The following is a 72,089-nucleotide window of genomic DNA, read 5'->3' on the forward strand; positions in this document are numbered from 1 at the left end:
TCATGGTAGAATGCTAAACATAGTAAGAAAAACATATACAAACAGGATGCTAAAGCATAAAAACTTACATGTTTGACGTCCTGCGAACAAGCTACAAAACAAAGTTAGTAAAATATGCATGATCTTATATACAAAATCCTAATGCAATTCACTCATGAGATGCAACTAAAGATTTGGCTTCTAAGATATGACATGTGAATCATCGCAAGAACATGAGGTAGCGCACATAATCACATAGGAATTGATTAAATCCACAAATGCAAACTTAGCCGAATCAAGATGTATGAAACATAGATGCAAAGCATGGATATAATAACAAAAACTAAAATAAAATAAATATGATGCATATTCACAAATAAGGAAAGTAAGTAAAAGAATGGGATAGAAAGAAGTGGGGCGAGAAATTATTACAACACTTTGAATAAATTATTACAAACCAAATTAGAAGAGGGTGAGGAGAAGATTACAATAAAATAAAAACCTCACAATGCACTCAAAATAAAATAAACAAAAGAAAAAAAAAGTTTCATGTGCCTTGGAAACCACCGGAAGTTGGTTAACATCGGAAGACAACGCCGTCTTGTCCAAAAAAAGCTAACTGGCCTGCCGGCCGGCCGGCCAACTAGGGCTAGCAAAACCTGTCTTATTGTGAAACCAAGAAAAGGAACAAACAAGAAATATGTAAGTGGCTCAACTAACTACTACCGGTTAGATTAAAAACAAGAAAACAAATATAAAATAAAAAAAAAAGAGTGCAAACTTACAACAAAACTAACATGAACTGAAAATAAGAAAACAAATATAAGGTAGAACATGCAATATTACAACAAAACTAATATGAGACTAATACAAGAAAAATATAAACTAGGAAATGCAAGATTACAACATAATTACTATAAAACTAAAACAAGAAAACAAATATTAGATAGAACATGCAAGATTACAACAAAACTAACATGAACCTAAAACAAAAAAAAAAAAGCAAATATGAGGTAGAACATGCAAGATTACAACAAAACTAATATGAGACTAATACAAGAAAAATATAAGCTAGGAAATGCAAGATTACAACACAATTACTATGAAACTAAAATAAGAAAGCAAATATAAGATAGAACATGTAAGATTACAACTATACTAACATGAACCTAAAACAAGAAAGCAAATATGAGGCAGAACATGTAAGATTACAACAAAACTAATATGAAATTAAAGCAAGCAAATAAAAATAAATAAATAAATATGAGCTAAACAAGCCACTTAGATTACAACAACGCACTATGAAATATAAAGTAAGAAAATAAATATGAGATAAACAAACCACTTGGATTATAACAAAATGCTATGAAATAAGAAGCAAGAAAATAAATATGAGATAGAAAATATAAGAAAATGAAAGACTAGAAATTCATCTTTCAAAGAAATATTGAACTTCTTGATTTCGAAACTTCCTCTTGATCACCTTTAAGTTTAGGAAGTGTGTTCTCAATCCTCAATTTGAAACTAGAATAGAACTTTGGATATGTATGATGGAAAAGTGGCTAACTCTTTTATTTTTTCTCACTTTCAACAACACTCACTCTTTCCTTTGATCAATCACTATTGAAATTTAGTTATTTTAGAATTTTTGGAGGAGTTCCGGGTGTAGGAAAGATGGAATTTCAGTTTGTATGGAAGGTATGGGGTGTATATGGAAGAATGTTTTTGGCTCAAAAACTCATTTTTTCTTCTTTTTTTTTCACCATTTTCTCACTCTATTCTCTTCAATTTCGTGGTCCTCTCTCTCTCTTACAATATGATCATTCTATATAGGCAATGAAGGAGAGTGGAGGTCAAAAAGAAGGTGGGAGACTAGGTGGGAGACTAGGTGGGAGACAAGAATGTAATAGGAGGGCAAATTTTCAAGGTGGTTGCATGAGATACTCCTTTATCAATGCAAACAAAACCTCTTTTTGACAATGAGTGTAACGATATGAATCAAAATGAATTTTGCCCTTATTATTATTGTTGTGGTGTTGTGAACTATTCTATTTAAATTGGTGAAAATAAATTGAATTACTTCTTGATTTCGACTTCGTAAGGCCCACTTGGAAAAATTATTTTTTTAGTTTTAGTTATAGTGATTCTTGGGTCCTGAGTAATAAATGAGATATAAATTCAATTTTTGGGTTTTATTTGATTAGGCCATACTTAATCATTTTGGTTCATATTTAATTATGTGAATGGTGGGGACCACCTTAAGTCTTTTAAAATTTATTTATATTTTAATCTCCGTTGGAGATTTATTTTAAATTATTAAACTCCATTAATTTTGGACCCAATTGATTGAATCGTGATCCGTTAGTAACCATGTAATATTGTTGTTGTTTTATTATTATTATTTGATTACCATAAAAGAGTTGTGAATATTTATGGTATGTACCATTAAACGAAATATATTTTGTAGTGAGAAAATATTATATCTTTTTATCATTAATAATGTTGAAATATACTTTTAATTGATATATATAGCTATATATGTATAGATAGATATTTGTATTGATTTAAAAAAAGAAAATAAAAGAAAAGAAGTCAATCCAATTGTACCAAGCCTTGATGTACTTTATAGAATTTCATGGCTGCATGTGCTGGAAAGTGAAGACAATGTATATGTGCAAAATGATGAAGTTTGCTGGAAAGAAATGGTAAAGGAAATGAGTGGACGACAATTGTAAGTGCAAGGGAGCTCAGGCGGAGAGAGCTAGAGAGTAGATATTCTAGTTCACATTTCTTTCTTTCTTTTAATCTGTGTATTTAGCTACAATAAGGTTTTAGACTATAGTTCTTAAGATCAAAGTGAAGAGCTTGGTGAGAGCAACGTTTTGACTGGTGGAGATCGAAATCCAACAAAGTCGAAAATTGGGGTTTTTTTGCTTGTTTCCTCTTCTAGCTTGGGGTAAGGATTTTTTCTACACTTCTTTATGCACTTTTACTTGATTATAGGGAGCTTAGAGTTGTATATAATTTAATTAAAATTTTTGAAAAATTTATGATGTATTTGCTTAAAAGAGAAATTTTGAGAAAAATAAAAAGTTAATGCCCAAATTGCGAAAGTGTAAACTTTGAATATGTTTGTAAGGTTATGAAAGAGTTATGTTTTAAATTTGAACAAAAATGGACTTCAATTCAATTGGTTTTGAAATTTTTACCGGTTTGTGACTAAAAGAGCATTTTTAAAGAAAACAAAGGAATTACGTTTAACTTTTGAGGTTTTCGATCAAAATAAGATGTCATAATTGAATAATGCTTGGAGAATGAGTTTGGAAAGAAAATGATGTTTTCTTGGGCATTAACGGTATTATTTTGTTTAATGTATCTGTTGGAATAAAACCGACACGGTTAGACATGGACCTTGAGAGGTTACTGAACGTGATTGTGATATGAAAACTAGTGTAGTTGTTCATATTTGATGAGATGTAGAATATATTGTATTTATCGGAATTTTTTTTAGAATTTAATTGTTTAAATATCTATTTAGAAATATCTGTTTTGGGCTATCGGTGGAGGATAGCCATGATTGTTGTAGAAATGCATGAGACTTAGGTAAATTGAACCACATTCCTCATTTGTTGCATTGGGCATTGCATTACATTCATTTCATTGGAAATGTATCTATTTTTAAGAAATGTTTAGAAATGTATCTGTTTGCGAAAAGATGAATACTTGGTGAATCTAGGTAGGGGGTGTAGAACCGCACGGTTAGGTGTCGAGCCTTCCAGTTTACTGGTAAAAATGACAGTGGTAGTGCATTAGGGCCTACTTGCTGATGCTCACCTAGAGATTCACAGAGCCTGTATTCATGTAACATATATGGTTTAAAATAGAAATTATTTTATATCTGTTGTTGCATCTCAGCATTGCATGCTTTATAAAAAGAGAGATAAACTGCTTTATCATGAGCATACTCCTCTTTAGTCTTGTCATGCTCCATATGTTGTGTGAGTATATCTCTACTGGGCTGTGCCTCACCCTATAAGGGAAACCATTTCAGGTACATGTGTTATGCCTCCGCCAAAGCACTGACTTTGGAGGACTCGGAACTGAGGCTTCATTTTTGTTTTATGGTTATTTATTGAATGTAAGCCCAGGGTTGTATTGCATTGAGTTGAAACTCCATTTTGTGTAACCAAGAATGTTCTTGGATAAATTTGTAAGCTTGTAGGGCACTTATTATCTGTTTGGCATTTGGGATTAAATGGAAATGGATGTATGATAGTTAGCTAGATATATGTGTTTGTCTATCAAATGGGTTTGTTGTATAAATGGATATACCCTGCCCAAAATTTCCAGGGCGTTACAATGAGGGATGATTAGGTATGTATTCGGTGATATATTGGTCAGCCAATGGGGTAAGAGAGGGTCCCACACACAAGAAAAAAATGCAAAAAATACACATTTGTCTGCTGGTTTGAAATGGTCAAATATTATTTGAGGGGAAATATAACATAATGCAAAGCTTTGCTAGAGTGGTTAAGGTGTTGGGTATAAAGTTCTTAGGTTAGGGGTTCAAACTCCTTCACTAGCATTCCTTAAATTCATTTTTTTGGGTAAAGACAAATCAGCACCACGTCATCAGCAAGGACCAATCTAGTCATGCCACATCAGCAAGATCGCCACGTCAGTGTTCCAGTCAGCATGACGGAATATTCCTTTACTTAACAGAATATTCTCTCACATAGCAGAATATTCCTTGAGTTTACAATTTGGCCCAGAAGTTTCAAATAATTATGCTGTAACTCAGATTTCGGGACAATTTTTCAGTGAGGCCCCCGGAAGTGCAGCAAAGGTTAATCTTAGTTAAACGAACCATTCTGGACGCAATCGTGAGGTCAGAATATGCCCTTGGAAAGGTAATTTGCGGCTATTTAGGGTTGGAAACAGGGCTCAAATTCTAAGTTTTCTTATTGAGGATTCTATGAGAAACACTTTTTTGTTTTGTCATCATAGGGTAATCAAAAGAAAGTGCCCAAGTCTTAGGGCGGTTAAAATGGGGTGTCTACAGATATATTTTCCAAAAGAGTAACAACAACCATTTTCAAAATCCCACAAACCATTTTCTTTACATCTCTTACAAAACCAACATCATTTTTCATTTGTTTTCCAACACAAGCCAAAACCTTTGTTTTTAGAACAAAACCTCATTTTTTTTCAAAATTACTTTTAAGTAAAGAAAGGCTACCATGTCAACATATCTCAACCACCAATACAAAATCATAACCATGTTCAAGAACTAATTTGAAAATCTCCCTTTTACATTTCAAATCCAAACCCCAAGTTTATCCCAAAACACCCAAACCCATAGGTCCTTTGAAACAACAAATAAGTAGGACAAAGATCATACCCAATAACTACCAAATATGAATAATAAAATAGGTTACAAATATGCTACTGAACTCATATTGAATTTAAGAAATAGACCTTACCTCTTAAAACGAAGAGGAGAACTCCGAAAAATTTAAAGTCGAAGATACCGCGAACTTGTTGGATCAAAAGAAAGCCATTGACGAGATCTACAATCCTTTTCAAAGGGCCAAGGTGAAAAGATGCCTTTACGTGAGTAAATCTAGAGATCTAAGTGGAAAAAGTTGAGTTTCTAACAGAGAGAGAGAGATTCACGGTGTAAAGAGGAAAGAGAGAGAGAAAAAAGAAAAAGTGAATGAGAAAAGTGTGTTTGGGGTCTTTATAGTGGTAGACTAATAGCCCTAAAGTCAAGGGAAAGAATAAGTCAAACCTCCAAAAGTAGAGCCCCAAAACCGAACCAAAAATCTGAAAATTTTCTTACAGGGGTCGACCCTTCAGACAGAGGTGTCGACCCTTTAGGAAGAAAAGTTGAGACACTAATGTGTGCAGAGGACAAGGGTCGACCCTTGGAACCAGTGGTGTCGACCCTTTATTTCGGAATGCACCCAGAACAAAACATGGGCAGGGTCGACCCTAAAAATCAGCAAAGACACTAAGAACAGGGCAACAAGGTGGTATTGATCCTCAAGAAGGCTAGTGTCGACACCAGAACAGATTTTCCAAGTTCCCAAAGGACTTTTTAACGTAAACAAGCGCGAACGAACAATCCCAATAAGTTTAGATCGAATCGTACACCTCCAAAACCAAGATACAACAACTCTAAGGACTTCCAAAATGAAAATAAAGGAATTAAATACACTCTCCAATAGTTTAAAGGACACAAGTGCTACAACCTCCTCATCTTAGGAAATTTCATCCTTGAAATTTGAGAAACGCCAAAACCAAAAAGGCCGCCCAATCTATAAAAGAAGCACAATGCTAACCTAAGCTTAGATCTATCTAGGGATACATCTCGGCCCAACACCTCGAGGTTCCAAAGACACCTAAACACCAAGAATGGTAAGAAAACTTCACTGATGACCCTTCGATCCACATAACTCACTGTGGTCTACGAGACAAGAAACAATAACTACCACAACAACAACGACAACATGAACTCCTCGGACTCAAAGACGTGCTCTACGCCTCAACCACTGACAATACTCAAATAACTACTGAGTGCTCCACACTCGGACAAGGAGAATACGAAAGCTACTAGCACACAAAGTTCCTAATCAACTCTCTCGTAGCACGAGAACATAAAACAAAACATGATTAATTCTAACAACATTATGGCACCTCAATGCCCAAAAATTTCAAGCCCGTGCAAAGTAAACACATACCACATAGCTAGCAACTCAAGCTAAATCAAAACAAGTCTCCCAAATACAAGATAAAACACAACCCACTCAGGTTGAAGAAAATTTCTTATTTTTCCCATTTGTTTCAAAACACTCTGCTTTCCCAAAAGGTGTTCAAACCGTCACAACCCAAATACATTTTCAACCATTCACAACAAAATCCAAAGATTTCAAAACCTTCTTTCCGAAACCATAGATGTTGTTTATAACACAAAACCATTTTCATTTTGTTTTTGATTTGTTGGATTCAGCTTTTTATTAAACCAAAAACTTATATTTCCAATCAAAACCGATTTAGTTTAAAAAGACCATCCAAAGCCACAACATCAAAAAAGATTTTTGTTTTCCTCAAAATCATTCCTTTTCGTTCTTCCGGTGACTCACAACACAGTCACCTAATAAAATCCATCACACCTGTGGCGACGCCACAAAATCAACATCAATTTCCACAATAAAAAAATAAAAAAACCCTAAGAAAATTTCCAAAGTGCCAACAACACAATATCACAAGAGAAAGAAATTTCACACTTATAGATCACATAGTGATGCAAAAACACAGCATAAGACCAACGTTCCCAACCGTAATCCCAAACCAGTTACCTTAAACTCAAAACAACTTCCCAATTGTCCATATAGGACTTACATACCACAACATGACACCGTTCAATTACACATCCCTCAATTCCAACATGTTTCCTAGGTGACTATATGTCAACCAACCCAAACACTAACCAATCAACTATCCAACACCACTATCCCACATCAGTTTCCACACACCGACTTACCACTTAACTTTACATAACCCAATATCAACACCAACACCTTGCCCAACCTCACTAACTCAGAAATGGAGTTCCATACATAACCTCACATGTTCGTTGATTCTTTCTGGATTCCTCAAAGTTAACCTACAGTACTCTAGTTTTCAACTCACCCATCATACATATGTCTATGTGGCATGCACATCCTTACTTCACGTTTGAGTCTAACACACTCCCTCAAGGTAACGCATACACTAACCTTTCACACCACACACACAAGGACCAATAAGGTCAAAACAACTCTGACGGAGCGCACCAATAACTCTACACCATCTCACTGTTTTACTCGAAGTTCCACTATCTAAACCAAGCAACAAACAACAAACACATCACCAAAGTGACCCAGCACTATTAAACATTAGACCATTCTTAACAACATATTAAGCACACTATCACTACACCAAGGAAACCTCCTAGGATAATCCCATGACCAATCCCCTTTGATACAATATTGTACAACCCCCAACCATGCACTGGTACACACCATACAAACAAAACCCATTACTTACTGCGCAACATCTCACCTTTAACCCCAAATGTGTTATCTCAACACTAATGCCCTTACTCTGCCAATGCACTCACAATCCCGACTAAGTTCACGACAACGAGTTTCACATATTTTTCCTCTCGTACCAAGCTAACTCAGAAAAGCCTACCAAGCTACAACGCCACCGACACCACGTAACAACCTAAACCAAGCAACAAGTAAACACAACACCTCCATCCATCAGTGACTAATAAAGTCAACTCTTTAATCCACATTCTATCCCATCACCCATTATACGAGTACAACCAAAACACTAAGTCCCCTAGTCAATCTACCATTTGCTAATACTTACCGAATAATTACCCTTAACCAAACCCGGACACATACACACAACACTTACAAGGCTTTCAAAGTAATACTATCCTAACTCCATAGAATAACAAACAAAGAAGTTTTCAACCTCTTCCGCCATAGTCATAGAACACTACATTCCCAACTACTCTTTTAACCAACTTAGAACGCTACGTGAGCCAAAACACGATCCTATCTCCAAAAATAATCATCTCCTCATCGTCATTCCATACCTCGACCAATAAACACTAAATCACTGTGACCTTACACAAAGGTCACGCACTAACCATAGGTTACATATTCGACCAACCCTTCCGAAAACATCTCTTAACTTAACCAGAACTGAGGTACACATCTCTCGCACCCAAATGCAGTAAATAAATTCTAGAACTTAGGAAACGTCCGCAGTACCATTGCCCGAAATACAACACAAGGCGTTCAGAACACACCAGCCACCAAACATTGACAACCAATACTACGATAAGGGACTAACAACCCTTCACAAGAAACAATCAACCAGATAATACCAAGATCCGCTATCATCACCTACCATTAAGGCACAAGTCTATACCCAACGAAACTATATGCTATTCTTAAAACACAAGTAATCCTAAGTCTTTCTATACCCAAAATAAAGGAATACTTCACCTTTGCATACATCCTTACACTACATCGTACTAGTTCACTAGGTCAACCCTAGACCAGCCTACTACGACAACCCGTCGCCAAAACACTAACTCAAAATCAATCACACCATCTACGATCTCCTGACATACCTCGTGCCTTACCGAATTGCCTACAACAATGATAACTCTACCTGGTATTCAACCAATTACCTCACCCAACTATAGGAAACAACCACTCCTATTCTAACAAAGCATACATCATCTACAATAAACAACTCATAGCCTAAATGGCCCAACTAACTTCACCAATCCTAAGGGAAGTCAAACCACAACACTACATCCCAACCAACCTCACTCCACAAATATGGACTTCTAGGTTACCAACACCGAAGTCGGAACCATACATCACCACTACCAACACATACAAGTTCAAACCTAACTCTTCGTGTTTTAGAAACTCTAACATCACCAACACCCCTTTCACGGGTTACAAAACTTAAAACAACACACTTAATTGGGGGACACACCCCACGCCACAGCTCACGCCTCTGACCACTCAAGGTCATAACTAACTCTAATACATACTAGTCCACAGACTAACAACCAACATCAAACATACACGATACCACCCAAGTGAGTATTAGAACTTAACCTTCACACGTTGTCACAAAGACTCAAAAACACTACCGTCTTTCAAAGACATACCAATCGCCACCAAGGCAACCAACGCTAATAACCAATATAACACACCGACGTACCCATTACAAGTTCACTACTTCCTTCCATACGTCTCTGTAAAAGAGAGAATATTTATAGCCTAGGATATATAACACCGGTACCCTTCGCCGAAATATTAACACAATACCATCATATAAGAAAATACTCAAACAACCGTAATTAGACTCCAATCAAGTCACACATTAGCTACACATAACACATAATCGTACTAAATCTGCAAAGATAGTTATTTATTCCAGCGCTCGCTTAGATTTCCCATTAGAAACAACGTTGATCAAGTGCATTTCCAACAAGACCTCCAAGTTAGTCAACTAGACATTGAATAATATCTATGAGTCTCAACACCATACCCACATAAAATGCAGCACATAAGCATGTTATCACTTACACACAACATGCAAATGTCCTCATCGAGCATGATAAATCCACTATGGCTAACTACTTCCCACAAGCCCAATGTTTTCAAACCCGGTTAGCTCTGATACCAAATTGTCACGCTCCAGATTTACACAGTTCGGCTCACGTGAATAAACCACCCCACGACAAACAATATATAACTCTCATGCAAATGAATATAATATATAGTCACACAATACATATGTTTATCCGATTTCATACATTCCTAGATGCAACATCTAAGTCGAATAGATGTTCTGTAACTAAAACATGCACAGATGTTATAAATTAAATTAAATGCCCTAAGGCTTACATTATACAAGGGTGTAACCCTTACAAGAATGGCACATAGCCAGTAAATAACATAAATGGCCATTGGCCTACAAATAATAGAACACAGTTTCGAACATGGCTTCACATCACAATCCACACCCACACATGTACACCTAAAAAATATTTCAGCCATATAAGGTGAGCATAAAGCCCAGTAGAGAATATTTCAAAAGCTAAACATGTTCTACCAACATAAATGATCATGATGCAATAGATATATACAATATGCCCAAATGCGTTTTCAAATCCATTTGATTACTTAGCAAAATCCTTTCTTTCTAATTACCAAAACCCTACGTTTAATTAAAACATTTTCTGAGTTCAAAACATTTGTTTGATATAAAATCCCTTTCCAAAAACTAATCCAAGTATCTCAATACTAACCAGCAAATACATTGCTAAATCAAAAGCGAATACATTGCTAAAACCTTTTTCCAAAACATTCCCTCAAGCCAAAACGATAATAAATAAAATGGGTAAATCTCAGGGCTAGTGTTCATACGAGTAACTATACATGTCACAAGGCCATTTTTACCCATACTAACTGGAAGGCTCGATACCTACCGTGCGGGTTTAAGTCTTTCACCATGGACACACAGGCCAACTTAATTATGCTTTAACACCCCCTCATAGCTTTACCATTTTATTTACCTTTTTTCAATAGCACAATACATGTGATTCAAAATATTATTTTTCCAAAACAATGCAAATGTTTTAAAACATAGCACAAGAATTTTCAAAATCTCTTTCCAAACATACAGTTTTAAATTCTAAAAATTCATTACATGCTCCATGATATGAATGATTTCAAATTGCCTAATCCACATGCAATTTCTAACACACGGCAACGCTATCCTCCACTGATAGCTAAAACATTTATCTCTAATGCAATAATCAAAAGATATCAATATAGATATATTTTCCAAAAGAGTAACAATAACCATTTTCAAAATCCCACAAACCATTTTCTTCCCATCTCTTACAAAACCAACATCATTTTTCATTTGTTTTCCAACACAAGCCAAAACCCAAGTTTTTAGAACAAAACCTCATTTTCTTTCAAAATTACTTTTGAGTAAAGGAAGGCCACCATGTCAACATATCTCAACCATCAATACAAAATCATAACCATGTTCAAGAACTCATTTGAAAATCTTCCTTTTACATTTCAAATCCAAACCCCAATTTTAACCCAAAACACCCAAACCCATAGGTCCTTTGAAATAACAAATAAGTAGGATAAAGATCATACCCAATGACTGCCAAATATGAATAATAAAATAGGTCACAAATATGCTTCCGAACTCATTCTTGAAGCGAATAGGAGAACTTCGAAAAACTCAAAGTCGAAGAAACCGTGAAACTCTTGGATCAAAAGAAAGCCCATGACGAGATCTACAATTCTTCTCAAAGGGCCAAGGTGAAAAGATGCCTCTACATGAGTAGATCTAGAGATCTGAGTGGAAAAAGTTGAGTTTCTATAAGAGAGAGAGAGAGAGAGAGAGAGAGATTCACGGTGTAAAGAGGAAAGAGAGAGAGAAAAAAGAAAAAGTGAATGACAAAAGTGTGTTTGGGGTCTATTTATAGTGGTAAAATAATAGCCCTAAAGTCAAGGGAAAGAATAAGTCAAACCCCCAAAAGTAGAGCCTCAAAATCAAACTAAAAATCTAAAAATTTACTCATAGGGGTCGACCCTTCAAACAGAGGTGTCGACCCTTCAAGAAGAATATTGACACACTAATGTGTGCAAAGGACAAGGGTCGACCCTTGGAACCAGTGGTGTCAACCCTTTATTTCAGAATGCACCCAGAACAAAACAACAAAGGAAGGGTCGACCCTTAGAGCCCTTGGTGTTGACCCTAAAAACTAGCAAAGACACTAAGGACAGGGCAGTAAGGTGGTGTTGACCGTCAGAAAGGCTAGTGTCAACACCAGAACAGATTTTCCAAGTTCCTAAACAACTTTTCAACGTAAACAAGTGCACATGAACAATCTCAACAAGTTTAGATCGAATCGTACACCTCCAAAACCAAGATACAACAACTCCAAAGACTTCCAAAATGAAAATAAAGGAATTAAATACACTCTCTAATAGTTTAAAGAACACAAGTGCCACAATGATTGTTGTAGTATATATGCGCTATTCAACATGAGACAAGTTTGACTCTGTCGGATCATAGTAGACATGTTGTCTCATAATGTAACAAACATTCAGTGTACAATCAACGCTGCAAGATAAATGGATGTGGTTAACAATTGAAATAATTTATATTATGTTGTTCGAAGGTGAAGATGATGTTATGTTGAGACTTACGAGTTCGAGGCTTGTTGGGGATAGTTGTCGACTAAGATAATAGACTTTCAAGTATTGTGGGCTGCCAACTTACCCCCAACTAGAATGATAAAGTTCTGTTATGACTAATTCGATGTAGGATTTCTTCCACATTGAAAGCAATTGATCATTTATGTATGTATTAATGCATACATTTACAAATACACATGTGATTTACCATTGACATCAACAATTTAGCAAATCACACAACCAAAAGATATAATAACCATTATGGAATTATGAATGATTAGAAAATATAAGGCAATTGTAATGTGTATACATTTATATGCATATATTATTAATGTGAATGTTTAGAAAACATCACAACATATTTCCCATGTGAATGTTTACATTGTATAAATGGTCATAGCAAACAAAGTGTACAAAAATAGACATCATAACAGACAATTATATCACTATTTTTTGGAAAATAAAAATAAAAATTTGAGTGGTTCACATCTTTTGAACAATATTAACAATGCCAACAACAACAACTGCAAAAAAAAAAAAAAAAAAAAAAAAAAAAAAAAAAAAGAAGAAGAAGAAATGGTAATGGTAATGCTATGTGCACACATTTATAAGCATATAACACTAATGTAAATGTTCATAATGGCTACAAACTACCAAAATCATGATAACATCACTAATGCGTCAACCACAAAGTACAAATTTTTGTGTGTACTCAAACACGATGTGAATAATAAGTTTATACACATGGACAACATTATGTGAGAATTGATACTTTTCAATGGTAATCTGACAACAATAACGACAACAACAACAACAACTGCAAGAAGGTGAAAATAAAAATAATAATATGAACAAAAAGGACCAAAGTTATATCAATATGATCACGGTGACATGTGTGAAAGTTTGCATTGAGAGAAAAAAAGGGACAATATTAAGTAAGAATTGATACTTTTCAATGGTAATCTTCATATTATATCCACATACAAATGTTAATATTCACAATATTAATGTCGAGGTTCATATTAACAACCCCTATTTCGAACATAAGAATGATGTTAATGTTCATATTGTAGCTTACAAAGTATAAAAACATGACAGCATCAACAATGCATTAACCACACATCATTATTTTTTTGGGTATCAAACATGATGTGAATAAGACTGTTCAGATGATGTGAATGTTCACGTCACTATACTATCTACACACATGGACAATATATCAAACCACTATTTCATTATTTTTGAAAACAGAAAAAACAAAAATCAGAGGGTCCACAGCTTTTGAACACCATCAACACTAACAACAACACTATATCAAGCCATATATCAGGCCTTAAAGGGGGACGGTAACATATTATCACTGTTTAAAAATAATAATGTTCACATATTGTGAACGTTCACATCACTACACTATTTACACACATAAACAATATATCAGGCCAACAATAATCACAAAGGAAGGAAAATAACAACAACAATACGAATAACATGTGTGAAAGTTCACATTAAGCCAAAGAATGGTTTGATAATTATACAAACAAAAAAGTGGAGAAGAAAGGTGCTTACGTTTGGTCCACATTTTGATTGTTTACACACTTCAACTGATGGTTAATGTTCACGGTGTTGATTCTTCACTTCATAGTAGGGTTCCAAATGATCAACAATAGTGATTTCGATGAAAACAAAGTAGGAAATGGCGATTTCGATGAAGAATGGCGCAGGAACGATGAATACCGTGATGAGACAATGAAATAGAATATAGGGGACTGACGACTAGGGTTTAGGGTTTTGAAAGGTTGAGAGATTTTTTGCATAATATTCGTAGGGGGAGATAGAGAGAGTGTGTGAGAGAGAGAGAGAGAGAGAGAGACTGTTATTGATTCAAATATATGAAACACGCATATTAGCTTGAGGAGTTTTTGGTCTTTGTATAGTGAATAGAACCTAATGGAATACACTAAAACGTTTTGGGTTGTATGGAATAGAACTCTTAACAAGGGGATTTACTAAAAAACCTCCCTACGAAAATTTATCTATAAATCCCATTTTAAGGAATTGTGATCCATTTAGTTCCAAGGATTTTCTTATAGACCAATTAGTCCCATTGATTTTAGAAAGGTAGATTTAATATATTATTTGAAAATTAAATTTACGGTCATACCCTTATTTCTATTATGTTTCCTTCTTTTCTTTTCTTTTTTTCTTTTTTTTTCCCATTTTGTGCTAGAAAGTTAAGATACACAATCTATGAAAATCAAATTTGGGATAAATTTTTATATGTGAATCTTTTTTATTTGAAAAACATTTCAAAAAGAGTACAAAAATGACTTGCAATATGAGATTCTTCAAACATTCTAAAAGAAGTGAGATTCTTCAAACATTTCAAAAGGAATACAAAAACTCCATAGTAAGTTTTGGATAAATGTATAATTTCAAACTATAACAGTCCTATGTAACACTCAACGTAACGCTTCAAAAAAAACTCCCTAGTATACGTTTTCCAAACGTAACACTCTACTATGATACTCTAAAAAAACTCCTTAATATAACATTCTAGCATAACACACAAAAACTCCTTAATGTACTTTTTCTAAACATAACACTTCAAAAAAAAAAAATGTGGAATTCTTCAAACCATTCCAAAAGGAGTACAAAAAAGTATTTAGTAAGTTTTAGACAAATGTATAATTTCAAACTGTGAGTGTTATGTTTGAGAAAAATACACTAAGGAATTTTTTTAGTATTCTTGTGTGTTATATTGGAGTGTGTTACATTGGGGTGTTACGTTTGGGATTACATTGATTGGAGAGCTATGTTTAGGAAAAGCACAATAAGAAGGTTTTTTTTTTGTGTGTGTTACATTAGAGTGCTACGTTTGGAGAAAAAAAAATACATTAAAGAGTTTTTTTTTTTTTTTTGGAGTGCTACGTTTAACAAAAGTTCACTAAGGAGTTTTTTAGTGTGTTACATTAGAGTGTTACGTTATGGGAGTGTTACGTATTTGTTCGAAAAGTGAGTTTTGTTCTAGAATGAGGGAAAATCTAAAACCTATTTAGTGCGGATTATCCAAATGTGTAATTTCACATTTTGAGAAACTCATTTTTATCCCCTTAAAAATTAAACCCAAACATATAAGTTACTACCCTTTTGTATAATTTTCACTTTAATAGGATATTGGGTTCATAAGAAAAAATAGAGGATTAAACAGTTTACAAGATCACATTTTAGGATTTATTTGTGTTTTAAAAAATAACAAAAATTATTTTTTGAAAGAATAAACAAAATATTTTTTGAAAAAAATATAAAATAAAAAATAATTTTAAAGGAAAGAATTAAAAATATTTTTTAATAGAGTTTTGAAAAGAGTTTGGTTATGAGTCTTGAAAATAATTTTTGAATTGAGTTTTGAGTTTTGTGTTCGTTATGATTTGAGTGTGGAGTTGTGTTTTAAGTTTAAAATATTTACAAAACTAAAATATTTAAAATTAAAAAATATTTAAATAACAATTATATACTTAAAATAAAAAATAAATATTTTTTTAAAAACATTTTTAAATATTTTAAAAAAATAAATCTAAAAAATTTCAAAATGCAACTCAAAATTTAAAAACTCAAAACTCAAAATACAATTCAAAACTCTTTTCAAAACTTATAACCAAATAAATTTTCTTTTTTCAAAACTCAACTCACAACTCCACATTTAAATCATAACTCCACACTCAAATCATAATTTTAAAACTAAACCAAACGCAACCTTTATTTTTAACTATTTTATCAATGGAAATTAATTTTTTTCATTAAATTTTTAATTATGTCTTAACAATTTAAGAGTTTTATTTACTATTGCATGAAATTTAAGAATTTTATAAAATAATGCTAAATTATGTATGGATCTTTGATAATATAAATACAAAATCTCAAGAGAGGTGAGTGTAATTTACCCATATTGATAATGTATAAGACTTTTTAGTTTATGGGTATTTTTGTCTTTTCACTTACAAATGAAAATACGATCATTTTCACACCTAAATAATGCCGTTTGTACAAACTTAACAGAATGAAAAAATCTTGATAATAGTTTGAAAATGACTATAATGACTTTGTCATGGATGATATTGGGGTACATTTTGGCCTACGGGAAGATATTGGGGTATATTTTGAAATGACTATAATGACTTCGTCATGGATGATTTTTGTTGTATTGGGTTTGGCCTATGAGAAGATATTGGGGTATATTTCTTTCTTCGGTGATGGTGTGTTTAAATGGCAGTCTTGTTTTTTTTGACTTTGTAGGCACAAACTAAGCCTAAGACAAACCAAGGTCAAGGACTGTCGTCATGATCCTCAAAAATTTGCAAGGAAATGCTCTTTCAGCACAAAACATTAGCAAGTATATAGCAGAGAGAGAGAGAGAGAGAGTGTGGCCATCAGAAACAGGACTTGTAAAACAAACCAAGGTCCAAGAGAGAACGAGAAAAAAAAATGGGGCCATTGCAGAAGCTATGCTGGGGATGGAGTGAATTGATAAAGAGTCTTTTTGTAGGGTTCTACTTCTTGATCTTGTGTTGAGCAACAAAATGCTACTCATCCAAAGATAAATAGCAGCAAAAAATGGGGCACGAAATATCTAGAAAATTCTGTGTATGCTTTTTCTCCCATTGGAATAGGGTTGGTGCCTTACCAATAATAATAGAACAAAAACAATTTTCCATCTTCCAACAAAAAGAGAAATCCTCATCCAACAAAGTGAAGTGGTTCAAGATCTAAACTGCTTTCATTCATTTGAATGTAAATAAAAAGGACAGCTTTCAACTTCCTAAACTAAAAGTAGATCAAAGATATCACAGCCAACAAAACATGATTAGGTACAACAATAATTTTTTTTTAGTTTTAATTTTAGATGGGAAAAAATACAACAATAAATTTATGAAGACAAAAACTGTTTGCGTTTAGTTTAGTTTTAGAATTATAATTTAAGTGTAGAATTGTATTTTGAATTTGTGAGTTGTGCTATCATGATTTAAAAAGATAAAATTTGTTTAGTTATGAATTTTAAAAAGAGTTTCGAATTGAATATTGATTTGAGTTTTGAAAAAAAAATTCAAAACTTAATTAAAAAACTTATAACTCGTAACCAAACACACAATTCAAAATTCCATTGAAAATTATGTTCAAAGCTCATAAACAAACTTTTTTTAAAATTTAATTCAAAAAATAATTATTGAAAAAAATAAAATTTTTATTTAAAATATTAAAAAATATATATTATTTTTTGTTTAAAAAAAAATCTAAAACAATATCTAAAACATATATATATATATATATATATATATATTTTCAAATAACATGTTGCAATTGCAAAAAAGGAAAAAAAATACACTACTCCGGTCAACCGGCTAAACGTTCGGGAGGATGTCTGGATGGACGACTGTGTAGACCCAATCTGCTCTTTTCAAAATTCAAAATTCAAAACTCTTTACCAAACTAGTTTTCAAATGTGTTTTCAATTGTGGACTTGGAATCATGTTTTGAAAATTACAACCAAACAGGGCCTTGGAATATGAGGGTAGAATTATGATTCAACAAGCAAACCAAACAGAGTTTCTTTCCTAATTTCCCCCAAGTGTATAAAAACCCAGCATCTCTTCTTCCACAGGATGAGTTTCACCTACTATGACGAGACAATGTAGTGGTGCCCCAAAGTCGACAGTGAGCAGTTGCTTCATTGATCCTGCAACTACCATCTGATCTTCACTTCCCAGCCGAGTAAAACCAACACAAGTAGTGTCTTCATTGTATGCTGCAAATTTCAAAAAAAAAAAAGGAACTTGTTAGGTTGTTTACTTCACTCTTGAATACTCAAAATTTGTAGAAAGTAAAACTTCAAAGATTCTAAATTAGAAAATGCAGTTATCTGAAAACTAATAGAGATGTGACCCTAGTTTCAGAGCAACAGGGACATTAGAATTTCAAAATTTGTTGTATAGCTAGAACACGTGTTTTTTTTTTTTAGGTCTCCTATGGTATCCCTAGGTTTTTTGGACCCAGGACTAATCCACCGAGGAAACTGCCGGGCGCATATGCGGAGTCCTCTCCCAAGGGGGTTTGCTGCATCTACAAAGGCTCGAACTCGAGACCTTTGCTTAAGCGACCCAAGTCCCTTTCTGAGAACTGACTAACCCATCACCAAGGAGCCACACCCCAAATATATTTTTTTCTCTCTCTTTGTTTTTCTTTGAGTGTAAGTTAAAATTTTTTGGGTAGGTAGGTTAAAATTTTAATCCACAAGAAAACACAGAAATTCATTAAACAAGTGCCAAAATTAAAAGGGCAAATATAAACAAAAAATCAAATGGACCAACCAGGTTCTGTGTGCTTTTGTTTGACCTCCACGAGTTGCTCGATTGCAGTCTTTATTGTCATATACCTAGGTGGCTCATACTGCTTTCTTCCTCTGAAGATAATATTGGGCAGACCAAATAAAAATTAGTCTATCATTAGTATGCATAAAAGCATATAAGACTTGCAAAAAACAATAGAAAAATAAAGCACGCAATCAATATGAGCTCTGACCTGCACAAGGATTCCAGCGAGGGCTCCTTCACACATATATCTATGTTTTACAACATTTGCAGTGAGTTAGTTATATACAGCCACAAAAAATCAAGAAAGTTTAGTGAATATTCAAAAAATAAAAAAATATCTTAGAGCTGCGTTTGGTTTATAGATTTGGATAGAGATTTGAAAAAGAAAAGGAAAAGCAAATGAGAGGCTGAAATCCCAGGAGTGCCAATGGCAAGGGATTGGGCTGGTGTTACAACACCAGCTGTTTGTTGACGTCCAATATTTCCAGTATTGGATAGTGCTGAAACACTAGAGTTAACTTTCTTGGACTCACCACGGATTAGGGATGGAGCCCGAGGAGTTGAAGGAGATGGGACAATAAAAGGTGAGTTTGCAGATAGCAAGGGAGTCCCAGTTTTAGTAAGAGATGTCAGCAGATTTTGCTGGCCAATTTGTGGAGAAGGATGCTGAGGCATTTGAGGAGAAGCAGCCTGGATGAATTGTGGTGAAGAGATGGGATATGAAGGTCCAGACTTCAACTGCTGATGGAGATAAGCTGAGCGCTGGCCCACTGAGACCCCGTTTGGTAGAGCTGTAGGAAAGTGATTATAACTTATAGCCTAACAGCTTATTGCTTATAGTTGTGAACATAAATTGATTTTTGACTTATAAATTAAGCTTCTCCTCCTCCATTCAAAGAATAAGTTAATTTTTGACTTACAAAAAGCTATAAGCTGTATTGTTAAGCTGAACCAAACACATCAAAATAGCTTAAATTAAGCTAAAAGCTGAAATAAACTAGAAATAAGCCCTACCAAACAGGGCCTGAGTGGTGTTGCTAAAAAACTTCTGCTATGTTTGGTAGAGCTTTTGAAGTTTAATTATATCTCTTAGTTTGAGTGTGTTGTTTGATTACAATTTTAGAAAATTAATTCCGCACTTACTTTTCAAAACACCCATTTTTCAATATTATATGTCACATCACTTAATTCAAACTCTTTTTAAAACTCATAACCAAACAAATTTTTCACACTCAAATCATAATTTCAAAACTCACAAACTCAAAATACGACTCTATTCTCAAATTATAATTCTAAAACTCTACCAAACACAACCTTCAACTTTGACACCCACTCTCATCTTCAATTCATTTATATCATTCATTTGACGAAGTTGTGGCATTTGTTGTCGTTGCTGCCGGTGCTGCTGTTGCTGTTGCTGCATCATCTGTTCTATATGGATCAACTGTTGTTGCATCTGCTGCAGCTGTTGATACAGCTGTTTCATTTGTTGTGTCTGCAGCATCTGCTGTTCCTGTTGTTTTAGATGCTGGTGTTGAAGCATATTGGAATTTGAATGAAGGGGAGTAAGGTTTGCCCGCAATGCATTCATCCCACTTTGTGACGACAAGGAGTTCATGTTTACCTGTTGGGAAGTGTTTGCAGGAATTTGTTGCAGAGGTCCCACAGCAACCTACTGCAATGTACTGAGTGCATTTCCTTGACCTGAATCAATATTGGAACTTGGCTGTAGTGTATTTATCATGCTCTGTGATACATTCGGAACTCCTGATAAAGAAGACAAGGAATTATGCTGCAGATTTGTCACATTGTTTTGTTGCATGGTTGATGCAGAACCCTGTAAGTTCATTGATTGTAGCTGAGGGTATATTTTATTTTCAAGTGGCTGCACTTGAGTAATTTGAGATTGTGACCACCGTGATTGCTGCATAGAAGGCATATGAGCTAGGGGAAGTTGTCCAGGCAATTTTCGGGGCCTATTTGAATTAATAAAATTAATTATTTGCTTCTCATATGAACCCAACTTGTCCTTGAAACCAGGTAATATATTGCTTTTGGAAACTTGCAAGAATGCTATGATGCGCTCCAACATAGTCCTAAATATTTTGAGCTTCTCAAGGTTCTCATTCTTTGGTTGCTGAGGCAGAGAATCATGCTGGAAAACAATAAAATTACAAGTACAGTGAGAAAAAAAAAATAGTAAATACAATGTTTTCACAAACCGATGTAAGAAAATGAGTATCTATATAAGTTCTAATTCTTTTGGCGGTGTAGCCATAATCTTAGTTGCAGGAATCGCGCAACCAGGTGACGAATCTCCGTGAGAAACGCGATTCCGCGTTTCTTAGAAAGAAACGTGTAAGAATCGCGTTTCTGTAGAGAGAGAAACGCGATCCTGTCCTAGATAGGATCGCTGATGGCTATGAACAAAAACCCTAACTGAGAGAGAGAGGAGAAAGAAGGTGAAGAACCTGAAAGTCGTCTGGGTATGTCCTGCTTCTTTGCTTCATTTTTCTCCTCTCTCTCTGGCAGATCGTCTCTCTCTCGCTCTCGCAGATCGTCTCTGGTAGATCGTCTCTGGCAGATCGTGTCCCGCAGTTCATCTCTCTCTCGATCTCGCAGATCTGCTCCTTGTCGATCGTCATCGTCTCCTTCATCTTTTGCCTTCTCGTAGTTCGTCTCTCACTCTCTCTCTGGCCACCGTATATCTGATTCTAAGTAATATATAAATAAGATAAAACATATATAATATATATCATATATATTAATAATATATATAATATATGATTATATATATGATTCTAAGTAATATATAAATAATATATATAATATATTATATGATTATATATATTAATATATATATTTAAAAATAAAAAATATATATATTAACACATTATTATTTAATATATATCATATATATACATATAAATATAAAATATATATATATGAGTATATATTATACATATTAATAAAAAACACAAACAAATATATGTAAAATAAAAAAAAATTAACAATAACACATTATTTAAAAATATAATAAATAAAAAAATAATTAATGTGTATTAAAATAAAAATATTTATAAAAAAAATTCTAATGTGTATTAAAAAATATATATATATATATATATATTACCGCTCCCCGAGGCGCTCCCAACCTAAGAAACTTCTATCGGCTCACGTTTCCCCGCTCCTGCTCCCGCTCCCGCTTCGTGCAACTAAGGCCATAATTGCCAGATAGCTTTTTATTCTTGCCAAACTTCCTACATGCAGCATTATGCTACCCAGGCTGCTTGTGAAAGCAACCAGGAATCTTTCACTTCAACATAACCAGCATCTTTGGGTTTTCTTTATTTCAAGGTCACCATGTAGATTTATATTAAGAATTCCCACAGAAATGCCACTGCCTTGAATCCTAGACCCCTATCCAAACCCCCAGCCCAGGGTAATGCCACACCCATAATAACAAGGTAAAGATAGGTTCAAAGCTACGCAAGGTAAGGAAGTTTATAAAGATGTAGACAGAAAATTACCTGCTGCAATTTACCAGCAATTTTCTGGTATATTTCATTTAGTTCTGGTAGATACTCATCCTTCATGGTTTTAATCTGCAAAGTAAAAGTTTCACAATATCAACAACATCTAAGAGATAATATTGATGACTACACACTGCACATGCCTGAAGATGAAAATCAAAAGATTTCTTTTTCTCTAGTACTTCCTAATTTCTTATTTTTTTCCTTTTCTTCTCTCTTCTGTTTTTTTTTTTGCATATCAATGAAATCTTCTAGAATGGATAGCTCCAAAAATTACAAACAAAAGAATAAAAAGCAAAGCAAATGAAATCAGGAAACTTTAGAAGATGTTCATCATTTTCACATGATTTTATCTTCTTGGGAGGCAGAAATAATTTTTATAAATTTGAAATTATATATATTTTTAAATATCAGAAAAAAGATTCTGAAAATGCAACCAAATAAAACCACAATCTTTCACACAAGCAACTTGTACATCATGCATGACTTAAATGGAAGGTTGTCTCCACCTAAGAAACATAGATACATCACAACACAAACACGCAGACACTGCAATTCTCTAAAAATTAAAACATGAATACATCGAGTACACATTGTATAAAATGTGTGTGTGTGTATGCGTGTATGCTATGAAGCATGGACACGCCAAAATAGAAGCCGTGGCGGTGTCGGATACGGGGACACGCCGGGGACACGTACGGGACACGGCATCTGGCGTGTCCCCTTAATTTAATTATTTTTTTTGCGAGGGACACAGCGAAGAGACGGCAGAGACACGCGTGTCCAAATCTGGACACGCCATGGGACACGGGAGAAGAGTAAATGAAAGAGAAAATGAGTACAAACCTGGCCAGCGACTTCTCAGCCTTCGATCTCGAGCCAATCGACCTCCATCCAGTCCATTTCGACGATCCAGTCCACTTCAACTCAGAGCTTTCTCTCTCGCCTTCGGCTTCGCATTTGCAGAGCTCTCTCTCTCTCTCTCTCTCGCCTTCTCTCTCTCCCTCCCTTGCGATCGCGATCGCGATCGCGATCGCTTCTGTCTCCCTCTCTCTCGTTGATCGCGATCGCGCAATCGCTGGTCTCCTCTCTCGCTGATCATGATCGGTGGTCTCCCTCTCTCTCGCTTTTGCTTCTGTCTCCCTCTGTCTCTTCTGTCTCCCCCGTCTTTATCCATATAGGAGTATAATATATGTAACTATTATTTATTATAATAACTATTATTATATTATAATAAAAATAACTATTATAATAACTATTATTATTATTATACATTATATAATAGTTATTATATAACATAAATATACTTATAAGATAATATATAATACATATTATAAAATAATATATACTTATTAATAAATAAATAAATAAATACATATGTAAAATAAAATAACAAAATTAATTAGAACACATTATTTAAAAAATATAATAAATAAATAAAATAATTAATGTGCATTAAAATAAAAATATTTATAAAAAAATTAAAAAATTTGCCGTGTCCCCTGCCGTGTCCGTGTCCCCATTTTTTAGAAATTGCCGTGTCCCGTATCCGTGTCCGTGCTTCATAGGGTGTATGTATATTAGAAAAATCTATATGAAAAACCAACATCATTTAAATCAAATTATGGATAGAAAAACCACACAAATAACAATAATATTATCAACATATTATCGAAACAACAAAAGCACTAAATAAGAATTCAAGAACCAAGCATCCATGAAAATTTTCATTTAATCATCATTCAAAATTCATAATTCCATCATTTGACTCATAATCAAAGATTGTCCATCCAAAAATTTGCCAACACCTACAAAAAAAATCCATACGCATAAACCAAAAGAAGATTGTCTCAGACATATCAGACACTTGCATGAGGCCAAATCAAGTGTCCGTGCTTCATAGTTCAGCAAAATAAGCATTTAGCTGACAATCATTGGTCGTTGGAAGACGACAAAGGTCAGTTGTCAGGTAAGTGGGATATATAGCATTTTTAGTTCTCTCTCTTTCTCCATCCCAATTCTTAATATTTTACTCTTTTTTTTTATCTAATTGTTGTCAGGTGGTAGCTTATTCTCGTTATTTTTTTTTCTCTTTGAGTATTTTTTTTTTTCTTCATTTTTTTCAAGTATTTTGAAAGTGCCCTCAACTTGTCCATAATTCAAAAATAATTAATAATTTCGGACACTTTTACATGTCCACATCCAAGTTGTGCACGACACTGATATGTGAGTCATGGGCTTCCTTAGTCTCCACTCATAAATGTAAACATATGAAAAATGTAAATATATTTCAGCTAACTATTCTAAAAATGCACAAGTACATGATTGAAGGGTGTACTAGTTATTCTAATAAGTCTCAGATTTATTTTTCCATTTCCAAAGAAACATAAAAAAAAGAAAGGAGTGAATGTGGATAACACAATCCACATACCTAGCCCTAAGATCAAGATTTTAAAAAGCGGCTGCAATCGTTACGTAACGACGTTACGCAACGGTTGTGGTGGTTACCGTCACCCGCTATGGCCGTTATAGCGGTGTGACGGAAATTTACATGTGTAACGGCCAATGTTTTCAAAGGCGTATATGATGCGCGACTTGAGACGCGACTTGAGGCGAGGCGTACGGAAAACGCACAGATGCGTTATCTTTTGGGCGACACACCAGCTATGCGTACGTATCAAAGACAGAGGCGTAAGCATCTGAAACGCTTTATACGATTTTCACGCTTTGGACAGTGAGGTGCAAGCCTTCTGAGGATTTCGATTTCAAAAATCAAAATTCGAAAAAGACTTCGATTCAAACAGAAATTGCTCAAGAAGAAAATATAAATACCTTGGAAGTCCATATTCTTCAAATCGGAGTCCAACAAGTTCGAATCAGTCTTCTCCAACGAATTAGGGTTTTCCAGGTACGAAGTCTGTCTCTCTCTTTCTCTCGAATTGAGTTGAGTCTCTCTCTCTCGTTCAGCTCTGTCTGCATCGTCTCTCTGTGCATCGTCTTTCTCTCGTTCTTCTGTCTGCATCGTCACTCTCTCGTTTTTGTCTGCATCGTCTCTATCTCTCTGCTTTGCGTCTTTTTTATCAATGGCCGATGCTTCTCTTCTCTGTATTTGTGCACACAAATATCTCCACTCCACTTATCTAATATATTATTATTGTATAAGTATAACTGAGTCCTCCGTCATTGATTTATTAATATATTATTATTATTATTATATAACTGAGTCTTCCCTCATTAATTTATTATCAGTGTAATTCTAATATATTATTATTTAATATTATTATTAAGCTTCTTCTTGTTTAATTTATATAACTGAGTCCTCCATTATTAATTTATTAATATATTATTATTATTATATAACTGAGTCCTCCCTCATTAATTTATTATCAATGTAATTCTAATATATTATTATTAAGTTTCTTCTCGTTTAATTTATTATTATTTTATTTTTTATTTTTTTAATTGAGCTTCTCTTCTCATATTTTTTGTTTTTAATTTTTTTATTTGTTTATTTTTGTAGTTGATAAGTTGGTGGGGATAACAAAAAAAAAAAGGATGACTGAACCCAAAGGCCAAAGAAAAGATTTTGTCTGGAAGTATATAAAAGAAGTTGATGGGGAAAAATATTTTAGATGCAAATTTTGTGATCAAACTTGTAGTGGTACTGTAAGTCGATTTAAAAATCATCTAGCCGGTACGCATAAAGGCATTAAACCGTGTTCAAAAGTTCCTGAAGATGTAAAGTTGGAATGCCAACAAGCATTAAAAAATTTCTTTGAGCAAAAAAGTGCTCATAATGAGATGCTATATGAAATTGGGATGGGTGCTGGAGCAAAGGGCGAGAGTGGTGCTTCTCAATCTATTGAAGGCGATACTGGTAATATGACACAACCACCAAAACCGAGGGGTCCAATGGATAAATTTGCTAGTTCTCAAGCACGACAATCTACACTGAACTCCAAATGGAAACAAGAAGAAAGAAAAGATGTATGTCGAAAGATTGGGCGTTTTATATATTGTAAAGCTCTTCCATTTAATTTAGTAAATGATCCGTATTGGGTAGCTGCAGTTGATGGAATTGCAAATTATGGACCTGGTTTCAAACCCCCTTCTATGCATGAATTGAGGACTTGGATTCTTAAAGCAGAAGTAGAGGATATAAATGTCATGATGGAGGAACATAAGAAAGCATGGAAACAATATGGATGCTCAATTATGTCTGATGGCTGGACAGATGGGAAAAGTAGAGTTCTTATTAATTTTCTTGTGAATAGCCCTGCTGGAACTTGGTTTTTAAAATCAATTGATGCATCTGATACTATAAAAAATGGAGAGTTGATGTTTAACTATCTTGATAGTGTCGTAGATGAAATTGGGGAAGATAATGTTGTTCAAGTTATTACTGATAATGCTTCAAACTATGTCAATGCCGGGTCAAGACTTATGGAGAAGAGGAAGAAGTTGTATTGGACTCCATGTGCTGCACATTGTATTGATTTAATGTTGGAGGACATTGGAAAATTGAAAATCTGTGACCAAACTCTCTCGTTAGCTAGGCAAGTGGTCAAGTTTATATATGGACATTGTTGGGTTCTTTCAATGATGAGATCATTTACAAAGAACAGTGAACTACTCCGTCCAGCAGTAACACGGTTTGCCACTGCTTATCTTACTTTCCAAAGTCTTTACAAACAAAAGCAACCACTCCAAGCTATGTTTTCTTCAGAAAAGTGGGCTTCTAGTAGTTGGGCAAGAAAGGTTGAAGGGGTAAAGGCTCGTGCAACTGTGTTGTTTGATCCAAAATTTTGGCCTAATATTGCTTTTTGTATCAAAAGCACAATACCTTTGGTTAGTGTTTTGCGAGAAGTTGATTCAGAGGAGAGGGCTGCTATGGGTTACATTTATGAGTTAATCGATGTGGCTAAAGAAAAGATTGCTTTCAATTGTGGAGGAAATGTTAGGAAGTACGGACCAATTTGGAATAAGATAGATGCAAGGTGGACACCACAACTTCATAGACCTTTACATGCTGCTGGTTATTATCTAAACCCTCAGTTGCGCTATCGAGATTCCTTCTCCAATGTTGAGGAGGTAAGGCTAGGATTGTATCAGTGCATGGATAGAATGTTGAGTTATGATGAGCGTCTCAAGGCTGATATCCAATTGGACTATTATGATCAAGCAAAAGGGGAATTCGGAAGTCGTGTTGCAATTGATTCCAGAGCGATACGCTCTCCCGGTAAGAAACTAATATGAAAATAATTTTCCAATTACATTCTATAAAATTAAAATACGAGATTGAAATTATTTGTGCATTTTTCAAATTATGTAGCTGATTGGTGGATTCGTTTTGGGAGCAAAACACCAGAGTTAACAAAATTTGCTATTCGAGTACTTTGTCTAACTTGTAGTGCTTCGGGATGTGAGAGGAATTGGAGCACCTTTGAGTTGGTAATATATCTTTCTTTCCTAAACTTTCTTATGCATAAAATAAAATATTCATGTTTCTTATTTCGTTTCTTATATTATTATATTAGATTCATACAAAAAAGAGGAATAGGCTTGAGCACAAACGTTTGAATGCTTTGGTCTATGTGAAGTACAACACTAAACTAAGAGAGAGGAGTATCAGAAGAAGACAAAACATTGATCCAATACTAATTGATGAAATTGATTTGGATGATGAATGGATTGCTGAAAAAGAAGATCCTGTCCTCTCCCTTGATGCTTCTTGGCTTGATGAAGAAGAATTGTTCGATGCTGAAGCAATTAGGACTGTGCCTATCACTACATATGATAGAAGTGTGGAGAATCGATCAACTACGACTACAATTAATGTTGACTCATCTTCGAATGCAAAGAAAAGAAAAGTTGGTGAAGGTTCAAGTAAGTTGTTAAACAATTATGGACTAGTTGCATACATATTATTGTATGTGCCTATTTAATTAATTTGAAATCATATTTCTTGTATAGGAAATGATAGAGGAAAAGGCAAGGCAGCAAGATGCACCCTTGTGGATGAAGATATGGAGTTTGAAGAAGTTGGTGGAATAGATGATGGAACCTATCCCATTATAGATATAGCAGACAAAGATGATGACAATATTAATGAGGATGACTTAGAGTGACCTATTATTTATTTATTGCTTTGTTTATAGAGTATTAGAGTTTTAAGTAATTTTGTTTATTGAACAATTGAAATTTAAGTTATTTTGACTATCACTTAAGTTATTTTTTTATTATAGTATTAATGAGAATGACTTAGAAAGCACTTATAATACTTGAAATTATTAATTAATTTTGGTTATATGCTTAGAATGGCCTTTAAGAATTTTATTTGGTAATTCTTATTTTTTGTACTCTTTTTATGCTATATTTAATTAATTTTGTATTTTATAAAAATTTAATAAATCAAAATTTAAAAGGCTTACGCCTCAATGCCTCGAGGCTTACACCTCGCCTCAATAAGGGTAAAACGCCTCGCCTTGCGCTTTCGCCTTTAAAAACACTGGTAACGGCCATTTCGGTGTTACGTAACGGCCGTAGTGGTACCGTAATGGTCCGTTACACATCGTTACACCCTTTTATAATATCCTGAATAACTTCCTTTCCCAAAACAAACCAAAAAAAAAAAATTTACAAAAAAAGAACAAATAATCAAGTGATTCAAACCCAAAGAAAAAAATCTTATATGAATTTATTTCAAGATCGTCGTTACGTAGCAGTTGCGGTGGTAGGCACCACGCGTTATCGTCACTTTTGCGGTGCGATTGAGATTCACCAGTGTGTCGGCCGTAGCGGCCGTCATGGTGCTATAATGGCTCCGTTACGCACTGTTACGTAACGGTTTCAAACAGCTTCTTTCGAGAAAAAAAAAATTTGCTGAAAAGGTGGTTAGAGGGATAGGGATAGAGAGAGAAGAGGGAAAATGAAGAACTAGTTATTGATTTGTTGAAGATAGGGAGAACTTCACTAAACCATGTAACCTTTGTTTGAAAAAAAATAAAATAAATAATAATAATAATAATAATAATAATAATAATAAGTGTAATCATTATCTATTTGGCTAAATTAAAATATATATATATATATATATATATATATATATATTTAGGTTCTTTTTTATTCTCTTACTTTTGTCATTGTTTATCTTATATATAATAGTTAGTGATTGATTTTTTTTGTAAAATATCTAGAAAACATAACACCTATAATTATATATTAATACATATTTTATATATGCCAATTTTTGAAATTTTTTTTGCCACAACTTGTAATATGGATTTCTGACATATAAAATCATTAATTATTAAAATAAAATGTAAAAAACTTAGTTTGTAGTGATTTAAAAATACGAAATACATTGGATCATATGTAAAAATTAACAAAAAATTGATCAAAATTTATTTTAAAACCCAACAAATATGATTTTGGAAAAAAAAAATATGCGTATCGGTAAGTTTTTTTCAAATTGTGCGAAAAATAAAAAAAATCATGGTTCTGATTACCGCAATCGTTACGCTACAGCCTTTACACCCTACAACCGCAACCGTGCCACCGCCACCGTTACGGCAACCACAACCGCTTTTCAGAACCTTGCCTAAGATCAAAACTTGAAAAGGTCTAAGCTTGGGGCCAATTCTATATAATTATTTATTTCAGTAACATGCCCCTACATTGTTTGGTGCAATGCTTGAAAAACTTCGGTTGAAATAGTCATTTTGTGCAAATAAATGCTAAAAGTTACATATGTACCAAGGCCACCTCTCCCAAGTCCTAACACCCTTGATCAATGAGAACAACGCTAAGAAATGTCTCTTCTTTATGGGAATCAACAAACTAATGAAAACCATGGAAATAAGAATTGAAGCAAATTAAAACCTAGTAGGGACCTTGTATACTTACTTTGAGTCTTATTTTGATGCCAACTTGGAGTAATTTGAATGTTATCATTAAAGACAGTTATTTGTTTAGGGGAACTAAGTTGCGTATCCCTCATACTTCCAAGGTTTCCTCATATGGGAGATGCAAGCGAGTGGTCTTTTAGGCCTATTTGGTACGGATAAAACCTTCGCTCTAGTAGATGATAGATTTTATCAACCCTCTTTGAAGAGGAATGTTGCCACGATTGCGTCACAATGTACACTATGCTCAGTAAGGTTAGAAAGCACAACACACCTAGGAGAGACCTTGGCATTTAATTTATCCTTATATTTCCTGGGACGACTAGGTTCATTATCCTGTATAGGTTCTCAAAGATGGCTCACTTCATCCTTTGTAGTAAGTCCACTAATGTATCCCATGCAGCTAAATTTTCTTTAAAGAGATTGTGAGGCTCTATGGGTTTCCGAATTCTATTGTGTCTGATCTCATCATGTCAAATTTGTTAGTTATTTTTTGAAGACACTATCAGAATTGGTTTATAACAATTCAGTCAATATGTTCATGGGTAAGAGCCCATTTGAGATACTACATGTTGATATTAGGCAAAAAATTGCTCCAAGTAATGAAAATTATAGAATTTTTGGCGATGTTCACCATAGGAATCAAGAATTTAACAAGGGTGACTATGTTATCATTACGTATTCATCCAAAACGTTACCTCAAGCATTCTTTCAAGAAATTGCATGCTCAAACTACTGGACTCGATCACATTATTGTAGGATTGGACCTAATGCATTTTTTACTTGACTTGATATATGATATAAGCATTAGTCTTGTTTTCAATGTTGAGGACTTTTTTTGCTCATCGAAGCACATTCAAACCTCCTATAGTGCATGCAGGTGTTTCTACAGGAAGATTTCCCACATCAACTGCCCCAGTGCCTCCTTGCACACTATCGCAGATCGATCAGGTTGAGGACGTGACAGAAGATGAGATTGAAGGTTCTTGCCATAGTGGTTTCTGGAGATCAAGTGGACAGATTGCCCAGTTTCTGATGCTACTTGGGTCACCAATGTGGAGTTGCACCGTACCGTCTAGACCCATATATCTTACAGCAATATCGCAATCACCACACTTCGGAGTCAAATTCTTCTCAGCCGGAGAGACGATGGGGACCACGTGAGGCCTACCATTCATCGCATTTAAGTGAGGTGAGACTGGAAGAATCCAAATTGATTTATTGAGGCTTATTTAAGATTCATGTTAGGACATTTTAATTGAAGGAATTATTATGTAATTTTCGATTATTTAGGGACTTATTATTTCTTTCCTTATTCCATTTTAGTTGGCCTATAAATATTGGGCTCATTGTTATTGGAAGATGCTTTTGATATTGAGAATAATTTAGACATTGAGGATATTGATCGTGTTAGAGTCAGCTCTTTATTTCTTTTACTAATAGCTCTCTGTTTGGCCAGACTACTCACTGTAAGAAAAGAATACTTTGCATTAATTTGTTAAAATTACAAGCACTAATTTATATACTAAGAACTAAATCTGAATTAGAAAACAGCTAAACCAAACTAAACTACCCTTGTAGATAATATTACCACTCTTACACTCACAAGTGACCTATGAACCTGAATGGTATTATATTTTATCAGGGAGGTGTCGACTGTCAAGGTTTGAACAAACATAGCATATGCTAAAATCTAATTGCTCCAGAAGCTTAAGCCAATAAAGAGCAGTTTATTTATATGATCAACAAGACAAATCAGATGGAAGACTGACAATGAATCCAAGCGCATGGAGAAGTATTGATTGGTGATGCAAAAAAGGATTTATATCACAGGGCACAAACTAAAATATGGTAGAACAGTTGAGACAAGATAGGAAAACATTAGAAATTTTATATGACAAGACAACTTAATCAAATGGTACAGTACAGTGATTGCAAAGTAGGTCCTAAATGAAAACTAACAACAATTTCACATACAATTGTTTGTGACTACATTACATGGTCACTCAGGTATGAGTTTTGGTTACCTCAGTATAGAGAAACATGTATCCAAAAGTTGAGTACCAGTACATAGACCCATCCACTACAGTTAAACACATTGTATTTGTATACTTATGGTACGTTGTTACTATTTGGACTTGAAATAAAATTGGGATTTAATGGCAGAAGGGATTCCCACCTCCCTATCCATATAAGCAGCAAGAAATCATTTTGACTATCAATTTTGAACTTCTCCTATCATCAAAAGATATTAGAGAATCAACTGTCCGATTAGGGTAGATGGGCATCTGATATTCTCACCCTTGACATGATCAGGCCAACATACAGGTACTCCAAGGCAACTAGAATAGTCATGTAACACTTGCTTGCATTATTATACATCATTAGCTAAAGCATGGTAACAGTACTATTCAAAAAAGCAGGGGAACAGTTTTATTCAAATAACTGTAGCATAGAACTGTTCATACTACTGAAACATCATATTTAGCATCTCTTCAAGTTTGTTAAATACTTATAGTCAGCTGCTAAGTAGTTATAAGTATATACACTTTGTGATGTTTGTCATCTCAGAATCAATGCGAAATTTTTCTCATTATATTGAATGATTTAAGTTCCTTGTATGAGATGACTTGTACCACAAGGGAGCTCAACTTGAAGGGCACAAAAGATTATGACATTGTACCTTTTGATAGACCTCCTCTTGCCAATCCCCACTACTTGCATTTCCTGTCTGAGCTGTGAAATCTAATGAAGCTACATCACAGACATAAATATGCATTAGTTCAAAACCTGTTGGTATGAAATAAAAAATTAATTACAAAAAATGTTAGAAATCCTTCCGTCCACACCCCCACACAAAAAAGCCAGTGTAACAGCCCACATGCACCAAAAAAAAAAAAATCAAAAATCAAATGTCATAAAATCTTCATGCCAGCAATAGTTTCAGGGGGAGAAAGCAGCATTGGGTTGTAAAATATCCATGGGCTAGATGAAGAGATCAGATATAGGCAGATCATGTTACCACTTAGAAGGAGCACCAACATATCCCAGCAATGGTGTTAAGAATATAAACAATATAGTTGTCCCTTTCCCAATATAAATAATATAGTTGTCCTTACCCCTAACAGCTTGAGCTTGAATATGAGTTGGTGGCTACAATTCATTGTGGTGAGCTTTCATGAGTTGGTGGTTAACAATTCATTGTGGTGGTATCAGAGCTAAGAAGTGAGTTCTTCATATTTTTCTTCTTTTAATTTGTTGTTGGGTGTACTAATCTAAAATAATAATAATAATAATTCTACTCAATATGATTGACTAGGATAAGAGGTTTCGCAAAAAAAAATCTCAATTTTTTCTTGTGCTTTTGGAATCATCTTTTCCATTCTTTTCTTTGCTTTTCAGGCAAAAGGGGTTTTTCTCCAAATCTGTCCGACTGTGATTTTTTGGAGCATTGTTCCAATTGATTCAGACCCTATGAGTGCTGACCACGTATATCTTGTTAATTCACCTATTGTCTAAAAAACTTAAGCTATTAGGAAATGGGACTAGCAATGGATATCAAACTATCCAACACCCTCCCTCACATGCAACCTTGTCTTGCATGTGGAAAGACAAATAGAGAATCACATGCAACCTTGTCTTGCATGTGGAAAGACAAATAGAGAATCAAATAGAAGGAGAAGCAAACAACCAAATAGAGAAGAAGAAATCAAATGGGGACAAAATATCAAATGCAAACGAAGATGCCTGAATCTAAAACCTATCTTTGTCTAAGCTCTGATACCGGGGGGGGTGTTTGGCAACTTGGGTTGGGAGACTTTTTTGGGCTAAAATAGCCAATAAAGACAACATAGGCTAAAATAGTCAATAAGACAAAATGTCATATCCAAGCCATAATCATTTCACTTTTTCTTTCATAACCATCAAATCAATTACAAAAAAAGCCAACTATCATCAACTACAAAAAAAAGCCAACTATCATCCCAAACACAACTTTTTTAGCTAGACTAAAATACCCAAAATGCCAACTAAAGTAGCCAAGTTCCCAAACGAACCCCATGTAAGAATTCTATGAGAAAAAATATATTATTTCGGTATTTGAATTACAAGATCTTCAGTCTCTTTAATAGAAAGAAACACTAAACAATATAGGAAAATCAAAAAAGAAAAATTTAGAATAGGAGAATACTAACACCTATGAAGCCTGGACACGCCAAAATGGAAGCCGTGGCGGTGTCGGATACGGGGACACACCGGGGACACAGGGACACGCCGGGGACACGCCACCTTTAATTTATTTATTTTTTTGGTATGGGACACGTCGGGGACATAACGGGACACGGCGGCACATAGCAAGAGGACACGGCAAGGGGAACAAAATAGAAAACCCTAATTCGAAGAAAGAGGAGAAGAAGAGAGCTAAATCCAAAATCAGAAGAAGGAAAAGAGAGAAGTGCAAACCTGTTCATCTCCATCTCGATCGATCGATCTCGATCTCCATCGATCTCTATCTCCAGTTGATCTTCCATCACTTCTTGACCTGATACGTCTCTATTCTCTCTTTTCTGGCTCTCCTCTCGTCTCTCTCTCTCTTCTTCCTTGTCTGGCTCGCCTCGCCTCGTCTCTCTCGTCTTCTCTCACCCTTTCAACTGCCTCTCTTCTTTCCCCCCCCTTTCGTCTGCCCCCCCCCCCCCTCTCTCTCTCAAACTGAAATGTTTCATTGACCATCTCAAAAGATAATATACTATATATATTAATAGTTATTATATAACATATAATATACTTATAAGATAATATATAATACATGTTATAGGATAATATATATTTATACATATTAATAAATAAATAAATAAACACATACAAAATAAAATAAAAAAATTAATTGGTACACATTATTTAAAAAATATAATAAATAAATAAAATAATTAATGCGTATTAAAATAAAAATATTTTTAAAAAAATTAAAAAATTTGCCGTGTCCTCTGCCGTGTCCCGTGTCCGTGTCCGTGCTTCATAGACTAACACTAATTCTGCAATACTAAATATACATAATTCATGAGGTTAGCCTAGCAAGCAAAAATTGGAAGGGAGCAAAAGTGTCTTAGTAAGAAAATCAACAAGTCGCATGACGGAAAAAATTGTAAGAAAACTTAATGTATATGTCATATCAAAATTACGAGGTTGGATAAGTAGAAAGACACAAAACAGAAAAAGGAAAGAATGAATAAGAAAAGAATTGAAATAGGAAAACCTAACACTAATTCAATATACCAAAAAATATAAGTTAATCACACTTAGCACCCTCACACTTTTACCAAAATCTCACTTTAGTCCCTTCGGTTTCAATTGTAACAGTCAAGCCCCTATACTTCAAGTCAAGTTACAATCTCAACCTTCAATCCGTCTACCATTAACAAAGTTGACATAACTTGTCATTTGAAGCATATGTGGTATACCACATGCTTTGGCAGCTAACCTTTCCTTTTCTAGTTAGGAACCTATATGTTTTTCTCAAGCTATCAAATTTCCTAATGACGTGCCGCTATGTCTAATGAATTCAATGCTCTCCTTAAAATCAGACTTCGTCTCTAGTTCCTTCTTCTTCGCATCAAAACACTATGAGCTACCAGTGGGTTTTTAAGATTAAGTGCTTAGTAAATGGTTCAATTGAGCATTACAAGGCCTATCTTGTGGCCAAGGGTTTCTATCAGCAACATGGTTTGGATTATAATGAGACCTTCAGTCCTATGGTTAAGCCAACCACAATCCATGTTGTTCTCAACTTGGCAATCTCCTCTAGGTGGTCTTTACGACAATTGGATGTCATGAATGCCTTCCACCATGGTTTTATTCAGGATACAATTTTTATGACTCAACCGGCTGGGTTTGCTGATCCTCAAACCCCTCAACATGTTTGTAAACTTTAGAAGGCCATTTATGGTCTCAAACAAGCTATTTGTACTTGGTTTCAGTGTTTTAGCTCCTTTCTCGTCCGATATGCTTCACTTAGAGTCAGACTGATCACTTTATGCTTGTTCTCCAACACTCTTCTCAGATGATAATATCATTGCATATTGATGATATTGTGCTTACTAGGAATACTCTATTGATGCTTTACTCATTTATCTCCACTTATTGTTAATAAGTTCGAGATCAAGGACCTTCACTCTTTCCACTGCTTTCTTGGCCATGAGGTGTCTTCCTTGTGCTCCATTCTTCATCTTTCCCAAAGTTGTTACACTCCTGATCTCTTGCGTCGTAGTAGTTCTACAAAAGAGTGCAAGCCTTGTAGTACACCCCTAAATGAGAAAACACAACTCTCTGCTCTTGAAGGAGACCCACTTGCAAATCCCACTAAGTATAGGCATTAAGTTTAACCTCCTCAGTATCTGATCTTGACTCGTCCAGATATTCCTTTTGTAGTTCATCATGTTGCTCAATTCATGAGTGCCCCTAGCTCCCCATTCATCTTGTCATTGACAAGCGCATCCTTCGTTTCCTAAAAGGAACTGTGGAACTTGGACTGGTTTTTCGTCCCTCATCTGGTCAATTACTCTTGCATGCCTTCTCTAATGTTGATTGGGTGAGATGCCCAGATACGTAGCATTCCACTTCTGGCTACTGTGTATTCTCGGGTCCCAATCTTATCTTTCGGAGTGCAAAGGAGTGCAAAGAAGCAACCTACAGTTTCTTGTTCCAATGTCGAGTCTGAATATCGCTCGCTCGCTCAAGTTTGTGCTAAAATCATTTGGCTCCAAAATCTTTTCCAAGAGCTTCATATGCCGCTTTCCACTCGTATCACACTCTACTATGACAACCTCAATACAACTTACAATCATGTCTTTCATGCTTGTAATTGAGCTTGATTATCATTTCATTCGAGAACTTGTTCTTTTTGGTAGCCATCGTGTTCAGTTTGTCGCTTTGACTGACCAAACTCCCAATGTTTTTGCAAAGACCTAGGAAGTACAGATATAGATACAAGATAAGGATACAATGATACGAAAAAAACCTAAAAAAGTAAGATACGGATATGGCAAGGATATGTTTGTAAAATAAAATTATTTTTATAATTTTCAGTAATGTAGTATGTATAAAATAAGTACATTCATAAAAATATCTAGTACTAATTCCTTAATATCAAAAAGAGAATTTTATGTTCATCAAAGATTGCATAAAAGAGCAATCAATTACCAACCAAGCATACTTACAAACAATAACAAAGGATTAAACAAAGAATAACAAAAGATTGCATCAAAGAACAATCAATTAAAAAAAGGAATCGATCAAATATTCAAGGAAATTTAAAAAATAACAATAAAGATAACAAAATTAAGCAATGATAACAACAGCCTTAAAACATAATATCCAAAATTAAAAAATGAAATAAAATAACAACAGAACAAAATTAAAAAGTAGAAACAGTGTGAACAATTTTTTTTTTTTTCCCTCATCTTTTTAGCACAACTGAGTAGCCCTTATAGCAAGGCTAACAAAGTAGAAATTGATAATGACAATGTAAACCCAACATAATATGAAGAGACATAGAAAGCAAGGGCGAGTGGGAGAGAGCATTGACCTTGAAAAAAATATAAATATAAATATAAATATGAAATAAGAAAAATAAGAAAAATTTTGAAAAAAAATAAATAAATTAGATACTTATTTGGCATATAATATATATAAAAATAAATTGGATACTAATTTGGTGTATCCCTCATGTATTCCTCCCATATCCTCCTGTGTCCCTCTCATGTCCCTCTCGTACCTGAAATTAGAAAAAATAATAAATAATAAATTGGATTCTTATTTGCTGTATCCGATAGATATCCTACCATATTGGCCACGTATCTATATCCAATACGTATCCGATACTCATACGGGACTTTTTTTGGAGTATATGTGCTTCATAGGGGGTTACATGAGCAACGCTTTAAGATTCTACGTTCCAAACTCATTCTCCATAGACCATTGAGGGAGTGTTAGAGAATCTCCTTAATCAGCTCTTCTTTGACCTTGTATATTTAGGAACATCTCATTACATATATTTAGGCTTAATTCTTGTATTTCATTGCGTAGATTTAGGCTAAAGTCAAGACATATGTTTAGGCTTAATTTGTAACTTGTAAACCCCATATATACCACAATTGGTAAGATGAACAGATATTCCGAATTCACAGATTCTTTCATTGTGGTACCAAACAAGAAGGAATATAAAAAAGGAGTATGAGCTCATACCATGGTTCGGAGCAGTCTCAGTTATAATTCAAATTAGCATAATTTGATGCTTTCATACTAGTATTGAAATCATGTCAACGCAGTAAAAAAAATGTAGTTTCTCAAGCTCACAAACTATTACCTAGTAAACACATTTTGACCCCCAGTGTTCACATTTTGATGTTTTTAATATTTTTCAACAATTCCTTAATCCCATTACACACCAATTTTATCTACCACATTGTATTTTCTTATATAATGTTGACAATTAACATAATGATCATCAGATAAATATTAACTTTTAGATAGCCAAGTAATAATGTACAGGCAAGGTGTAGAAGGGTGAGCTACATAATATAATTATATTTCATTCACATTTCACCTACCTTTTCTTTTTCCCTTCTCAAATCCCCACCCAAATCCATGAACCAAACACAACGTAAGGGGAAATCTTTTTTGATATCTTATCCAGATAATTTGTGTCCAACAAGAATGAGAAGTGGGTTTTTTAAATTTTCATGGCAGTAGCAAAATCAAAAGGATAAGTCCTGTTTGCTCAAAATAGTTATGTTAATGGATTCCAATCTAAAGGTATTGAGCCAAATATCAACAATCTAACTAAGATTTATTCATTCTTCCTTACTAGTAGAACACAAGTTCTTGATATCTTTTTGAAAATCAACAACAAATTTTATTAAAGAAGAAAGTGTGGAGGACAAGAAGTCCTCATACAATGGAAAAGAACCCAATCAGAATAAAAACAGCTATCAAAAAGAAAGAGGAAACAAGAAAATCCAATCACTAGGGGTTGCAAATAGCAAACCAATCTCTAGAAATCAAGAAAAGTGGAACTCCCTTAAACGGAGGAGACACAAAAGCCCAAAATGAAGACAAAAACCCAGCCCTATCCCACAAAGAGTCTACAGCAGCCTCCTTTCCATCAAAGATCCGTGAATTCCTCTCTAGCCAAATAATCCAAAAAATAGCACAAACAATACAAGACCACAAGGTTTTGGCTCTCTTAGAGCCGTTGAACCCGTCAAACTTAACAAGAAGCATATGTGTGAAATTCCGTGGAGTAGCCCATTTAACATCACACAAACCAAATAGACGCTGCCATAACTGAATAGCCACCGAACAATGAAGAAAGAGATGATCCGCCAATTCCGAACTCCTCTTGCACATCATGCACCATTGAGGGCAAAGATAGTGATTAGGCCTTCTTCTTTGGAATAGGTCATTGGTCACGACACCTCTATGAGCAAAGGACCACATGAAAAACTTCACTTTATGAGGGGCACCCGCTTTCCAGATTTTCATATGAAGAGGAAACAAAGAACAGAGGGCTTATCAATGAGATTGTCAAACAAAGATTTACAAGAAAAGACACCTGAAGAGCTGATATTCCACACCCTTTTATCGGGAGATAAAGCTAAGGAAACCCCATCAATCAATGTCAACAAATATGCCAACTTAAGAGACTCCCTATCACTTAGATTCTTAAGGAAATTGAAATTTCAAGAGATTAGTGCCACATTAGAACATGCCACCGACACAATTGAAACATTTTGCGCATGAACCAATCAATATAAAAGTGGAAAAGCTTGGTCAAAAGATGTATCCCCCACCCAAACATCCTCTCAAAATCGAATATGGGCCCCATTACCCACTTTTGTAGACACAAACCGAGACACAATGGGAAACAAACGAGAGATAAGACTTCCACGGAGAACAAATTTTCGCTACTAACCACAATAGAATCTCTATCATTAGCCTGAATTCCGTACTTGCTTTTAATAATAGAACACCATACCATATGGACTCGCTTTTCTCAGGAAATCTCCACAATCATTTGCTCAAGAGGGCAATGTTTCTAGTAACAATGTTCCCAATAGCAAGATCCCCTTTATGCCAAGGAAGAGAGACAATTTCTTGATATCTTTTTTTAATTATTTTTTTAATTTTTTATATCATATTCTCTAAGCATTGAGAACTAAATACGAGGGAAAAGCACAAAGAGGAGAGGACAATGAAGATTCATCAGCCACCCACGGCATCTAGAGTAAAAGGGATTTGGTGCCATAAAATAGTGTCTACAAAGGATTAGAGACAGACACCATATGAAAAGTCTAGTTACAGAAGTAAGAATCTTCACTACATAATTTTCAATGTATAGCACTCTTGATCTTCTTTTTGAAGGTAGGAGGGAGACAAGTGTGCAAAAATAACATGTAATATCAGCATATGCTGTTTTTAAGTTTCAAGAGGTTGTAGGAAGAAAGCAAATAATGATTTCCATAATTGAGAAAAAATTTAAGGTTGACAGATAGCATAAACACCACACTCTTTACAAGGTTGTTTTTACCTAACAAGCATAGAGTGTGTAATCCAAGCATGCGATTTCTTTGAATCTTTTCGTAAAAACTGTCGGGCCTCCATGTTTCAGTAAAGAATGGTATGGAAACAGTCTCTCCATACCGGTAGAGCTGTAGACCACAAACTCCAACTACAGTCATCACCGACGCATTGTGTACCACCTTGACAAACACCCCCAATTTCTTCGCTCAAACAACTAGATCAGTGTGTGTTGTAGCTCTATGTTCAACATTAGAATAAGAGATACAAGGGAGAGATGGCAGTTAGTAAATTCAATATGGAACAACCCTGTGGAAAATAGTAAAGACGATGAGTTTCACTTTCTTTCATTATTGTTTTCACCTACAAGTAACATTCAAAGCAAAAGATTAAAGCACACATCATTCTTGAAGACGGCTAAAATAAAAAAAACACTTAAAACTCCCTTCCACACCCCTCCACCCCTCTCCTCTCAATGCCTTTGGCTCGAGTTCACAATTTCATACTCCATATGTTGCACAAAAGGGACTTGGGGAGTACTTCCCACATCTTATGGTAAGAAACTAAGAATCATGAAACTGTTCTGGAGGCAAAGATCTGAATAACTCTACACGGATCCCATAGATAACAACCATCATCAAACTTGACTTCTGCTATTCATAATTTGTTGATACAAATGAATTTATGGGTTACAAGTCGCCTAATATTCTAAACATGATATATAATCAACTCCACAATTCTTAATGATCGCAAATGAGCATAATTCACCTACTTAAAGCATTTTCTAAAAATTGTTACAAATAATCACATAAGTTAGTGTACCAAAAAAACGAAATGCAACATGAATACAGACCAGACATACAGATAAAAACAATTAAAATAAATTACTCAAGCATAGCATTTCATGAATCAATAGGAGCAACAACTACTTGATAAAATTTTCAGATATAACTTATGGGATATGCCAATTTTAATAAAACAAGCATTAATTTATTACCCAGAAGGATCTCCAACAAGGAAAGCAACATCAGATACACGAGCTTCCGACAATATTTCGTCAGCTCTTTCCTCTACTGTTTCTGTGTCTGCAATTGTAATCACCTTTCCAAAAAGTGTTTCCTGCAAAAGAATTCGAATTCAAATTCAAATCCAATTACCCAAGAAGAATAATCAAATAAAACTGAAGAAAAGAAAATGTGGTAGTCAAATCATAAATCTAATTACTTGTCCTCTTCTTCTTTTTTCCTTTTTTTTCTATTAGAAATGTCTCTGAGGAACCAAACAGATAGTGAAACGAACCAGAGTGGAGAGACTATCGGAGGAGAAGCCAAAAGAGAGGAGAGAAGTGTAGGCTTCCATGTAGACTTTGTTGCATCTCTTCACTGCTTCAAGGCCTCTCAGAGTAATATCCCTCCCGTCTCCCAATCCCAGACCAATTATGTACAACATCCCCCTTTTTTTCTTTCAGAGCTCTCTCTATCCTTGTTTCCTCGATGAAGATCAGCAAAACCCTAATAACATTAAACCCTAGACTAACCAAACACCAAGTATTTGAGTTCAAACCTGCAAAAAGAAACATAAGGAAAAAAAAAAAAAAAACCCATTTAGGCATTTAGTCACAGCTCAATGAAACAAAACAGCATTTCAAAGTTTTCTCAATTAAAAAAAAAACAACCCATTTAGGCATGTTGTCAAACAGCTGAGATCTTCAATGGCAAAACATGAACATATTGTTGAGGTGATTTCAGTGCAGCACACACACAAATATATATAAATACATAATACATATACATGTTGTATATGCATATATAAAGGTCAATTGTTAGGGTAAGGGCATGAAATATGTAAAAAAATTGTTGAATTGTTGAGGGATTTCATGTCTATTCAGCAACAAATCAATGAAATCTGTCTTTAATTTCAGGAAGCGAAAGAGAGAGAGAGAGAGAGAGAGAAACTCACCACAGATAGAACGAATGAGAAAGAGAGAACGAGAGAAACTCACCGCGCCGGGGAACCACCGTGGTAAGCGCCGACGAAGATGGCCGCCTCTAGATCGCTGCCGTCGCAAATCGCCGATGTGAGGGGATGAGGGAGAGTGAGACTTGATCTCGGAAGTGGATTTTTTTTTTTTTTTTTTTTAAAGTGGTTAGAATATTATTGAAGAAATTTTTTTTTGCATTTAGATAGATAATTAGATTTTTTTGTGGTTAGATAGTTAGATTTTTTTTATGATTAAATGGGATGTTTGTGAGAGAAAAAATAAAATGATTATGAAATTTGACGTGATACTTTGTTTAAATTTATTTTTTTTTGTAATTAATTTATCTTTTAGTGAAAAAAAAAAAAAAAACCAAAACTGTTTCTTCCCAAGCATCCATTGAGATTTTCATTTTTTTTTTTTTCTAATTTTAATTTTAAGACCCTCACAACTCTTTGATCTCAACTATGGAGGGGATAGACCCACGTATATATCAATAATCGAGATTAAAAAAAAAAATTATTGGAGTCTTCAAATAAATAAAAAAAAGTTCCAAGTGTTTTTCTAACGTCACATCCCTAAATGATTCTGACCCTCCACGTATGTATGAGGTTTATTTATATACGTGTAGAGTTTATATTCTGAATGATTTAAATTCGTGAGGGTCTTATGAAAATGGAGTCTCAATCATTACTCATATTATATTTATGAGAAAATATAATTAAACCTCTGAATAAGTCATTTAACATATAAGTCGAATTTCAACTTAAAATTAATTTTTGCAAAAATAAGAAAATTGAAGCAAAAACTAATATACAAAAGGATTGAAAATAATTTAAATATAATAATAAGATTAGCTGAAACAATAGAAATTTTAAAAAAACAATCTATAATATACTGGGAAAGAAATAAAGTTTTTAGATAGTCTAGATATAAAAAATAAAAATTATAGGATTACATCAGTACAAATAGATCATATGCCAGCAGATATAGAAGAATTTAGAATACTAAAGAATTATTAAATTTAGGAGTAATTCGACCTAGTAATAATCCACATAGAAGTGCCTCATTTATAGTAAGAAATTATGCAGAGATAAAAAATAAAATAAAAAAGTTTATAAATTATAAAAGATTAAATGATAATACAAAAGATGATAAATACAATATACCAGATAAAGATCATCTCATAAATAGAATACAGATAGCAAGAATATTTAGTAAATTTGATTGTAAGTTAGGATTTTGGCAAATAAAAATGGAAAATGAAAGCATACATTGGACAGCCTTTTGTTGTCCACAAGGACATTATGAATGACTAATCATGCCTTTTGGACTAAAAAATGCATCTTCAATATTTTAGCGTAAGATGGATAGTATATTTAAGGGGGATGCACCAATAAATCCCAAATTAATAACTTATGCACTGTTTAGTCCTAAAAGTTTTCTTATAGACTGAAAGGTCCCATTACAATGTTAATAACATCAGATACAATGTTAATAACATCAGAGTCATGTTACAAACATTGGATTTCAAACATCTAATGTTCATCAAATTTCAATAATGTTTGAAAATATAGGATGAAAAACATCTAATGTTCATCAGATTTCAATAAATTTTGAAATTATAGAATGAAACATCAGATCATTTACATCATTCACATCATGTCGATGTAAAAATGGGACTAAATGGAGCATAAAAAAACTTTTAGGACTAAATGGTTCAACGTTTCAAAAACTAGGACTTATGGGTAAATTTTCCTATATTTAACAAATATAGTTTTGTATTAGTGTACATAAATGATATATTAGTACTTAGTCTAGATAAAAATAGTCACATAAATCATTTATATGTAGTATTAGAAGAATTTATAAACAATGAAATAATAATTTGTAAAAGAAAAATGGTATTAAATAAACCTCATATAGAATTTTTAGGAATAGAGTTAGGAGATGGAAAAATCAAACTATAACTCCAATAGTAAAGAAAATCTTAGATTACCCAGATAAATTAGAAAATACAAAACAATTTCAATCATTCTTAGGAATTCTAAATTATGCAAGAATGTACATTCCTAACCTTAGCAAGATAACGTGACCTTTATATAGCAAGACTACACCTACAGGACAAAAATATTTTAATCAACAAGATATAACTTTAGTGAGAAAAATTAAAGATATTGTAGAAATTTACTTGACTTACAACTTTCATTAGAATCAGAATATATAGTCATAGAAACGGATGCAAGCCAATTAGGATGGGGAACAATACTATTAGCTAAACCTAGCAAATATGATACTAAAAATAAAGAATACATTTGTAGATATAGTTCTGAAAAATTTAAAGAAAAAGATACAACTATGACCAGTTTAGATTTTGAAATATTAGGGATAGTACATACAATAAACAAATTTAGATTATTTTTACACAAGCCTTTTACAATTAGAACAGATTGCGAAGCTATAGTTAAATTTCACAATAAACTTATGTTGGAAAATTTGAATTGAAATTTACTCCAATGGTTGTGTCTCTTGAGATGGAAGGGTGTGTTCTTTTAAAAGAACACAACATTTCTGAAGAGTCACATAGAAGTCTATATATTTCATCTCCCTCACTTCATTTTGTATGGTGAATTGCCATTTTTCTCCACTTTACATTTATTCTTCATATTTCCTGAGTCTAATTTTCCTATAAAGAGAGTACATGCACAGCAAAGTTCGCTAGGCTTGCAATAGTAGTGCTGGTAGTGCAAGACATTGATCATTGTATCCTGGGAGATAGACGTCCATTGAATCCTAAGCACCGGTGGGAGGACGAATCTGTCTTAAGGAAAGAGTACCACACGCTCGACTCGATCAGGTTTTATCTATTTATGTGCTGTAAGTTTGGTTACATTATTTTGTCAATTTATTTCAATTTTGGTTTTGTCCAAAAACCATTTGCATATTTATAAATGATATTTTCCTTATAATTTGGTACTATAATGTTTTTTTAACAATCTTGAGACAGATTCGAAAATGTCTATGGCTTTTGAGAAAATATAATTTTGATTTTTCATGTGAATCTGACAAACTGTTTAGAAAAGATAGTGGCACTGCATTGCTAGAATTGTTTTCGTAGCCTTTTTCCGACATTAACTAATTTTGAGTTAACATCAATCCATTGTTAGAGTTGGATGTATTTGGGGTTTTATTTTCAATCTGTGGTTGTAAGATGGGACGGTTGCCATGTGTGGATGTTGAAAGATGCCAATCGGTGTCTTTAATTTTGCACTAGAATTGGCGTCTTTGAGACGAAGTTGCAGAGACCAAGCCTTGTTCTTATTTTTTTTTAAAGAGACAGTAAAAAGAGAGAGAGAGAGAGAGAGAGAGAGAGAGAGAGAGAGAGAGAGAAAGTGAGAGCGAAAACCAGACCCAGATATCAGATTTAGAGACGAAAACTCTCTAAAAGGTGTTGTAAATCTCTCTAAACCATCGCTCTCATTCGATCTAACCCCATTCCCATTCTACTTCTTCAATCTCCACTTTGATTCCCATTTCTGTATATACACATACATATATATATATATATTTGTTGTATAGTTTGTGCAATGGAGAGGTACGGTTGAGCAACGGCAATAAAAGGGTCGCAGTCTGATCCGGGAGGTGAAACCGGGCTCGAAGAGCCTATGTGGCAGTTAGGGTTCGGGAGTGGTGTCGAGTCTTACCCAGAGCGGCCCAACGAGGTCGATTGTATCTACTATCTGAGAACCGGGTTTTGCGGGTACGGTTCGAGGCGTCGGTTCAATCATTCCTGAGACGGGGTTTGAAAATTCTTCGAAGTCCCGATTTTTTTTTCCTTTGTATATGTTAGGGCTTAATAAAAGGGTTTTTGATGAATGTTATGGGTGATCATTTTGATTTTTGCATGTAATTTTGTCTGTTCTATAACGATTCTAATTGTGTATTGATCAAGTCTTTTTCTAATTAAATTATTTGCCGTAAGTGATTTGACTATTGTTGACTTACAACTATGCACAAAGTATAAAGCCACAAGTACTGCTTTTATGAACAGTAGGAAATGGTTAATACACATGAAGAAACGACTTTTTGTTCATGGTGTTCGGACTTTCAAATTTCGAATTTCTTTTAAATACATTTTGTGGTGTTTTGTCTTCTTTGGTTTTAAATTAAAAACAAATTTGGAGTCATTCAGATTTTGAGAAATTGAATGCGTTTTTCTGAATATGATATTTTGTATCGGAAAAAAAAAAGGGAAAAAAAAAACTTATGCTTTGTCACTTGATGGAGGATACTATTTTGTATAATATCATGATTTATCGGTATGCAAAACTTGGTAAAATTGGGGAGTTTGTAAGCAAATAATTGGAAAAAAATTGGGGGGGGGGGATTACTCCAAGTATAGTCACTTTCAATTAGCTTATTTATGGATTCTGCAAATGCAGAAAGCTAGTTGAGGCTAGAACATGGTTGGATACCATCAAGGCACATAGATTGGTGCCAAGTGCTGTAACATACACCACACTTATGAATGCATTATGTGAAAAGGGCAACATATGTGGCATGTTCGAAGTGCTCAATGAGATGGAAACAGGAGTGGTACATCCAACCAATGTTACATACACAATGATTATAAAAGGACTCTGTAAACAAAAGAGGCTACAAGAATCTCTCCAAATTACTTGAGGATATGTTTATAAGTATCTCAAGTTCCTCTTAAGGAAAGGCACAAACATTTGACAAATATTTTGTGGAAGTTTTCAAGAATGTGTTTTTAAACTCAAGATTTGATTTTAATTACTAAAATATGGTATGATTTTTTATTTGTGAATTCTTGAAACTTGAGAAAATATAGAGTATATGTTATATACTTGGGAAAATTTTTAGAATGTAATTTGATGTCATTAATTGATATATTTGATATATCGATTTGATATGTGGTGTATTATTAATGGATGTCAATTATTTATCAATTGTTGATAAAAATGTAAACTTATGTATTTTGACATAAGAGGAATTCTAACATTCTTTGGATTAATAACTGTGAAATTGGTGTGGTGACCGATAACTCCATAATGAAATATTATATGAGTTAAAATATTTTATGGGTGAAAGACGCTTTGATAAATTATCGACATAGTCACCAATACTAGATAAGACAAATAAGATGTAAATGTAATTATCCAATGATATTTATATTCTATGTTGAGATTGGAATTAAGGGTTGTAGTAAACAAAAAGAAATTAATCATGGCTAAAGAAGTGTTATTTGACAAAGTGTTGTGGCCACAACCGGTATTAGTCATTTCTTCCTTGTACTGCAAAAGCAAGTTATGAAGTCTAATTGTATTTTAGACAAATTAGTATTGTGATTATATTCACAAAGCAATTTACATCTTGTTATTTAGTTCAAGCACACCAATTAATGATATATTCTGATTTATCTCAAAATTGTGAGGGTGTATTAATATTTTTGTGTAATTATACACCAGTAAGAGAAATTAAGTTTCCTTGGAATGCTTAAAATGAGGGGGTGCTTGGGGGATTTTACCAAAGTAATGGTTCCGTTTGTAGGTCCACAAAGAATCTCAATTCTTTTTATAGGACAAAGTTAGAGTAGAAGCAAAAATGGTTTCATTCACTCCTAAGGAACAACTCTATGTTTATTATTTAAATTTGAAAATGGGAGTAACATAGAGTAACGGTAAATCTTAATGTAATCAAAGACTTAATACCGTAGGACATTTGCTTTCAATTGTGAATATTGTCTAAAGATAATATAATGGATCCACTAATGATATATAATTGAGAAGGTCAAACGAAAAATAGCGGTCGCTGAACAAAAAGTTTGACCAGAGAGCAAATGAGGAAAAGTTCACCAATGGAAATGTGATTAAAGCCTATTATATCAAAGTCATCATAATGGTAACCCTACTTAGATGACTGGAGATCCCAAGAATTAAGTTCAAAGGGACAACTAAGTTATGTGTGGCTCGCCAGAAATCACTAAAGGAGTCTAACTCCTATCCATTCCTATGATGAGAGTGATATCTGCAACATGTGTTGTATGTAGGGAACTTAGGATAAGCTATGCTTTTAATGATCACTTATATCTTGAAAACCCTAGATGGGTATCTTTCAAGAGGAGTATTTAAGAGACTTAAAATAAGGATCACCTATATGAGTGTGAAGGGGCCGCTTCTATGAGAATTGATAAGGCTAAATTCTCTAAAGCACTCATGAAACACCAGGACTTGCCCAAGGCCAAAACGGGCACAACTGTGAGAACTAAACTGTGTCTGGAGATATTCTTTGTGAATTCTATTGTCTTAACTTACACAAACGGCTAAACAGTTCAAGGCATCACATCCACTAATTAGCTAGTAAGTCCGATAGGTTTTCACTAGGAAAGGTTCAAAGCCGAAAGCTACCTGTCCCAATGCAGGGTATTTCTTTAATATATTCTCTCTTTGTCTGCATATTGTTGCATGTCCTTTCCGTAAATTTCATTTATGTGGGGGATTGTTGGAAAATTTGAATTGAAATTTACTCCAATGGTTGTGTCTCTTGAGATAGAAGGGTGTGTCCTTTTAAAAGATCACAACCTTTCTAAAGAGTCACATAGAAGTCTATATATTCCATCTCCCCCATTTCATTTTGTATGGTGAATTGCCGTTCTTCTCCACTTTGCATTTATTCTTCATATTTCCTGAGTCTAATTTTCCTATAAAGAGAGTACATGCACAGCAAAGTTCGCTAGGCTTGCAATAGTAGTGCTGGTAGTACAAGACATTGATCGTTGTATCCTGGGAGATAGACGTCCATTGAATCCTAAGCACCGGTGGAAGGACGAATCTGTCTTAAGGAAAGAGTGTCACACGCTCGACTCGATTAGGTTTTATCTATTTATGTGCTGTAAGTTTGGTTACATTATTTTGTCAATTTATTTCAGTTTTGGTTTTGCCCAAAAACCATTTACATATTTACAAATTTTATAGTTTGGTACTATAATATTTTTCTAACAACTTAATGAGCGTAAACTTTTAGTAGTAGAAGATGGGCAAAATTTTTAGATTGTATAGTAGGACAAGGATATAAAGTAGAATTTAAACATATTAAAGGGAGTGATAATAAGTTAATAGACTGGCTAAGTAGAAAATTTTATTTAGAAAAAGAAAATAACCAGTTTAATTTTTGTGCAGATAATGGAGAACAATAAAACAATGAACTTTAGAAGATTTGCTCGTCCCATTTATGAAGGCAGAACCAAGTTCAAACCATTAACAGGAATCCAGCTAGTCCCAGTTCAACAGTGTCTTTTAGATGACCTTTGGAACAACCTTAACCACCAAACTAAACGTTTGTCAGCTTTAAATTCTCTCAGTATATAATTTTCAAAAATCCAAAATAAATCTTTGTTTAAAAGCTTTTATTTCTATGTAGTAGCTAAAGGAACCAAGCCTAGCACTTACCATGACTGGATAAAAGTTGAACATTTAGTTAAAAACTTTTCCTCACCTCAGTTTAAAGGATCTTATGATTTTGAGTCAGCCAGTATATATGCCCACAGACAAATAGGAACCAGTTATTTTATTAGCCAAATAGCTAAAGAATATTGTAAACACCCCATTTTTGACCGCCCTTAAGACTTGGGTGCTTCATTTCGAGCACTTGATGATGAAAGTTAAATTATGCAAATCGTTCAGATCTTCAACAAAAAAATTTGGTTTCAAGCTCTAATCCAAAACCTTACACCTCATTTTGGCCAAACTATTTTAGACCTTAAAACCCTCTTTTCAAAATATTTTTCCAAATGTTTTTACAATATTCCGAGACTCGCATTTCAATTAAAATATGGCACTTTTCAGTAAAACTAGTAAGGACAAAGTAAAAATAAATGGAAGGGAGGTAAACTCTTTGAAAAATCTTTAAAAACATCTTATTCATAGGTTTTAAGTTGAAAGAAATATGAGGGGATGCAAGAAAACTAGTTGGAGAAAAGGTTGAGCATCAAACCGTTAAGAAAGAAATGAGCAGCCTTCACTAAATTAAGTATATCTCTTTGTACACTTAGAATTTAGATGTGAGGCCACCACCAATGGAATTAGACTTCTGGGGCTTCAATTTAGACTCAAGAATCACTTAAAACTGAGTTCGAATGAGGGAGATATGCCCGCTTGAAGTTGGACTTAAAAGTAGTTTTTTGGACCCAGCTGAGTTTGTTTAGATCCGGCCGTGGCTTGTTTAGACCTGGCTGGGTTTCAACGAAAAATAATTCGTAGTGCCTTTTAAGACCCGACCTTTCATTTTTGGGCCTAACCATGGATTTTGTGGCCCCGCCGGGCTTCATTAGCAATAAACAGAATAGTTGTCGGGAATTCGCCAGCTAGCCTTTTTTGAAGATATTTTTGACCAAAACGTCTCAAATTCTATAAATAGACTCCCTGCCTTCAAAATTAAAGGTTAAAAGATTTCCCAAAAGGCTTTGAAGGAGATTGAGAGTTAAAACCATCCTCTTTCCTCCCTAGACTTCCATATCATCCTTTGGCTATACATACACAATACATACACAATTAAAGCTGTGACTTGGAGCTTTTGTTGAGACTTTGACACCATAATCCAAAAGGCTTGAGAGTGCTTTGGGTCAAGTTTGATTTGCAACAATACATCCTCTTTAAAGGGGTACAACTTTTACCATCTCTTTCCTTTGTTTATACTAATCATTTTCTTCATTTTCTAAGTTTGTGCACTGTTGGAAGCTACTTTCAAGGGATGAAATATGTGATTTAATTTACAAAAAGTGGAGGGGTTAGCCACCCCTCCTTAGGCTTGCTTGCCTAGCTTGTTCTTCCCTATTTTCATTCACTTTTTTCCACCATTTTTAAAGTGTTTTAGGTACTGTTTTTTTGGGTTTTATGGGCTGTTTAATTCATTTAAATGGTTTATGCTTTGAATATTATGTTTGTAGTGTTATAAGTCCTCATGGATTTGGTTGTTTAGGCCTTAGGCACCAATTCATTTGAGTTGATAGCTTTATTTACCTAGTTTTCATGCAAATAGTCTCACTTTTGTAATAATCAACTTGCATAATCATTTCTACAACCTCCCTCCATTCTTTGCTTATTTTGATTAAAGAGTCATGTTTAACAAATGGTTGTTATTCAAGTATAAGAAAGAGACCTTCCATGCTTAATGGTTTAATCTCTTCGGAGGTTCATTACCAAGGCATTACATCTCTCTTATGCTAAACACAACCTCTTGTTTGTCATTCCTCTTTATCTCTAGTGTATTTACTTCTAAGAGACTAACTTTCTAGTTAGACCCTTAGAAATCACAAAGGAAGGTTTTTTTATAGCTTATTATCGGGTTTGGATTTAGAGTCATTATCGCCCTCTCTCAGGTTTGACTTCTAATCCTTTGTCGCTCATAAATGAGTTTGACTCCTCCTTCATAATTTTCCCCGAAGCAAAGGACTTGAAAGGCTCATTTCTCAGATTAAGTCGATGCTTATTCATCTTTATTGCTTTTGGACTTAGTGGACGTAAATATTGCTTTTGGACAAAATGGAATAAAAGATAAGAAATAGAGAGGTAAAATGAAAAAGGCTAATAAAATCGGCTTAAAATTGGATTAAAACTAACATAAAGGAAACTAATAAAATTGGTTGGATTCGGTAGAACGTTATAATGAATTCGTTGCTTCTAGAGTCATCACATACTAATTTCGTGATGTTTGATGGTTCTTGAGGCGTGTCTACCCTCTTTTTGAAATCGACTTCATGTTAGGAGGGAGGTACTATCAGTCTTTTGGTTTTTATTATTATCTGGTCGTGCCTAAAATCATCACGCAATCAACTTCCGACCATTGATAGTTTGAGAACTGAACCCACTCCTCTCTTGAGTATCACTATGATAGAGAAGAGCAGAAAAGATAAACATGGCTTAGGAATGCTCTGTTTTCACTGTGTTCACCTTAGAGCACAAAAACAATTTTCTACAAAAAAAAATAGGGCTCAGCCGGATTTGTTTGGGCCCAGCCGGGCCTCATTATGGGCCGGCGGGGCTCCAAAGTTTGGTAAACAGAGCACTTTTGTTAAAACAGAGAGCAGTGGCTGAGAGTGAAACAGAACAGTTTCCAAAGAGGCAGATAGAGCAGTTTCTGAGAGCTATCTTCGTTGGCGCGCGTGGAATATTTGTTCATTCTTTGCATATTATTATATTATTATTGTTGTGATAAATTAGATAGTTCCCCATTTATTATTCATTTGGATTTGTGATAAGTAATTAATTCGGACACTCGGACCCTCTTGTGCAAGGGCGAATATGTAATAATTCGCGTATGTCTTCTAACTCTCATTTTTTCTCCTTTTTATTTATCCACTTACCGTGGTTGTATAGCATCATATTTTCCTTAGCATTCTCCATGACTTGCATCCATTTGTTTCACATGCATAAGGGTTCGGCTTATCATACTAATCAATGTCAATTTCAACTTCCTTACTTGAATTCATGCTTTATTGCATGCCTTGAATTGACTCACAGGCCATGCTAGTAACCGAGCCTATTAATTGTATGTTGTATGCGTTGCATTAATCATGTTGCATTGTTTAGGATCATGCATTTTTCTAATAGTTTTATCTCTTTTCACTTGCCTCGGTTGAGTACTAGGTGAGTGTTTTTGCTTTAGCATATGCATGTATGTTTGTGTTGCCATACCAAGCATGTTTTCTATGAGGCTAGGTGCTCACTTGTTATAAATCTTGAATGTCGGTGTTAAAGGTTGTTTTGCTTAAATTGGGACAATTTGATCAATGTACATATGAGTCCGCTTTTTTAAGTGGCACATATTCAAAACACTTTACAAACAAACATAAGATCAAAGTTTTCCAAAATGAGCGAAATATTCTATACTTGTGTAATAGTAAGTTAGCATTAATAATTGAAACAAGAGCATATAATGTACATAAAAATCACATCATGATTAGTAAAAGCTGATCTTTGATCTGGTGAGTGGGGTGCTCAATTCATGACTGTGACAAACCTGACCCGTGATTAGCTTAAAACATGTGATTAAGGATGCCTAATAAGTAATTAAGAAGAAATCATGAGCTAATTACATGTGCATTGCATTATTTCTGGTTATATCTGTTTGTTGTAGAAATATCTGTTTGTATTTCTAATTTCCTTTGCGAATTGAAGGCCTTGTCGGCATCCGATCATGAAATTGACTTGGTTTATGTGTAATTTGGAATTTTTAGAATTTTATGGTAAGTTGAATTAAAATTTGATTCGGAACGAAGTAATTAGAATAAATTAATGATATTTAATCATTCTTAAGCCAACTTTGATTAAGCCTTCTTAATTGAGTCTATATAAAGCTAAATTGACTCCCTTAGTTCATTTTTACACCTTTACTTCTTACTCCTTGAGCTCAAAACGTGGCTGAGGGAGAGCTTGAGCGAGAAGAGAGTGAGTTCAAGCTTGTGAAGGAGGAAAAGGGAAAGTCTAAGGACTTGAGAGGAGAATTGAGGAAATTAGCTTTAATACTTGCCAATTCAAGGCTTAAGGTAGGAGTTCAACTCTTTATTCATGAATTTGAGTCAAATAATGTAAGAATTCTAGAGGTTCAAGTGATTAACCATGAGAATTAAGCTTAGTTTATGGAAATGGAGATCATCCCATGCATGCATGCATAGTTCATAGAATTTGAGTTTAATTTTCATACAATTTTCACATGCAAGTGTTTATTCTTGTCAAGCTATGAGAGCTCACTATGATTCTACTCTTAAACACCTCATTTGTGCATGGTTTAGAGGTTTTGAATCCATATCATATCATGCATGTGTAGATACATAAAGTTTCACTTTGATTATGAAGAATTGATTTGTGTTTGGGCCTTGAATTTGCGAATTACCCTTTATTTCATGTTTTACCACAGGTTTCCAAGTATTTTCTTAAGTTTTTGGCCCAAATGATCAAGATTGAAACTTTGGAATCAAGTTTTGAACCGTGAAGAGTAATTTGGAAATTTCAGAATTCTGCTCTCCACTCGAGCGACAAAACCTGCGCTCGAGCGACCACTCTGAGATCTTGCACTTCCGCTTATGCGACCAAAATTTGGCTCAAGTGTAAAATGCATGCTCCCAGAAGTTCACATGTTTTGCAGACCGCTTAAGCAACAAGAGTTGTGCTCGAGGGAGGACTTGAGGTCTTACACTCAAGCGAGCGTCGAGTGGAGAAAACTAGTAACCAGTATTTTTGTAGAGTTTACAGACCGCTCGAGCGACAAAGGTTGTGTTCGAGCAACCGCTCACATTTTTGCATGTCCTTTTGAGCGAAAAAAGTTATGCTCGAGTGAGACCTTTGTTTTCAGCAAGTTTTGTTATGTGTTTTCAAGTATATTTTAGCATCCTCATTGCATCCTAGGCATTTCTAAACCAAGATTAAGACATAGTAATGAGGATAAGGAGGAGGAACACACCAAGATAAGAAAGAATTAAGTTAATGATTCCGGGTGTATAATTCAGTATGTATTCGTTCTATATCTGTGTAGGTCACGCGTTGTAAGATATTTGATTTGCCTATTTTGTCTGTTTGCTTAGAGTCAACTATGAGTAATAACTCTATAAAGTTATGTTCAACTTTATTTATTTTTGGTATATGGAATAAGATCTGTTCTATGATATGTTATGTTCTGTACAATGAATGATTGTCAAATTTTTGATAAGTATTCGTGGCAACAATTTCGTGGCTCAAGTATGTTATCTATTCCCGGTTTGGAGGTTCCTTTATGGAACTGACAAGTTATCTGTACCCGGCCGGAGGTTCCGTTATGGAACGGACAAGTTACATGTTCTCGGTTAAGAGGTTTCTGTATGGAACTGACAAGTTATATGTACTCGATCGGAGGTTCCTTTATGGAATTGACAAGTATGACCTTTGATGCTCTGTATGTGATCTGTTAGTGCTAACAGATGTAAGATTAAGCATGAACTCTAACTTTTGTTATGACTCAAACAAGAATGTGAATATGAATATGTTTCTGTTTACTAAATTAGTTATAAGACATCATTAATTTAACCTCTTTACTCTAATATTATTCACTAGGCTTCCACTCACTATTTATATTATATATGTAGGTGACCAAGCCTAAGCTACCGCTTGGAGAGTTTGGGTCAGCTAGCTACCGTGCCTTCTGTGAAGGTTTCCGTCCGATTTTGTGAATCACGTTGAAGACGTTTTGTTTCATTTTGTTTTGTTTTTGTCTATCTATACATTGGGCTAAGTCTCTTAAGATACTAATTGTATGGCAAGGCATAACGTATAAGAAGTTTGATATTGTACATATAAGTTTTAAATTTCTGTCCTATGTATATCAGCACAACTCAATGGATTACGTATATTTTGTATATTTGCTTCCGCAATCCCTAATTATATGTTATTTTGTTCAAAGGCCTTTGGTAATCCAAGGATTACTGGCCAGTTACGACGCTAAACCTATAGGGGCGAGTTTGGGTTGTGATAATGACATTTCCCTCTCATACCTAAGTTCCCGAGCTAAGATACTTTGGTTATGACAGACAAATGGCCTTTGGCACGAGTCACGGGTTTCCTAAATTTTTCAAAAATATTTGGGTAGCAACTCTGTAATCTGGCAATGCAGCCCATTTTTGGCATCTCCGACGATAAATGGATTTTCTAAAGATTTGCTGGAGTTGGACTCATTTGCATTTATCTATTTCATATTGCATTCGTAAAACCAGATTCATAACCATGAGAGTCCAAACTGTGGGGCTATCATATCTGAGGAGATTAAAACCCTCCAAGGAGCACGAGAAACCAGCTACAATTATCTAGACACATTGAGCAAAATGTAGTCAACTATTCTTGCTATTAGTGGAGTTCCAATTAGCCAGATAACAGGAAGCAGTAGTACTAACCCTCAACTAGATTCTCAAAATTCTCTTCAAATGTGCAAACATTGCGAAGGCCTAACTAGAAATTTCAAGAAAATTATGGATAAAGACAAAAAGGCCAGTGAAGAGCTAGACCAGCTCTGAGATGAGGAAAAATAATTAAGAGCAACCATTCGAACCCTAATCAGCCAGCTTAAAAAACTAACTTTAGAAAAAGCGCCCACTCCCTTTCCAAACCTAGAAATCAGACAACTCACCAGTGAGGAATTTGAACAATTGAGTGCTAGAATGTATTTTTTCAAGCACTCTATCATTCAATATTTTTGTGAGAAAAGCTAAGAAATAGAAGACCTTAAACCTTATATATACACCCTTGTAGAAGATAGCAAAAATAGTGAGCTAATCACTATACAGTAATTTCTGCAGGACCTTTCCATAGTAGAAGTTCAGTGCCCTAGTATGGCATATCAATGGACTTATCTCTACGATGATAAAGAACAACCATGTTTACAAGAAAGATGTTGTAGAGAAAGACCAGAATGTTTTGGAAAATGTTAGTGTAATCTCGATTTTAGCATCTGTCTTTGCTAGATAAATATAGTAACTTTTGAGCCACTGGAGATAAAGATTAGAGGCAAAACACATCATCTAACAGTCGCACAATTGTTAGATTATGGCTTTGTTCTAAAATAATTTTTTCAGATCCAGAACAGATAAATAATTTTGGGAATAAACTTGCTCATTCAATCCTTTGTGTAATGGAATAGCATCATCCATTTGCAGAAGTATTAATTGACAACAAGTTACCAGAATGGAAAGGAATAAGGTGCATTCCCGCCAAGTATAAAATGTATCTTAGAGGAACTTCAACATTTTCAGCATACCTAGGGCTTCTCAATCGAAGACCCTAGCCACGCAGAAAATTTTCACTCACAGAACAGCTAAATAAATGGAGGAAATTTGCTAATAATCCTATATTAGTGTATAATGGAAACTATGGTCATCTCGTCTGCGAAAATAAAAATCAGAAGATATACTATAACTTGGTCATTCCAGGTTTTCCCTTCAGCAGAGAAACATTTGTCGATAAAAGTCGAGATCCCAACTATCAACATAGTGTCTCCCAAGAGTCACCAATACTAGAAGAAGAAGACAACCAATATGAAAATTGTCATGACCCAAACCCGTCCTTAGAGGTTTAGGACGTAACCGGCCAGTAATCGTAAAATTACCTATGGCCTCAAACAAAATAATAAAAATATATTTAAATATATAGGGCCTGTAGTGAAAGCAATTATGAAATGTGTCCATTGAGCTGTGTATGTTATAGCGATCCCGGGTTTACCCTTGTTGTACAGTGATCCGGACATGTGTCCGTGGATGTTGGTTGTTGTTTATCATCGTGTTTGCATCCTTTGTACTTTGTATATTTGAGTTTTGGGATGTGTTGGGCAGGTTTGTTACAGGTTGGTTGCGTTTGGGAGCTTAGTGTTGCTGCCCAGATTTTTGGTCCTTCGCTCGAGCGAGGAGTTTGTCGCTCGAGCGAGAGTCGTGTTGCGTCTGGTTCTGGACCTGAGAGTTGTATTTCCTGGCTCGAGCGAGCTTTTCGTGGCTCGAGCGGTCTGGGTTTTTCTTCGCTCGATCGAGAACTTCTTGGCTCAAGCGAGAGTTTTCTGTGTCTGGTCGCTCGAGCGACCAATCCTTCGCTCGAGCGAGCGTGTTTTATATCAGCGGACAGCAGCGTCTAAAACATCACTTTTTCACCTTCTTTTTTATCCAAAACCCTTAATCCGAGCCTCTCTCTCTCTAAACTTGCACTCTCTCTAAGATTTGATCTCCCTAGGGTGTGAATCTAGCCTAGGGTCTTTGTTAAAAAGATAGAGGACGTTGAGAGCTTCGATTTAATCTGAAAAAGTTTGGATTTGGAGCAAGTTGATCTTCGAGTCTTCATCTCCTTCGTGGCTTAAACTTCGAGGTAGGGATATCCTACTCCTCTCTATGGGTTTTGTCTTTAAATTTTGGTATTTTGAGATGTTGGGCTTGGTTTGGTAATTTTGTGAAAGTTTGGGGCTTTTGTGTAATTTTACAAAAGTTGGGGTTTTATTCATAATAAACCTAGATGCATGTTTGGCATGAAAAAAAAAATGGAAATGATTGTTGAATCATTGATGAAAATGGGACCTAAGGGTTGAAATGGTAATTATGGAAAATGGCCTAATTACATTGTTTAATTAATTGGGATAATTAATGATGAGAAATGAGGAAATGAAATGTTGATTGAATATCCATTGTGCATTTATTTCCTGTTTAGAAATAACTGCTTTGGGCTATCGGTGGAGGATAGTCGTGATTGTTGTAGACAATGCATGATGATTAGGTAAACTGAAACTAATCGATGAAATGTGTCATGGAACTTGACGGTTGATAGAATACATTAACTGTATGTATTGGGTGATTGTATATAGAACCATTGTGTTTGTATACGTTATGTGTAGAGGAGGAGATAGGGGATGTACTCCGCGGTTTAGGGGAAGATAGGGGATGTACCTCTAAACCGGATAAGTATTGGGAGAAGATAGGGGATGAACTCCGTAGACACAGCTCATATGCTTGTCTAGAGAAGTGTGGATACAGCTTATATGCTTATCTTTGTGATGTGTGGATATAGCTCATATGCTTATCTGTGGATATTGTCGTTATACATATCTGTTGAGAATGTGGATATAGCTTTTATGCTTATCGGAATGTGAGATATAGTTTTTTATACATATCTGTGGAAATGATGATAGAGCTAGCATGCTTATCTGTTGAAAAAGGGAAAAATGAAAGGTAACTTAGACTCATAAGTTGTATGACATAAATGTGTAATTTATGTGAATGTTTCAGTGTTGACCATTTATCAATTGCTAATATTTTAGTCATTGTCCATGGTTGGTTTAGTGTATTTCTACTGGGCTGTGGCTCACCCTATATGGGAATATCATTTTCAGGTGCAGGTAGCATGCCACCTCCAAGGACATAGCTGGGAGGCTAGTGGCGGGCATACTTTGTTGCTTAACTTTTGATGTATTACATGTAACTTCAAGCCTAGGGCTTAATGTGTAAACGAGTTAGGACTCTTTTGTTGTAACCAAGTGTTAACTTGGAAAGCTGTAAGCCCGTAGGGCATTTTGTTTATGATGTTAACATGTAATACTTATGTAACGAAACTCTAAGGAATAAAGGAATGTGGTTAGTTTATATGCAAATGCATGCCTTATTTAATGGGTTTAATGTTATTATTTTGAGGGTGTTACAACTTGGTATCAGAGCGTACCGGGTTCGAATACTTTGGGTACGTGGGAAGTGATTAGTATCACAATGGGTTTGTCTCGCTTGATAGAGACTTAGATGTAGTACCATATGCTATGTGCTTATTTGATAACATGCTTATGTGACTATGTGGGTATGGGATTTAATTTCTAGGATGTTGATTGGATCCTTGAGTTTCTGGGAGTCTTGTTGGAAAAGCACTTGATCAATGCTATTTCTAACCGGAACTCTAGTAACGTCTCGGGACTATCATTATCCGGAAATGAAATTCGTAAGTGCTTATGTGTTTATGTGCTTATGTGGAGTGAATTACAGTTGTCCATGCATTAGGACGTGAGTGTTTAGTTTCGGCACATTTATGAATGTGCTAACGTTCTGTGTTGCCTTTATTAGGATGTCAGGACGAGGAAGAGGAGCTAGGCGTGGTAGACCTGCGAGGCAGGAAGTACCGTTACCGGGTGAGATTCCGGCAGTGCAGGAGGGAGTTGGGCAGGCCAATGTGGCCGAGCCAGTAGGTCAGCAGGCTATGGGTGCCTTGGCCAGAGAGATAGCAGGAGCTTTGGGTATTCTTAGAGCTGGGAATCAGGCAGCTGAGACAGGGCCTTCTTTCTTGAAGAGGGAGTTTTTCCGGTCTAATCCGGATGAGTTTATCGGGGATCCGAAGGAGCCACTGAAGGCTGATGAGTGGTTAGAACAGATGAGTAAGACGTTCGAAATGCTTGGCATTGAGGACGGAGCACTGAAAGTGACCTTGGCATCCTTCCAACTGAAGGGAGATGCGGGTCAATGGTGGAAGTACGAGAAGGCTCGTGTTGGTGGTACTTGGGAGGCGTTTATAAATGCTTTTCAGGAGAGGTTTTTGTCTGCAGCAGCTAGGGAGAAGCTGAGGGATCAGTTTAGCCGGCTTAAACAGCAGGGCTTGTCAGTGGCCGAGTTTGAGGCTACTTTTACCAGTCTGTCCAGGTTTGCACCGGAACTGGTGGCGTCTGAGGAACGCCGTTGCTATGAGTTTGAGCGGAAGTTGAGGCGGGGCCTCAAGTTGAGAGTTGGTGGGTCTTACATCCGAGAGTATAGACACCTAGTTGATGCTGCTGCTCATATGGAGATTATGATGCAGGAGGAGGAGGAAGAACAGAGGGGCTCCAAGAGGAGCCAGGATAGTCAGAGTGATGGCAGGAGACAGAAGGGTTATAACCCTCAGCAGTCTCAGGGTGTAGTCTCTAGATCGACCTTTCCAGTGCCGAGTGTAGGCTCAGGGAGAGGCAGTCAGGGGGAATTCACTTGTTACAAGTGTGGCCAGCTGGGTCACAAGGTTTCAGTTTGCCCGCAGAAGGGTGGGGGTCAGAAAGCTGCTTCTTCTTCAGCTAGACCGCAGAGTCAGAGTTTGGGCAGGGGGCAGCCCTTGACTTGTTATCAGTGTGGACAACCTGGGCACATGAAGAGGTTTTGCCCACAGTTGAGTGCCACTTCGGGAGCGTCTGGTTCTAGGCAGACGCAGGGTTTTCAGCCAGCTCAGTCTGTGCAGGCCTCGAGGGCCAATCCGGGAGTTTCGTCATCCCAGTCTGTGCAGCAGTCTTTTGCTCCGAGAGGTGAGCAGGTAGACCAGGGGCCTACGGGGCGCGTGTATGCTGTTACCGCGCAGGATTTAGTACCAGCTCCATCAGTAGTGAGAGGTACTTTTCTGTTTTGCAACTCGGTTGCTAATGTGTTGATAGACACGGGTGCATCTCATTCTTTTGTATCTACTGCATTTGCATCTGTTTTGGAATTGGAGTTAGCACAGTTAGCATCTCCTATTTGTGTGGTATCGCCTTTGGGTGGTGAGTTGATTCTGAAACAGGGTGTTAGAGGATGTGATATAGAGGTCGCCGACTATAGGCTTCCTTTTCCGTTTGTTGTCATGCCCATGAAGGGTTTTGATGTTATTTTGGGTATGGACTGGCTATCGTCATACCGGGCTGTTATTGATTGCTACCGCCAGAGGGTCACGTTATGTACCTTGAGCGGGGAGTGGTTCCATTTCTTGGGAGACCGGGTTGGTAGTGTTTTGCCACCGGGGTATGATTCGCGAGGGCGAAGTGAGCTTAGTAGTCTACTTGCTAGCTTTGAGAGTGGTGAGAGTGGTGAGACCCAGCATGTATTGCCGAGGGTGGTTTGTGAGTATTCGGATGTTTTTCCCGAAGATCTTGTTAGTTTGCCACCTCACCGAGAGATAGAGTTCTCTATTGATTTAGTGCCCGGCACGGCGCCGATTTCTATGGCACCTTACCGTTTTGCTCCAGCAGAGTTGGTTGAGTTGAAAGTTCAGCTCCAGGAATTGCTAGATAAGGGCTTTGTTCGCCCTAGTGTTTCGCCGTGGGGAGCACCGGCACTCTTTGTTAAAAAGAAAGATGGTGCCTTGAGATTGTGTATTGACTATCGGAAGTTGAATCGGACTACGGTTAAGAATAAGTATCCTATGCCCCGTATAGATGATTTGTTTGACCAGTTGAAGGGTTCCCGTTGTTTCTCTAAGATAGACTTGAGATCGGGTTACCATCAGTTGAGGGTCAGGGAGGAAGATATTCCTAAGACGGCATTGCGTACGCGGTATGGCCATTACGAGTTTCTGGTGATGCCATTTGGGCTTACCAATGCACCGGCAGTCTTTATGGACTTGATGAACTGGGTTTTCCGGGAGTTCTTAGACCGATTTGTGGTCGTCTTTGTGGACGATATTCTTATCTATTCGCCTTCTGAGGAGGAGCACGAGGCACACTTGAGAGTGGTGCTTGAGTTGCTTAGAGCCCATATGCTGTATGCCAAGTTTGGGAAGTGTGAGTTCTGGCTGAGAGAAGTCAAATTCTTAGGCCACGTGGTATCCGGTGAAGGGGTGTCTGTTGATACATCCAAGGTTGAGGCAGTGCAAGATTGGGCACAGCCTAAGAGTGTATTTGAGATCCGCAGTTTTCTGGGATTAGCTGGGTATTATCGTCGGTTTGTGAAAGATTTCTCCAGGTTAGCGTCACCGTTGACTAGACTGACTCGGAAGGGAGTCAAGTTTGTGTGGAGTGAGACTTGTGAAAAGTCGTTTCAAGAGTTGAAAGTTAGATTGACCACCGCTCCGGTGTTGATTATTCCGGAGAGAGGGTTGGGTTATGCGGTTTATTGTGATGCCTCACGAGAGGGTTTGGGTTGTGTGTTGATGCAAGAGGGGAAAGTGGTAGCTTATGGCTCACGTCAGTTGAAAATACACGAGAAGAATTACCCCACACACGACCTAGAGTTAGCAGCTGTGATCTTTGCCTTGAAAATCTGGAGGCACTACCTTTATGGTGAGAGGTTCGAGGTATTCTCGGATCACAAGAGTTTGAAGTATCTGTTTACACAGAGAGACTTGAATTTGAGGCAGAGGAGATGGATGGAGTTCATCGAGGATTATGATTTTGAGTTGCATTATCATCCGGGAAAGGCCAATGTTGTGGCCGATGCCCTTAGTAGGAAGACCATTAGTGATGTTGCAAGTATAGCCATCCGGGAATGGGAGATGTTGGGAGCACTTAGCGAGTTTGATTTGCTACTGGGCGAATCTGTTGAGGCTGCGGCCTTGTTTTCTGTTGTTGCGCAGCCTACACTTGTGATTAGAGTGTTAGAGGCACAGAGAGGTGACCTTGAGGTAGAATCCCTCCGAGAGAAGATCTCCAGTGGGAAGGTTGAGAAGGGTTTGACGGTGTATCCCGACTTGAGTGTGAGATACCGAGACCGTTTGTTTGTACCGGAGTCTTGCCGAGAGGAAGTACTCCGAGAGTTTCATCATTCGCGCCTTGCGGTGCATCCGGGAGGTACTAAGATGTATCAGGATTTGGGTCGCCAGTTTTGGTGGCGGGGTATGAAGAGAGATGTGGCTGTTTTCGTATCAAAGTGCCTTACTTGCCAGCAAGTGAAGGCCGAGCATCAGAGGCCAGCGGGTTTGTTGCAACCCTTGCCTATTGCCGAGTGGAAGTGGGAGCATGTCACTATGGACTTCGTTGTAGGTCTTCCGAGGACTCAGCGGGGTAGTGATGCTATTTGGGTGGTTGTAGACCGGTTGACTAAGTCGGCGCACTTCATTCCTATGCGCGTGAGAGATTCGGTAGATCATCTTGCCGATTTGTATATTCGGGACGTAGTGAGATTGCACGGGGTCCCAGTGACAATCGTCTCAGATAGAGATCCTCGTTTTACTGCTAGGTTGTGGCAGAGTTTGCAGAGTGCCTTGGGCACAAAGTTAACCTTTAGTACGGCTTATCATCCTCAGACTGACGGGCAGTCCGAGCGTACTATTCAGATCCTCGAGGATATGCTTCGGGGTTGTGTCCTGGACTTCAGTGGGACGTGGGAGAGGCACTTGCCATTGGTAGAGTTTGCCTACAACAACAGTTTTCAGTCTAGCATCGGTATGGCACCGTTTGAGGCCTTGTATGGCCGACCGTGTAGGTCTCCAGTTTGTTGGGCCGAGGTGGGTGATGCACCTTTGTTGGGTCCGGAGTTGGTTAAGAAGACGACGGAGAAAGTTGAGCTTATCCGTAGGAGGCTTGTTACAGCCCAGAGTCGACAAAAGAGTTATGCCGACCGTAGGAGGAGGCCTTTGGCGTTTGAGGTAGGTGATCATGTCTTTCTGAAGATATCACCTAGGCGAGGTCTGATGAGGTTTGGGAAGAGTGGGAAGTTATCCCCTCGGTTTATTGGTCCTTTTGAGATCCTTGAGAGGATTGGTGAGGTTGCTTATCGGTTAGCCTTACCGCCGCAGTTGTCCGGAGTGCATGACGTGTTTCATGTGAGTATGCTTCGGAAGTATGAGCCAGATCCATCACATGTGCTGGATTGGACTGATTTAGAGGTAGACGAGGATGCCTCGTATGAGGAGAGACCGGTTCGGGTCTTGGATAGGCGGGACCAGGTCCTGCATGGCAAGACCATTCCTTTGGTGAAAGTCTTGTGGAAACATCACGGAGTGGAGGAAGCCACTTGGGAACGTGAGTTGGAAGTCCGAGAGAAATATCCGGACTTGTTTGTTGATATGTAATCTTGTATTTAAATTTTGCATTTTGTTGAACTTAAGAGCTTTTATATATGTCTTAAGTTGTGAAACATTGAAAATGTTTTGGTTATTGGAAGTATGTTTTGGAACTTACCTCATATGGAAGTTAAAGGTAACATTGTATATGTTGAATATATTGTTGAAATTGGAAAGATAGTGCATAATGTTGATGCATGTTGAAAATACATATGTTGTCATATTGTGATATGTCTCTTGTTAAAGGGATGGGATGACCGGTAATGGGTCGAATTGTTGAATGTTAAATTGTAACATTGTCTAAAATGAAGGAAAACTTGTTTCTGAAAACTTGTGCTTAATTTCGAGGACGAAATTCTTTAAGGGGGGGAGGTTATAGCGATCCCGGGTTTACCCTTGTTGTACAGTGATCCGGACATGTGTCCGTGGATGTTGGTTGTTGTTTATCATCGTGTTTGCATCCTTTGTACTTTGTATATTTGAGTTTTGGGATGTGTTGGGCAGGTTTGTTACAGGTTGGTTGCGTTTGGGAGCTTAGTGTTGCTGCCCAGATTTTTGGTCCTTCGCTCGAGCGAGGAGTTTGTCGCTCGAGCGAGAGTCGTGTTGCGTCTGGTTCTGGACCTGAGAGTTGTATTTCCTGGCTCGAGCGAGCTTTTCGTGGCTCGAGCGGTCTGGGTTTTTCTTCGCTCGATCGAGAACTTCTTGGCTCGAGCGAGAGTTTTCTGTGTCTGGTCGCTCGAGCGACCAATCCTTCGCTCGAGCGAGCGTGTTTTATATCAGCGGACAGCAGCGTCTAAAACATCACTTTTTCACCTTCTTTTTGATCCAAAACCCTTAATCCGAGCCTCTCTCTCTCTAAACTTGCACTCTCTCTAAGATTTGATCTCCCTAGGGTGTGAATCTAGCCTAGGGTCTTTGTTAAAAAGATAGAGGACTTTGAGAGCTTCGATTTAATCTGAAAAAGTTTGGATTTGGAGCAAGTTGATCTTCGAGTCTTCATCTCCTTCGTGGCTTAAACTTCGAGGTAGGGATATCCTACTCCTCTCTATGGGTTTTGTCTTTAAATTTTGGTATTTTGAGATGTTGGGCTTGGTTTGGTAATTTTGTGAAAGTTTGGGGCTTTTGTGTAATTTTACAAAAGTTGGGGTTTTATTCATAATAAACCTAGATGCATGTTTGGCATGAAAAAAAAATGGAAATGATTGTTGAATCATTGATGAAAATGGGACCTAAGGGTTGAAATGGTAATTATGGAAAATGGCCTAATTACATTGTTTAATTAATTGGGATAATTAATGATGAGAAATGAGGAAATGAAATGTTGATTGAATATCCATTGTGCATTTATTTCCTGTTTAGAAATAACTGCTTTGGGCTATCGGTGGAGGATAGTCGTGATTGTTGTAGACAATGCATGATGATTAGGTAAACTGAAACTAATCGATGAAATGTGTCATGGAACTTGACGGTTGATAGAATACATTAACTGTATGTATTGGGTGATTGTATATAGAACCATTGTGTTTGTATACGTTATGTGTAGAGGAGGAGATAGGGGATGTACTCCGTGGTTTAGGGGAAGATAGGGGATGTACCTCTAAATCGGATAAGTATTGGGAGAAGATAGGGGATGAACTCCGTAGACACAGCTCATATGCTTGTCTAGAGAAGTGTGGATACAGCTTATATGCTTATCTTTGTGATGTGTGGATATAGCTCATATGCTTATCTGTGGATATTGTCGTTATACATATCTGTTGAGAATGTGGATATAGCTTTTATGCTTATCGGAATGTGAGATATAGTTTTTTATACATATCTGTGGAAATGATGATAGAGCTAGCATGCTTATCTGTTGAAAAAGGGAAAAATGAAAGGTAACTTAGACTCATAAGTTGCATGACATAAATGTGTAATTTATGTGAATGTTTCAGTGTTGACCATTTATCAATTGCTAATATTTTAGTCATTGTCCATGGTTGGTTTAGTGTATTTCTATTGGGCTGTGGCTCACCCTATATGGGAATATCATTTTCAGGTGCAGGTAGCATGCCACCTCCAAGGACATAGCTGGGAGGCTAGTGGCGGGCATACTTTGTTGCTTAACTTTTGATGTATTACATGTAACTTCAAGCCTAGGGCTTAATGTGTAAACGAGTTAGGACTCTTTTGTTGTAACCAAGTGTTAACTTGGAAAGCTGTAAGCCCGTAGGGCATTTTGTTTATGATGTTAACATGTAATACTTATGTAACGAAACTCTAAGGAATAAAGGAATGTGGTTAGTTTATATGCAAATGCATGCCTTATTTAATGGGTTTAATGTTATTATTTTGAGGGTGTTACAGTATACATTTCCTGATCAGAAACATACATATTATATCTCATATCACGCTTCATATCATATGCCATAAACATTTACACACATTCATTATATATACATAACCCAGAAAAAAAAACTTATAACATCATAGACTATACAAAACCCAAGCTTCTCAAGCTTGGCCAAAACAAAACTAGCGTTTCGATGTAGAAGTGTAACTTGGGTGGCTTTACAAAAGGGTGACTCAAATACGATCTCTAATGTGGAGCTCCTTAATGCTCACCTACATACATATAAATAGGTAGAGTGAGCTGGGAGCCCAATGAGTAATCTCCATGTACATGGTTAAATGAATGAGCTTTATGTCTTATTTAATCAATATAAAGATCTTGACATATTTAAACTTGTTTCGAAAACACATAGTATCAAATACCATTCCTTGATCATTTCGTAGCTTACCAAATAGAAAAGTTCATACTTTTCTTTTAATCACATTTACGAAACGGTCTTAGGCCCAACATATTGTGGAATAGCCTCGGGCCCAACATATAACAGAACGGCCTCAGGCCCAACACATAACAAAACGGCCTTAGGCCTAACATATATCAAAACAGCCTCGGGCCCAATCGCATATCAAAATGGCCTTGGGCCCAATTGTATATTAAAACGGTCTTAGACTTAATCCTATATCAAAATAGCATTAGACCCAATCATATATCAAAACGGTCTCGGGCCCAATCATATATCAAAACAGCCTTGGGACCCCATATCATAGTATAAACGGCTCACATTTTATATTCATATACCATATCACAATTCTTGAAACTTATTCATTTCAAATAAAACACGATGTCGGAAAAAGTCACATCATTTGTGTATCAAAATAAATACATGAGAACATATCTTTACAATACTATTACTCATCGTGATTTAGGCCTTAATTAACTTGCTGAATTACCATACAGGACAATCGTTAAAGATTCACATCATACAGAACGTTTATAGCGAATCATTAGCTTATACAAAACGTCCAAGATGGATCATAGAAAACTAATAGTTACTGAGGGTCAAAATACAATTTCCCAATTTATCATAATCGTTGCTCAAAAGGAAACTCATTCATTCTTATCAAAACATTCTTTCAGAAACTTGCCATAGCAAAATTACTCTGAAGATTTCAAGTATATTTTATCATTTTGGAAACACTCGTCAAGGCACATAATTTATACAAAGAATAAGTTTCACAATTTCAAAGTATTTCATATGAAAATACCGTTACAAAGAAATTACTCACAGTGTTTGGTCGAATGATACTCCTTAATGACTCAGTCTGTAGAAACAAAATCAAGCATAACATTTCAAAACACATTGCCTTCAATTTACTCAATCAATTTATTCATTATGTATATGTTCAATCGTTCCCCATTCTTTAATTTCTCTCAAGTGTTTAATGCTAATCTTCTCTACATGTGAATCACGTGCAAAGCATGTGGCAAAAATGTACTTTAAATGCCTCTAAATGTTCGTGAATTAAATTAATGTTTCCTACAACAATTTCATATGTTTTTCATTGAAAATATCATATTTACATATTTAAGGTTTAAGGAAATAGCAAGAAGCAAAAGGAAACTAAGTTAGGGTAGGAAATGGCATGAAATGGTTGAAAAAAAAATAAATAGCCTTCACTAATTTGAGCATATCTATTTGTGTACTTAGAATTTGGATGTAAGACTACTACCAGTAGAAACTAGACTTCCAGGGTTTGAATTTAGGATCAAGAATCGCTTAAAACAGAGTCTAGCTGAAGGAGATATGTCTTTTTAAAGTTGGTCTGAAACAGGGGTTCCTTATGTACAGAAGTCTTCACTGCTCGTGTGGCCCAAATCCGCTCAAGTGGAAACACTGGCCACTCAAGTGCCCAAAGAGTAGAATGAAAACCTCTGTTTTTTTTCATGTTCCGTTCATGCGGAGCCTGTGGCCACTCCTGCAGTCTAGGCAAAAACCAGACAGTCCGAAATGACACAAAATGAAATCCTCCAAACCCATTTTCAACCCCAAATTCATGCAAAACAATCCCAAAAACATGATATACTAGCATGATACAAGTGTAATCTCACTTTAAATATATCAATCTTGCTTCAACATCAAACTTATGGTCTCATCTTTTTCACACAATCATAAATTTCATACACAAGTCCAAAATACATACAAACATGGTGAATCTTCCAACAAATCTTGGTTGTATGAACCATCTAGAGTTCATTTCATGGACTAATCACAAGATTGAACTCAAATCAAACAAAAATAAAGAGATTCATGATTTTATTTCAAATCTTTACACAACTCAAAACCTTAGCTCAAAATTCCCAATTTCTTCTTGATTTCATGCCAAAGATAAGCTAAAGACAAAGATTGTAAGTAAAATTCCATACCTTAGTTTCAATCTAGGGTTTGCCCTTTGATTCTTTTCCAAATCCCTAGTTCTTCTTCTTCTCTCTCTCTCTCTCTCTCTCTCTCTCTCTAACTTACTCTAGTAAGCTCTTAAACAAAATGATGAACACAAGGGTCATATACATATATAACTTAACTCATAAAACTTAATTAAACATTACGAATCGTAATTTTTCAAACTTTCACCGTAGGCTCTAAAAATCATGCTAATCGCAGATATGAAGTCAGTTTTGGTTTATTACACCTCTAAGGCTTTCAATTTTCAGTTCAAAGTTCTAATTGCAATAGATTTTCTTACATTGAACAAATATAAATCCAAAATCACATAACTCACATATTTAAACTTGCAAATTCATATCAAATACATAAACACATGCATAATTAAGCATAGTATGGGTTAAGTTATCACAGTTTTCCTTCATTTAGGAAGTTTGGTCCTCCAAACTTATTTATCTTGCGTCGGATACAAAGTAGACATTTCAGTCTCATATCATTCTCCTTTTCCCAAGTGGTTTCTTCCCCATTCAACTTTGCTGCAGAAGTTCAATTTAAATCTTAATCGTTTAACGGTTCACAGTATGATCCATCACAATCATCCAAGGTTATTCAGAAGTCTTCAAAAATGGAATACAAAGTTATAGATCAATCCCATGATAACAGATACAACGTTGAAGTAATCAGTCACATGATGTTCATAATTCATACATCCCAATATCCCATAGAATCAATTGTATAGTACGATAATACCATTAAATCCATATACTTCCTAGTAGTTGATGTTTTTAATCCCAAATAGTGTTCACATTCAATATAATCCGTTGTTAACAATTCCCCTAGCATCAAATTTAAAATACGGTGACATGGATACAACTATTCTCTAAAACCATCAAACCCATGGTATTAATATATGTTCCTAATCAATCGGAGGTATGGGTCTACATATTGTTCATATCAGATAGTTTATTATTGACAGTCCAAATAAAGTCTTCAAAATATGTTAAGTCTTCAAAACAGATTCAAGTTCTCGGTTTATCATTTCCCTTAGTAAACATAAACTGGTCATTCATTTATAAACAATTCATAGTCCCCTTGTAATGAAATCAAATCAAATGTAGTTTTATCGTATCATTCTCAAACAAAGTTTTGCCTCGAAGGTTATAATCAAATCATCTAGATAGACAAATGGGCAGTCTCACAATTTGTTTTAAGTTCATTAGTTCTCACAGTTATATCATAGTCATATCGTGATGGTTCATATTATCTCGAAGACATATCAATGGGTATCATATCATATTCAATATAACAGTTCTCAAATAAGTCCACACGTAGGCGTGCAGGTTCACAATTATGTATAGCATAGAGTTTACTATCTGGGATATTCAACCAAGTCGCATAATCATCATAGAATTATAGTTTTGATAGTCTAGTCAATAGGAATAAGTAACATAACAATCATTCCAAGCAAAGGTATATATATATATATCAGTCCAAAATTAAGTAACACATAGGTAATCATTTACATCAATAAAGGTACCTTGATTAGCATTTGCTCTTGTAGTAACAAGTCTCATCGTTGGTATTAATCCAGCTGAGCTAGCGGTAGGTCTATTCACAGTCTGTCCAGCCTGAGGACAATTTCTCACTGTATGGCCCATCTTACCACCTATAACAAGCTCCAGGAATTCGATAACAAATTCCCCGGTGTTTTTTCCCACATTCAAAACAGATCAGTGCTGAACCATTTGTTTGGGTGAGTTCATCTTGGCTCAATGTTCCTGACTTCGATTTCTTAGTCTTTGAAAATTCCTCATTCTCATCAGTACTTTGTCTTTTTCTCTCCTATACAGATGATTTGATGATATTAACTTCAGACATCCATGCCCTGTCTAACATATCAATGTATTTTGTTAAT

At 35.6% G+C, this 72,089-nt stretch overlaps 2 protein-coding genes and 1 pseudogene across 3 annotated transcripts; 1 reads left to right on the forward strand and 2 right to left on the reverse strand.

Annotated features, from left to right (window-relative positions):
- Positions 1-18,243: 18,243 nt before the first annotated feature.
- LOC145788968 (mediator of RNA polymerase II transcription subunit 15a-like) lies at positions 18,244-20,777 on the reverse strand. Its single transcript, XM_082909013.1, has 5 exons — positions 20,474-20,777; positions 19,693-19,950; positions 19,368-19,407; positions 19,157-19,248; positions 18,244-18,594 (listed from the first exon to the last, which is right to left on the reverse strand). The coding sequence occupies exons 1-5, from the start codon at positions 20,775-20,777 to the stop codon at positions 18,404-18,406; spliced, it is 885 nt and encodes a 294-aa protein (XP_082765139.1). The 3' UTR covers positions 18,244-18,403.
- Positions 20,318-43,307, reverse strand: LOC114309020 (uncharacterized; annotated as a pseudogene). Its single transcript, XR_014356652.1, has 8 exons — positions 43,171-43,307; positions 42,468-42,731; positions 42,166-42,287; positions 41,179-41,408; positions 33,280-33,350; positions 22,690-22,764; positions 21,631-21,873; positions 20,318-21,314 (listed from the first exon to the last, which is right to left on the reverse strand). The product of XR_014356652.1 is annotated as an uncharacterized LOC114309020 (transcript).
- Positions 26,140-28,943, forward strand: LOC145813524 (uncharacterized). The gene is made up of 4 exons (XM_082909012.1): positions 26,140-27,931; positions 28,025-28,143; positions 28,230-28,578; positions 28,666-28,943. The coding sequence occupies exons 1-4, from the start codon at positions 26,248-26,250 to the stop codon at positions 28,818-28,820; spliced, it is 2,307 nt and encodes a 768-aa protein (XP_082765138.1). The 5' UTR covers positions 26,140-26,247; the 3' UTR covers positions 28,821-28,943.
- Positions 43,308-72,089: the final 28,782 nt, after the last annotated feature.

The sequence above is a fragment of the Camellia sinensis genome, chromosome 15 (genome assembly GCF_055761805.1).
Source record: "Camellia sinensis isolate YWXY chromosome 15, ASM5576180v1, whole genome shotgun sequence".
NCBI lineage: Eukaryota > Viridiplantae > Streptophyta > Magnoliopsida > Ericales > Theaceae > Camellia > Camellia sinensis.

Coding starts and splice junctions, on each gene's coding strand:
- LOC145788968 (XM_082909013.1), bottom strand. CDS start 20,777: ATGAACTCCTTGTCGTCACAAAGTGGGATGAATGCATTGCGGGCAAAC. Junction 19,249..19,367: donor TCGCTGGAATCCTTGTGCAG/GTCAGAGCTCAT, acceptor TATTATCTTCAG/AGGAAGAAAGCAGTATGAGC. Junction 18,595..19,156: donor ACAAAAGCACACAGAACCTG/GTTGGTCCATTT, acceptor TGAAATTTGCAG/CATACAATGAAGACACTACT.
- LOC145813524 (XM_082909012.1), top strand. CDS start 26,248: ATGACTGAACCCAAAGGCCAAAGAAAAGATTTTGTCTGGAAGTATATA. Junction 27,932..28,024: donor CAGAGCGATACGCTCTCCCG/GTAAGAAACTAA, acceptor CAAATTATGTAG/CTGATTGGTGGATTCGTTTT. Junction 28,144..28,229: donor ATTGGAGCACCTTTGAGTTG/GTAATATATCTT, acceptor TTATTATATTAG/ATTCATACAAAAAAGAGGAA.